Source organism: Ochotona curzoniae, unplaced genomic scaffold, assembly GCF_017591425.1.
Source record: "Ochotona curzoniae isolate NIBS_2020 unplaced genomic scaffold, NIBS_Ocur_1.0 contig_883, whole genome shotgun sequence".
NCBI classification, from domain to species: Eukaryota; Metazoa; Chordata; class Mammalia; order Lagomorpha; family Ochotonidae; genus Ochotona; species Ochotona curzoniae.
The window spans coordinates 13,229,600-13,300,508 of record NW_024466599.1 but is presented as its reverse complement, the minus strand read 5'-3'; the positions used below and the strand labels follow the sequence as shown (position 1 = coordinate 13,300,508).

The 70,909-nt window shown below is 50.8% G+C and overlaps 1 protein-coding gene and 1 pseudogene across 3 annotated transcripts; both read right to left on the bottom strand.

Annotated features, from left to right (window-relative positions):
• Nucleotides 1-41,277: 41,277 nt before the first annotated feature.
• Nucleotides 41,278-43,202, bottom strand: RHOB (ras homolog family member B). Of its 3 annotated transcripts, none has more exons than XM_040992899.1 (2): nt 42,672-43,191; nt 41,278-42,419 (listed from the first exon to the last, which is right to left on the bottom strand). In XM_040992899.1, exons 1-2 carry the CDS (start codon nt 42,825-42,827, stop codon nt 42,237-42,239), a joined length of 339 nt encoding a protein of 112 aa, XP_040848833.1. In that variant the 5' UTR covers nt 42,828-43,191; the 3' UTR covers nt 41,278-42,236. The 3 variants fall into 3 exon arrangements, with proteins under 3 accessions (XP_040848833.1, XP_040848832.1, XP_040848831.1); XM_040992898.1 differs by having other exon boundaries at nt 41,278-42,638; nt 42,699-43,191; XM_040992897.1 differs by having other exon boundaries at nt 41,278-43,202.
• Nucleotides 43,203-61,792: 18,590 nt separating this feature from the next.
• Nucleotides 61,793-70,211, bottom strand: LOC121165422 (annotated as a pseudogene).
• Nucleotides 70,212-70,909: the final 698 nt, after the last annotated feature.

Here is a 70,909-nt window from a genome sequence, read left to right as displayed (position 1 = left end):
ACTCATTTTTAAGCTTTTATCTGTTTAAAATGGTATGATTTATTTCATAAATAGCATGAATGGAAACAGACAAAAGAAAGCAAGCAGGCATTTGGCTCCCATCAAACCCTGGACCAAGTTACCAGAATAGAAGTTCAAAGCCAATGGCCTTGGAGAACAGCATGTTCTGAGAACCGCACAGGCAGAAGAACAGGGAGGCCTGGCTGTTAACTGGATTGAGGGCAGCCTGACCTGGCCAGCTCCACACCGTGGGTGGCAGGGCTGGGGGGGTGAGGAGTGGGAGAGCGGCCACAACACCCAGCCAGGGCTGCAGGGACAGGCCTCTTGCACTGTCCACTCTCAGTGCTAAGTCCTGCAATCATTGGCCAGGCACAGGACAGCTCTGTCCAGCTGTGGCCTATGCTGTTCCCATTTGTCATGTGAGTGGTTCCAATAGACCTGCAATGAGATCTCACAGGGGCTTTAATTTGCATTACCCTGATGACTACCAACAGCAAACATATTTCCATGTCCTTATCTTCCATCCATCTGCTCAGGAATGCCTTTCATCGCTCTCTCATTTGGAGTGTTTGTCTTAATTACTGAAAGCTCTAGACACATCTATCAGATAGTGAATTCTGGAACTTTCTCCCAGTATCCAATTTGTCTTTTTACCATTCCCCCCCTTAATTTAAAGGGATAGAGAAAAAGAGGTGGCGGGGGGGAGAAAGAGAGAGATCTCCTGTGTTCTCCTTTACTTCCCAAATACTCACAACACCAGGGCTGCACCAGGCCAAAGCTGAGGGCTGGGAACTTCGTCTGGGTCACTGGGGACCCACTACTTGAGCCACTATCTGCTGGCTCCAAAGGTGCTCATTATACGGAAGCTGGACTCTGGGATAGAGCCAGAACTCGGTCCTGGATACACAAACATGGAATCTGAGGTACCAAGTGGCATCACAATTAAGACATCAATTGTCCATCCCTCTTTTCGCCATTCAATAGGGTCAGAGAGTGTTTTTCTTTCTTTCTTTCTTTCTTTCTTTCTTTCTTTCTTTCTTTCTTTCTTTCTTTCTTTCTTTCTTTCTTTTTTTTTTTGATTTATTTATTTTTTACTTGAAAGAGTTACAGACAGAGAACTATAGAGGACTCTTCCATCTACTCATCCATTCCCCATCGATGTGAAAGTTGGGAGCCACAAGCTTCTTCTGGGTCTCCCATATAGGTGCAGGGTCCCAAGGTCTTGAATCATCCTCAGCTACCTGCCCAGGCCATAAGCAGCAAGCTAGATTGAAAGTGGAACAGCTACGACTCGAACCAGAGTCTATAAGGATGCTAATACTGTAGACAGAGGATTAGCTGGCTACACCACTATGTCAGTCCCAAAAGGTTTTCTGATGAAATCTACATCGCCAACTTCCCCTTTGGTGGATTAAGCTTCTGGTGTCAGGTGCCATGCTCTCTCAGACTGGCTCAATGGAGCTCACTGTGCAGGGCCTGCCCCCACCTCCACACACCTTGGCTGTGGTCACTAGTGCCCTGTGCTTCACTCACTGCTGGTGACCGTCACTGTCTCCTCTCCAAGAGCTCCTCTCCTGAATACTACAGAGGGACGCAAACTGGCCAGCTGTGCCCAGGACACTGAAGCTTCCACCTAGACCCTAGCAGCTGCCATGCCAGAGCCCCAGTTTTGGAGAACAGTTTCTTGCCACAGGCCACTCTCAAGTTAGAGTTCAGCAAGGGAGGGGAAATGCATGCTAAATTGAAGCCTGGAGACCATCCATGATAGCCCAGGTCTTCAACCACCAACCCCTACTCTGCAGTGGTTGCTATGGTCCTGGGGTCCTCTACTGGCTTGTCCCCAGACCCTATGGGAAAAGCAAACAGAAAGACAAGCCAAAGGTTTGTGAGTTCTTTTGGCTGAGTCTTCAGACTTGGGAAGTTACGTTGTAGAAACTTCTAGAAAAGTCCTATTGAGTCACCCCCTCTACAATGCCACTCCATGATCCATGAGATTAAGACTCTGAGACCTAACATGGAGATTCAACTCCTCCACACAAGGAAAGGCTGATCAACCTCCACCCCACTCATGTCAACGTCTAGTTATTGATTAGATCCTGCTGGCTACTTGATTGTCAAGCGCCAAAGCCTCCCAGTACTGGAATAGCAAGCTAGGTGGTTTACTGGAACATCCGTGGCTGACCCAGCAAGACTTCTACCTGTCAGCCAGACGGCCTCCTGAGAATGACTAGGCAAAAGCGATCCTGGATTTAGACCAAGAGGGCAGCAGCCCTCCAAAAGGCCAGGAGGGGCTGGCTGGTTTTTTGGGGGGAAGAATGGGAAGGCTGGCTGCAGGTTGGGCCTTGGTAGACCTGGAGCCTAGAGGAACCCACATCTCCCAGAACACATGGCTCAACCTTGCCACCCACAGAGAAGCAGGTCCCAGGCGGCGGACGTGGCTGCTGGCCAATACTTCAGAGCCTGTCGGGGTTGCAGAACGTCAGCATGAGCCCTTGAACAATGAGGCTCGCGCCAAAGGAAAACAGAAAAGGACACCTGTGCACATTTCACCGTACTTAACACGCAGGGGACTGACTCTTCAACTCCATCCTCCAAGTCTATAGAAAGGTGTGTGCGTGTGTGTGTGTGTGTGTGTGTGTGTGTGTGCGTGTGTGTGCGTGTGTGTGCGTGTGTGTGTGTGCGTGTGTGTGTGTGTGTGTGTGTGTGTGTGTGTTTATCCCTGAGCAACAAAAGACACCATAAACAATGTGAAAAGATGAGTGGCAAACTGAGGGAAACACCTGATATCCACATAAAAGACAACAGTTTTATGCAAATAAAGAAGGAGCTGCTAAGGGTTAGAAAAAGAGTCAAGCATCCCACAGTGAAACAGAATGTACAAAAAAGATTAAAACGTATTCATAACGAGAGAGATGCCAGTTAAACCTACTCTGAAAAACTGCTTCTTCACTATGACTTCAGTGACACAAACCTGCAAGTTTGACATCGGATGCTTTTGGAGATGCCATGGCATTCCCATTTTTGGCAATGTGGGCCACCCCGTGGAGAACACAACCATGGAGAGTCACTTGTGCAGCAGTGTCCTCCTTGCCCCCTGCCCCCGGCAATGCTTCCCCCACAGAGATCTGTCCCAGAGGAATGTTTGCAAAGACACCAAAAGACACGGGCAGCAAGCTACCCAATACAGGACACCACGTCCCTCCACTCACCAACGAGGTCATGGTCGGGTATCCAGAAAGCAAGCATGCTACAGCTGTGACAAGTAATGAGGAATGCATCCACTGCTGGCATCAGTCAGTCACTGAGGGAAGTAAACAAAGCCACGTGCAGAGTAGTGTTTATATGAACTACTTTGATCTGAGAGAGGAGAAACTCAGACATACCCAGGGCGGTAAACTGAAAGTTTGCTTCCCATTGAATTAACAGATTGAAACCCTGACCCTCAAAGCTATGGTCCTTAAAGAAATAGTTAATTCTGTGGCCAAGCAAAAAGACTTAGGGAGAACCTAAAGCTACTCACCTGACTTAAGCTGAAGACTCCTGGGACCAGGTCAGGGGGACTCAAGAGCTAACCTGAATGAGATCTCACCAGCAGGAGATGGACAATCTGAACCAAAATTAAAAAAAAAAAAAAAATCCACAACCGTTCAAGGCATCATGATTATACGCAAACCTGCACATCAGAACAGCGTGCCACCGCCCCCCCTCCTCGAATGTTTTGATCACTTCTGGAAGATTGAAAGGAACTGACTCATGAATTGGACCTCGAGATAATCAATCAAGGTAATTAATGAGAAAAATAGCTCCTCATTACTAATTCTCACCCCATTCAAGCGTTGGCATTCCCATATAGCAGCCAGTTCATGTCCTAGCTGTTCCACTTCCCACCCAGCTCCCTGCTTGTGTCCTAGGAAAGCAATAGAAGATGGTCCAGAGCCTTAGGACCCTGCACCTGCATGGGAGACCTGGAAGAAGCTCCTGGTTCCTGGCTTAGGATCAGCTCAGCTTCAACCACTGCAGCCATTTTGGGAGTGAACCAGCAGATGGAAGATCTTTCTCTGTCTCTATGTAAATCTGCCTTTCCAATTAAAAAAAAAAAGTATTAGAGAACTATTTCAACTAATAAATAAAGAATAAAATAAAGAGCTGCAACATTACTATTGTGTACACTCATGAGGGGCAGAGGCCCTGGGGCATCTGACAGATTCACACAGCCCCCATGGAGAAGTCTGCCAAAAAACACAGGCTTGAGCCTAGGGCACCCTCTGAGATAACCACTGGCTCACAAGCAACAACACCAGGGAGAGAGGAAAGCGTGCCCTGGGAACAGTCCCAGGAACCCAAGCTGTGCGCTTAGCGTTTACACATGCAGACAGGGAGCATGGAGTTAGCAGAGCCCAGTCCCGCATCAGAACTCCAGGGCTCAGGTCTGGCCTTCAACCATCCCAGCCTCTCCCGTGCTGGCCCTTGGAGGCAGCAGTGATGACTCATGGGAGCTGGACCCCTGGCATTCACGTGAGAGACCTGCACTGTGTTCCCAGCTCCCAGCTTTGACCCAACTGCAGCCAGCACAGGCGTGGCGACTGAGCAAACAGCTGGTGTCTCTCTCTCTCTCTTGCTCTCACTCTCCCACTATCTTCTTCTCTCAAATAAATAATGTTTTAAAATCTATGTCCACAGGAAGAGAGGCTGTTGAAGAAATACTAAAACTCCTGGCTCCTGGCTTTAGACTTGGCCAGTTTCGGCTGATGTGGTCATTTGGGAAATAAAGCAGTGAATGGAAGATCTCTTTCTCTCAACCTCTCTAACTGCCTTTTGATTAAATAAATAAACCTTTAAAAGAAGAAAAAAAAATCTTCCTGGGTCCCCGGTTCCCAATCTCCCTGAAGCCGAGAGCTACAGCCCTTCCCACCATTTCTGCATCATCAGCCTTCTCATCCTTTCCCACCCAAGCCTTCACTCAACTGTGCACTTTGCTATGATGTCCACAGCAGGCAGAGTGTGCCCACTGCTCACCCTGTTAACCTCCCCTCTGGCAAGGCCCAGCTCCAGTGCGATCTCACCAAGAAGCCCTGCTTCTTTCTTTCCCTTACCTTCAGCCAAGCCCTTGGCCTTGCAAGGCAACAGCCCTTGCTGTAGCCCACCATCTGCTTTGCAAGTGGCCATCTGTGTCAGATATTGACCCACTCAAATGACCATGACTTTGTGAAGTTGATGCAGGCCTATGCTGGACCTCCAGCTTACACATCTCCACTCTGCTCCCTCTGCCTTCCCCCCTCCAGGGAGGTGCCTGGGACCCCTAAACATGGGCTTCTGATGGTCCCATCACAGATCCTTCCAAGCCAGCCACACACCTGGACTATGACTGGGAGAGGTATGTCCTAGGTTAAATTCTGCTGAGCCTTCAAGTTGAAGCAAGTTTAGGGATGATAGCTGTCTATCCACCGAGGTCCCGGATCTTCAGAGCCTCGAAGTTCTCAGATCTGGTTTGGTCAAGTTCACTGGCAGGTTTGACCTCCCCTTCTCTTAGAAAATGCCAGTCCTTAGAACCTGAGTTGCCCTTTTGTTGAGGGCTGTGGCTGGGGGCAAGAGGTGTTGGGACTCGTGGCTGGCCTGGAGCACCCACTCTGCTTGTGCCTGGCTCTGTGTCTGAGCTTTGCACACTGCAATCACAGTGCAGTCTAATTGGCTTCTGAAAGCCTGGAGCTATTAGCCCACGTTCATCTATGTGTTCTCTGCTTCAAGTAGGAGTGTTGGCAACCGTGCAGGGCTGCTGCCTCAGCTCAGCTTGCAAATACATTTTGACCAGTCCAGAATACCACGTGATACATGCTCCTGACAAGACAGATGCTTGAGGGCCCCAAGACCTGAGCAGCACCAGTAGAAGCAATGCCTGGGCTGGGGTGACAGAGGGAAGTCAAATCCAGCCCACCACGCCTCCTGAAGGCCAGTGTTTGCCACATGTTAACTTTGTGACTTTGGGCAAATGAGTAGCTTCTCACATCTATTCTTTTAAGCATAACAAGAGGATAGTAACTACATTGGCTTCTCAAGGTGGCTGTAAAGATTAAGTGCATTTCACAGTAACTCAGATGGCTATGACTTTAAAAAGGGAAAAAAAATCACAAATGTCAGTGAGGATAGAGAGAAGTTAGAAGTGTGTGCATTGCTGACAGAAGGGGAAACAGAGTGAGTGCTTGGAAAATCAGCTTGGCACTTCCTCCAAAAGCCAAAGATAGAGCTCCCACGTGACCCAGCAACCCCACTCCTCAGCGTGTCTGAGAGAACCGGAACATATGTTCGCAACAAAAACTTGAATGTTCATGACAGCATGATTAAAATGGCCCCAGAGTGCAAATAATTGCATCGCTGATGGATGGATGGAGCTAGGGTGGACCCTGACCATGGAATACCATTTAGCCAGGAAAAGGCATGACACACGGACTCATGCTGTTATGTGGACGAGCCTCGGCAAGATGATGCTGACTTCATTTTAATCATGTGGGATGTAAAAGGCAATATATTGTGTGACACAGAGTGACAAGGATGTTCAGAAGAAGCAAATGAAGAGACAAAAGTAGACTAGTGGTTGTCAGGAACTGCAGAAGGACAGAATGGGCAGTTACCACTCATGAAGGCAACATTCTTTTTTGGAGTGAAGAAAAGAACAAACTGATACAGATAGAGAGATGAGACGTGCCAGTCCCGTCGCTGGCGGGCAGCCAGTTTTGAGGAAGTGGTAGTTACGTGACGGTGTTGATGACAGCATATTTAGGCACTGTGCTTGGGTTCCCACTGAGCCTTCACCATCAGGACCAGCTGTTACAGATCCGGAACTTGTGCTTTGCTACCTTGGCAAGAGAGCATCATGAGAAGGCCCAAGCTTGGGAACAGTGGGTCACCTGCTGAGGCAGAATAAAACCTGTTTGTCTTCTTTGGCAGCTGCTCCATTCACCTCCATAGCAACAGCGAAGGCCTAAGCATCAAAAGCAGAGGCCTGGCCAAGAAGCAAGCAAGGACAAAGGGGGAGGCTCCAGCAACTTACCCTGGTGCCACCTTCGCAGGCTGGCTGCCACCTTCAGAGGTCTGCCTAGTAGCCTAGACGGGAAGTGGAACAGCTCCTAGAACTCAAACTGGAGCCCACATGGAATGCTGGTGCTTATATGTGGAGGATTAGCCAATTGAGGCATCATGCCAGGCCCTGAACACATGAGTATTTTGAGTCAAAGGTGAAAGCTTTTTGACTTGCTTCCCTGGTCCCTTCCTCAGGGAGGATATCACCATGAAGCACTGAGTGTTCTGTCTTTCTAGACCTTTCTCTAGGTATCTACAAGCATACGCATTGGTACACCTGAGTGGATCCTGTCATTCAAACAGTATCCTAAAAGTTCACGTAAATGTGTATTACAGACTTTGCCTGCATGTCAATCTTTTTGCCTTAGAATAAGCTTATTCCTATATTCCATTTCCCAAGGCTTTTTTGAGTACTCTTCCTCCAATGTGTTATTCTAAGGCACCTTGCTCTTGCTGTATGTGCCTTCAAGACCCATCGTCTCACCGCAGGGCGAGCTGCCTCAGCTTTGCCAAGGACTGCAGATTGCCTGTTGATGGCAGGGAACCACGTAGCTAGCGTTTCCTCTATCGGCAGTCTCTGTGCGTTCAACAGGCCACTAATGTGTGTGTGTGCATATACGCACACTCGTAAATATTTTCTGTGAGAGGAAAGGAATTCTCAGGCAAAAGGTTGGAAGAGCCACAGTGTATTCTACTCTCTGTCTCCTTGTCTTGTTGGATTTTTATTCACAGCGTTTTCTAGAAGTTATAGTATTGATTTGCTTATTGCCTGTTTTTCCGTTAAAATATAATTTTACAAGGGCAAGGAGCTTACATGCCTGGCTCAAGGGCATAGCCCCAACATCCCAAACAATGCCTGCCACAGAAAAGAAATCCCATAAATATCTGTTCAATCACAGAATGGATGAAGAAATGTACAGATGTTTAATGTTCATAGGCGGTACCAAACCTTTTCCAGAAGGCTGATCAACCTGCCATCTTCTAAGAGACTGGTTTCCCTGTGCCCTGAAGAACACAGGATGTTACCAACTTTCTAAATGAGTCATTCCCATCTGATAAGGGAGAAAATCCACTCACTGGATAAGTTCCCCCCAAGCCATGCCTGGCCCCTTGCCGTGGATGGTGGTCTGTCTGCAGGGCACGGGCCAGAGCCACAGGCCTGGGTGCCAGCCCCTGAGCCAGCAGCAGAGGATCAGGGCAGAGCCTGGGAGAGGGGTCTGCACAATGTCGCAGCTGCTTCCACCACCGCAGCTGCAAGGATGACGTCAGCCACTCCACAAGTGGAGGCAGAAGAGAAGTTGCTACCGGGGAGCGACCCCTCAGGGAGCAGAAGGGCATCCCGGCCTCCATCAAAGGGAGCAGTGTGTGGACAGCAGGCCTCCTGGCCATGGCCAAGTCGGGCCCTCACACAGCCCTCCGAGGGTGCCCAAGGGCCTGCTGGCCTTTGCGTCATTGACCTTCATCTTCAAAGTTCCTTCCCCGGAAACTCACTAGAACCACAAGCAGCTCAAAGCTCTGATGCTCATGCTGCACAGTTTTTTGCTGGCTACTGCGGCTCTTCCTCAGGGACAGCGTCTCCAGGCCTACAGGGGACAGGTCAGGCCCACAGGGCACCCTGCAGCTTTTCATGTGAGGCCTGTAGGAGACAGCATAGCTAGGAGAGCAGAACTCATGCTTAGAGATCCACTGTCTCAATCTGGGTGTGACCGGCATGGTGGCCTGGCTTCTCCCTCCAGCTTACCCGAGGAAGGACTTTCCAGCAGCTATGAGATACGGTGACCTAATGCAACTTGTGCATCTAGTTTGAGGAAGCACGACAAGGGACATTTTTGTAACCATTACAGAACTATCAATGTGAGTCATGCTAACATTAGAGAACATTAAGGAACCAACGTTAATGTCAGTGCATGTGAGAGTGATACTTTGTTTACGTAGATTACAGAAATATTAAATATGGATAGTGTTAACATTTGACAATATTAGGGAAAATTTTTATTTTAGTATTACAATGATACTGTTTACGTAAAAAAATCTTACTTTTGAGGGATGCATACTGAGTTGTTTAGGGTAAAATCCATAAGTTTATTTACAATGCTTAAGCCAAACAAAACAGTAAATAAGCAAACAGAACAAAAGGGTAACATCCATTATATCTAGGGGATGGATATATGGTGTTTGTGATGCTAGGTTCTCGAATTTTCTATATATTCAACCATTCTCAAGAGACACATTTTTAGATATAAGACGAGAAGGAGGAAGACAAGGGCGAGGGAAAGGGAGAGCAAGGTTAAGCTCTCACAGGTTTCCAGCAAGGCCAAGCTCTGCCAGGAACAAAGCAGGATCATGCAAGCCAGTAGAGGTCCATGTGCCTGGTGACCGCACACCTGCCACCCGCAGCCTGCCCAGGCTCTCTGAGGACTGGTGAGCCCATCCAGGCATGGAACCACAGTGCATGGTGACAGCTGGCTCACTGGTTTGAGTCTGACCAGGCACAAGATACAGGAAACAGGGCCCTGGGCTATAGTGCATCAATTTCAGACAGGAGAGCTGAGGGCCTGGCACAGCCCCAGGAAGCCAGGGCTCGTGCCATCTGCAAGGCAGCCAAGTGTGAGCAAAAATCCAGACAGTATGGTCCTGCCCAGTAGTCACCAGTGCTTCCTGTGAGGCCAGAGTTTGCTTGCCAAGCTCACGCCTGCCCCCAGGCTCTGAACCTCCTGCTGGAAGGGTGCAACCTCTTAGATGACAGCCCCATTTACCATCCATGCCAAATGGGGTTGTAACCTGCCACCAGCCCTGATGCCTGCAGGATGAACAAAGGCACCCCATTCCACATGTCCCAGTGCTCACCGAACATTCACTGGGCACCTGCTTCCTGCAGTGACTGCCCAGTGTCAGACGGAGGCCCGAAGGCAGGAGGACAGCAGGGCTCTGCCCAGTGAGGCTCATAGGCCAAAGAAGGGACAGCATCAGACCCTACCAGCCCAACGTGGAGCATCAAAGCCCGCAGTCCTGTCTGGAGTGTGGCCAAGGCCTACTGCCACCAATGCCTAACTGACCAGCCAGCTGCTTGGCCCCTTGGGGGAGATGTAACAGATATAAGGACAGTTGTCCTCTATGTGTGGCCCCCAGACAATCTGTGAACTCACAATGTAAATTCCAGGCAGTTTGTGCCTATAACAAAAGAGCACTGACTGGGGAGTGCATAAACAACAGAAAAGTCTTTCTCACCTTTCTGGAGGCTACAAGTCCACGACTAAGGTGCTAGCCCAGTGGGCTCCAGGGACGGCCCTCTTCCAGACTGCAGACTGCTCGGGGTGCCCTCACGTGTTGGAAATAGGTCAAATGCACACCCCAGGGTCACTTTGTCGAGGGCACTAATCTACTCATGAGGCTTCACCCTGGTGACCCAGTCACCTCTCAAGGCCCCACCTGTACTCACCCCCACTGTGGGTGAGGATTCCCCTGTAAGAAGTCAGAGAGATACAAGTGTTCACTTCTTGCAGGTACTTAGACTCTGGGGAACACCCCAGCAGACTCATACCCCGAGGGATGCGGTGGTACCCTCGGGTTTGAGAATTATTGCATGGAGAGATGGAAGCAGGCCAAATGGAGGACATTTGGAGGAAGCAGGTTTCGGTCCAAGAGAAAACCAGACATTCCAACAGGCAGCCCTTCAGCTGTGGACCCAGCAGGCATGTGGCTGCAGGAGCACGTAACCCAAGAGGGAACTTGAATTGCTGTGTTCTGCACTGCACCTGAATCATTTTTCTAAACATGAGGATCTACTTGTATCTAATCCTGTGGTCCTGAGAATGTTTTAGGCTGCCAGTGAATCTACATTTCTATATTTTTCCAGGGGCCTGGGAATCGTTAGGCCCATAGCACTGCTGCCAGTGCCCCCCCCCCCCCATCCTAGGATGCTGGGCCTGCAGCACACAGGGCCCAGGGCAGAGCAAGGCCCATGAGGAGGGCTATAGGCTGGAGCAGAAGCCCAAAACTCATTGGGTCAGGCAGCTGGGAGCATCCAGATCAGTTCAGGAAAGGAAGCTGCCTCCTCCCAACTTTGCCTGAGAAAACAATTAGGATCATTTCCTCTGGGGAGAAGCAAGAGCCCTGGGTTTGGCTCCATATTCCTGGCCCATGGCCCATGATGGAGCTGTAGAACAACAGGACAGCGGCTGAGCCAGGGCACAGATTCCCACCCAGGACTGCCCACAGGCCAGGCCCCCAGCTCCATTTCCCTCCCTCTGTAGACAGGCAGTACACTGGTAGGGGGGCTGCACAGACAGCTGGGGGAGTGCCCCACCCAGTGCCTGGGTGTCCACATCTGCTCACGGCCCTCTTTTGCCCACCCCGCCCTCCCAGGCTGCCTGTGGGTCCCCGTGGTGTCCGTGGTGTCCATGGGGGAGGAAGGCATCATTCATTGGCCCGGCTCCTCCACGTGAGCCTGGTCTGCCCCAGGCCTCCCTCCCGTTGCTGGTGTCACCATTATGGGAGCTCCAGCAGGGATGTCTCTAATAAGGTCAGAGCCCCAGGCCCCTCACACCAAATGCTGCTGCTTTTCTCCTGGGAACAGCCAGGACTAATGGCCATTGTTCTTAGGCCCCCTGGGTTAAGTCACTGTGCCCTTTGCTGAAAGATGAATCCCGTGCCTGTCCCAAAGGAGGAGGCAGCACATCCACAATGCCCTGGATTACAGCCCCTTTTATTTAGCGTTTTGCTCGAGGCTGTGTTTTTACTAGATCGATGAGGGAGTAATTCAAAGATCAAGAGGGCAGTGACTGGGTTTCTGCAAGTCTTGTTCTGAGAGGGAAAAGGTTCACCTTGCTTAGCTCGGACTGTTGCCTGAGCGTGTACATAAAGTCAGGTTCCAGGAGCTCCATTCCGACCCCCGTGTTGGTTGCATGATCCCAGGTGCTGCAGTCCTCATCTGCTGCTTCCCCAGGCGCATTGGCAGGGAACGGAGTGGGTTCAGCAGCACAGGCCTGCCAATGCAGGCTGCACACACGCCAAGGCGAAGCACTTAGCCCAGCACCAGTCCCACACACACGGCTTTCATCACTCACTTCTAGAGGCCACAGGCAGGACCTTTGGGCCTCAGAGAAGTGGGTGACCATCAGTTCTGGGGAGCCCCCAGGGAGGAAGCTTCCAGACAGAGCACTGGCCTTTCCTAATTCAGGCCAGGAACCCCCCAGTGTTCTCTCCTATAACCTATAGGACTCCACCCTACCCCCAGGCTCAGTGCCCACCCAGCTGCTTAGCAGACAGCCCTGCCTAGGAGCTTCTTGACCCCAAACCAGGGCTTTTGTGCCACCAGCCATGGCCAGGGCCCTTACACTCCAAGAACTCATCAGTCAGAAACTAGCTGATGGGAAAGGAGAGAGCCGGCCCTTAGGCTAGTGGGGAAGAGAGGGGAAGCCTCGGTGCCCCTCCCACCCCCTGCTCCTTTACCCCCATCCCGTAGCTCAGATCCCCCTGGAAATAAATCCATGAGAGACAGTGGCTCCCTGGAGGAGTTTGGGGAGTGGGGGTGGGTAAGAGGGCAGGCATCCTGAGGTCAGCTGATGAGTTGCGAGCTCAGCACAGTTCCCCTCAATGCTCAACCTTAATTACATGGTGGGGAGCCGAACGGCATGTCTGGTCCAGAAATCACTGCTTCCTTCCAGGCCCTAAGACTGAAGAAGCTCCCTGTCTCACCTGGGCCAGGTAAAAGGGGCGGCGCCAGCTGGCCCAGCCAGCCCCTCCCCCGCCTCAGCCCCCACTGCTGGGCCCGAGGGTGCCCAGGAGACCCCAGATGGGGCAGCTTCAAGAGCCAAGTTCAATGCTGTACTCTGAGTCCCTGGGCAGGTGGCTGGCCTGCTCAGATCTGGTGAGGACTCTTCCTGGCTTGTAAGGCGGCTGCGTTCCTCAGTGTGTGCCCAGCGTAGAGAGGGCCTGTCTCTCGAACTCTCTCCTTTATAATGACATTAGTCCCATCATCTCACCCACCATCCCTCATCTAAACCTCACTACCTCCCAGAGACCCTACCTTAAAAGGCCGTTACAGGAAGGCTGGGCTTCTCCTGTTTGGGGTGACCCAAGGATTCTGCTCACAGCAGGTGGTCTCCCCACTCAGACCTCTGCAGCCTGCACCCCTCTGCCAAGGACAGGCCTGCGCTGCCTGCTCAGTGTGGGGAACTGGAGCAGCATCTGAATTGGAGAAGGGGGCAGGGTCCCAGCAAGTCTGGAGACAGGACCATTTCTGGAGCAGGCACATGCAAGCCAACACCCTCCTAACCCTTCCCACACTGAAACTTTTGCTGCAAGCCTTCATTGGTTGACTTTCCAGCAGTCCCACCCACCAGCCAGGTCTTAACAGACTGCTGTTCACTCACTGTTAGCCCACAGCCTCCCTTTCACTGTCCTGAGGGATAGTGTAGTCTGTACCGACACCACTCACTCATAGTCACAGTGGGCAGGGGCATCCCTGGGGTGTTGGTCCCATGGAGACCCCCTGGCCTCACAACAGAAGGGATTTCAAGCCCTGTGCCTGGTTCTGTGCCTGCTAGGCTCTTGTAGGAGTTGGGTGGGACCATGCATGTGTGTGAGTGCCCCAAAGGCTTCAGGGAAACTTCAGAGTAACTGCACCTGCACCCAGACAACTGGCCCATCATCCTGGCCCTGAGACAGGCAGACAGGTCCCTCAGGCTGAGTGAGCCCTGGGAAGCCCAGCACCTCACTCCTGCCTGGAGCCCACTGTCCTCTCCTGCCTGAAGTCCAAGCCTCTGTGACCAGCAGGGCGGGGTAACCACAGCAACAAGGTGAGGAGAGCTGCGTTCCACCGCCCTCCCCCACCACCCCACTCCTGCCCCTGAGCTCTGGCTGCTGTGTTGATGCGAGGCCTGTTCAGCAAGAATCCACATACCAACAGGGACTTCCGGAAGCCCCAGAAAACAATGAGCCACCCAGGGAACTGGGCTCATTACCCACACAGGTTGTAGGAGGTATCACCCCCAGGAGTCGGAGCCAGGTCCCTGGAAGGCAGGGGTGGGGTAGGGGAAGAGGAGCAATTGACCAAGCAACTGTTAGTAGGCGCTCTCTCTGGCTGAGACCAGCTGACTGAGGGATTGTCCTGGTAGGACACACCCTTGGCCTGTGGGAGCAGGATGAGCAGGGTGGCCTCCTGTGGCTGCTGACACTCTCATTTCAATTTTTTCTAAAGGTTTATTTTATTTTTATTTGAAAAATAGAGAAGAGAGACACAGAGGAAGAGAGAGAGACCTTAAATCTACTGTCACTCCTCAAATGGCCGCAATGGCCTGAGTCAGGCCATTCCAAAGCCGGGACCCAAGAGCTTACTCTGGGTTTCCCACATAGATGCAGGGTCCCAAGAACATGTGCCATCCTCTGCTGCTTCTCCAGGCCGTTAGCAGGGAGCTGGAATGGAAGTGGGCCATCTGGGACATGAATCAGAGTCCCTACGGAATGCCAGTGCTATAGATGGAGGATTAGCCTACTGTACATGGTGCTGGTTTGCAAAAATGTTTTAGCCAATTTATTTTTATTTGCTTGAGAAGAGAGAGAGAGAGAGAGAGAGAGAGAGAAGAGGTTTCATCTACTGTTTCACTCCTCAAATACAGCTAGGGCTGTGCCAGGCTGAACCCAGGACCTACGGCTTCCATCCAGGCCTCTCACTTGATGGCAGGGACCCAGTCACATCAGCCACCACCTGCTACCCCCGGATACTCATTAGTAGGAAGCTAGACTCAGGAATGGTGCCAGGACATGAGCCTGGACACTCCGAGGAGGGGCTCACAGTGGCATCCTGACCACTATGCCAGGTGCTGACCCCTTGTGTCTCTTTTTTTCAAAAATGAGTTGGGGTGCTGCTGACCCAGTGTCCATCGGTGAGCCCTGCTCCAGGCATGTGCCTCCTCCCCATATACTCCAGGGCTGATCTGGCCATCTCTCAGCCCCAGGTATACCACTGCAGGTGTGGATCTGACGTGGAAGAGCAGGACAGTGTGAGCACACACCTGGATCCAAACACACTGCTCCACGTGCCATGCCCAGGCAACCACCCCGACACACATGCCATGCCTGCGTAGCCACCCTGACACACACACACACACACACACTGCTCCACATGCCATGCCCAGGCAACCACCCCAACACACATGCCATGCCTGCGTAGCCACCCTGACACACACACACACACACACACACTGCTCCACGTGTCACGCCCAGGCAACCACCCCGACACACATGCCATGCCTGGGTAGCCACCCTGACACACACACACACACACACACACTGCTCCACGTGCCATGCCCAGGCAACCACCCCGACACACATGCCATGCCTGGGTAGCCACCCTGACACACACACACACACACACACACACACACACTGCTCCACGTGCCATGCCCAGGCAACCACCCCGACACACATGCCATGCCTGGGTAGCCACCCTGACACACACACACACACACACATACACACACACACACACACACACACTGCTCCACGTGCCATGCCCAGGCAACCACCCCGACACACATGCCATGCCTGCGTAGCCACCCTGACACACACACACACACACACACACACTGCTCCACTTGCCACGCTCAAACAGCCACTTCCCATGCACACTACTCCATGTGCCATGCCCAAGCAGTCACCCCAACACACACACACACACACACACACACACATACACACGGATTACAATTTATTTTTCTGAAAAACTGACCTTCACTCACATTTTTAGAGTTATTAGCATTTTGCAAAAATATTTTTCTTCCCTCATTCGGGATTGAAGCCAGGTTACACTGTTCCCAGAAAACCTACCCAGGGTCACACTGAGGTTCTTTCATTCTGTTTTGATATATTACTTTCCATAAAAAGAAAAGGAAGTTAGATTCATTTATCCCCAACAGTGAAAAATGCTACTCTTTTCCCCTGGAGCAGTTGAACTGGTTCTGGGCAAACTTACCAACTCCTGATGGAGAGATAAAGATGGCTGGCTCCTTGCTTCTTACAGCAGCTCTGGAAATCACACCACCGAGGGCAAGCCAGGCCACTCCCTAGAGGTCCCTTGGGGACATCCTGGGACAGCAAGCCCAGCACTTCCAGGTCTATTCGAGGCTCCTAGGGAAACTTGTAGGATCCTGGAAGATGGAGTGACAAAATTCATTGAAAGAGCAATTAAGCTCATCATGATGGGGAGCCACCACGTGACCGTGAGGATTCGTGGCTGAAGACTGAAGTGGTCAAGGAAGAGCTGATGGAGGAAATAAAATGTTATTTTGAAAGGTGTGCCTGTTCAAGGGGCTTGACGATGGGCACAGTAGTGAAGAGGCAGCTTGGGACACCACGCCCTGCCTTGCAGGGATTCAGTTGGAGTCCGGATTCTATTGCTTATCCAGCTTCCTGCTAATGCAAATGTTCAGAGGCGTCATGTGATACTGCAGGCCCTTGAGTTCCCATAACTGAAATAGGAGATGCAAACAGAATGTGGCTGCTGCCTTTGTTCAGCCCAGCTCCGGCTGTCAGGGACGTTTGGCAGTTAGATCAGTGCACAGAAGATCCCCTTCTCTTTCTCTCTCTGCCTTTCAAATAAAATGAAAATAAACAAATAAGCATTTAAAAGGAGAGTGAGAAAGGCTTTGGAAGAGGGGCTGGGCACGGTTTGAGTATAGGGAAGGAGGGTCTCCTGAGTGTGGGGACCAGGCCTTGGATTAATTGGTCCACAGGAAAACTTTCTTGGGAAAGAAAAAAGATCAAACTTCATCCGGAAGGTAATGGATGTGGAGGGAGGCATTGCAGGTGTTTGAGTAGAAAGGAGATAGAACATCTCTAGAGCAAAAGCTCTCAAGAAGTCGACATGGTGACCAGAGGGCACAAACCCTCCAGCCGCTGTCATGCACAAGCCACAGTTCTGGGTGGGGGCTCGACATGGCCTCAACCTCATGTGAGGTCACAGCCAGTGACCTGTCACTGTCACAGCCTGACGCTAGTGGGAGATGAACTTCCAGCTCGTGCTTCCCTCCATGATGGCTCCGGACGGTCACGTTTCTTATTTACCTCTCCGTAATTCTCACTGACTTAAGTAGAGAAATGTCACAACTCTTTTTTGCATGCAGCATCTTCAACCAAGTTCTAACACTACGTAATTTATTACAGAAGGTTCATGTCCACCTCCCTGGTTACCCCCAAAGCACAGAAATAGGTTCACCCCTGCCTGCTAACCTTAGCTTTTTTTTTTTTTAATAAGATTTATCTATTTCATTGTAAAGGCAGATCTACAAATAAAGGAAACAGAGAGAGAACAATCCAGCACCCATACAGGATCCCAGCACACGCAGGGCAAGGACTTTAGCCCCAGGTACCGTGCTGGGTCTGAGTTGATTCTTAAGCTGGAGATAGGGGCCCAGTGCGGTAGCCTAGTGGCTCTAGTCTTCGCTCTACATGGGCTGAAATCCCATATGGGTGCTGGCTCGTGTCCCGGCTGCTCCACTTCCCATCCAGCTTCCTGCTTGTGGTCTGGGAAAGCAGTCGAGGATGGCCCAAGGCCTTGGGACCCTATACCCACATGGGAGACCTAGGAGAAGCTCCTGGCTTCAGATCAGCTTGGTTCCAGCTGATCACTTGGGGAGTGAACCAGTGGATGAAGAATCTTTCTCTCTGTGTCTCCTATCTGTAGATCTGCCTTTACAATAAGTAAATCTTTAAAAAACAAAATGAATAAACTCAGGTTGTTAGGCCCTCTCATCTGGACATTTTTTATTTAAAGAAAGAGCTAATATTGGACTCTTCTGCTGAAGAAAACATTCAGTTGTTGTGGCAAAGAAATTCTTTTATGTGTTCATTTGAAAGGCAGAATGACACAGAGAGAGAGAGAGAGAACTTCCATCTGCTGGTTCATTCCCCAAATGTTCATAGCAGTCTGGTATGCTCCACAGGCACATTAGCAGGAATGTAGATTAAAAGTGGAGTAGCTTGGAGTTAACAGGTCCCCCCAGTTATGGGAAGTTGTGTTGCAAGTGGTGACTTTATCTATTGCACCATGATGACAGCCCTGAGAAGGTCTTTAGGTAAGTGGAAGCCCAGAGTGCATGCAATAGTTCCGCAGCTTCCAGCGCATGCTCTCCAAAGCCAGAATCATAGCAATGTCCAATCTTCCTTGCCCCTGTCTTTGCAACTGCTGCCAGAAGCCGCCGAGTAGCTCTGCAACCCCTAGCTAGCCTTCAGAATGTTCTTGTTTGAGCAGCTGTTGGCCCACATTCCATATCAATGTGCCTGGGTTCTAATCCAGATCCAGCTTCAGCTCCTGCCTCTAGCTTCCTGCCAGTGTAGACCCTGGGAGGCAGCAGTGATGGCCCAAATAACCGGCTTCCTGCCACCCACACGGGAAACTTGAATTGAGTCTTTGATTCTCAGCTTCAGTACCAGCGGAGGACACTCCAGCCACCTGGTAGGTGGGAGCTCACTTGACTGCCTCTCTAATTAGTTAATTCAAAACAGCCTTGTAAGTTGTTGCTGCTGGTGGAGAGCCCCAGAAAGCAGCCACCGTGGAGGAGAAGAGTGTGCAACAAAGTTCTGAGACAGCAACTCAAAGTGAACAACGGGTGGGAGAAGGGGGATGCCAGATGGGGCAGAGGGAGAGGCTGGGACACAGTGCAGCTGGGGCGGCCCTCCTGAACTGGCAAGTTGGACAAGAACCTGGCCTTTGTGCTCTCCCCCAGCGTCAGTCATCATCTGCCCTCAGGAAAGGGTACATCCTTGCACCAGGCCCCTGTTGCCAGAGAGGCTGTCAGCCGGCACTAGCCCAGCGCCTTCCACCCCAAAGGGGTTCTGCTGGAGCCTAGCACTCAGTTTTGTCCAGTCCAGAAGGTCCCTGGATACATGCAGGACACCTCAGGGTCACAGCTCTGAGAAACAGGGGGGCTAACTGGAGTGGCTGGGGGAAATCCACATCCAGATCTTAGCTTTGACACTTACGATTCATATCTAACATTCCAAATCTCCATTTGCTCATTTATAAAACAGAAATAATAATGTCCACCCTACAGGGCTTTTAAACAAGGATTAAAGCAATATAACAAACTCCTGCCCCAAACCATCTGTTGCAAATTCTAGTGGCTGCTGACCACAGCAACTGCTGCTATCTTGGCAGCAGCAGAGGTGGGGTTCCTGCCTGGTATTGGTGACAGATGCTCCCAGGCGGCAGCTATGCCAAAGTCTAGGTCAAAAGTTCCCAGGCCCTTGACCTGCTGGGCTCCAGGGGGGTCTGCCAGAGTGATCACTTGTGCCTTTAAGTCTCAGGCCAGCGTTCTGCTGGGGTCAAGGACACTGAGGGAGTGACACGAACAGGGACAAATAACGATATTCAGAAAAGCGCTGCTGTCCTTGTCTACAGAACTCATGGCGGCCTTGAGATGCCAGGCACCCAAGGGGTGGGGCCAGTCACCCTGCTGACTGTAGGCAGCCCCACACCTGCTAGTCTGGACAGGAAGGGATGCGACCACTAGACAGCTGAGGGGTGGTCAATTTTAAGCAGTCTGCAAATAGAAAGTCAGCAGTCTAGAGGATGGTTTCCCAGCAGATGGACAGTCCACAGTGAGAGCCATCATGAGCAGAGGCCAGTCTCTGCCCTCTACCAAGACTGGGAGCTGGAGCCCTTTACAGCACTGAGATGATCTGGCCTTGCCACTCCCCTGGCCAGGGGGTCCCTATTGGAAATACGCAGGCTCTGAAGTCAGAAAAACCTGATTCCTAAGTTTGAATTCAGTCTCCAGCCCATATCAATCATGGCATCTCAGGCATCAGCGCTGCTCCTGTGATGGAGTATGCCAGCTAGCTATCGCAACAGCTGGTGGGAGGGAAGAGGGTGAGCCAATTGGTAAGAAAGTGACAGCCACTCATTTTGGCCAAGAGGGGAGGTTTGATTCCTATGTGACCTGCTACCTGTCTGGGCTCAGACAAAATAACCAAGTGGTCCTGTCCCGTCGCATCTGGTTGTGGTCTCAGGGTTGCCTGGTGTGAAGTTGGTTCTGCAAGGCAGGCTGCGAAGGAATGGCCAGCTTCTAGAGGTGGGGGGCTGCTCCCTGCTTTTCCCCATAGGTTACTCCTATGTGTGAAAGGAGTGGGAGATCAGCTCCCTTGGGCAGCTGGGGAGATCCCAGGTCACGTGGATCTCAGCAGGAGCTCGGAATTGGATGGGCCCAGTCTCCACCACGGCTGCTCCAGCACCCATTTTGCAGGTTAGGAAACTGGAGAGGGAAGATCAGCGGACATCAGCAGTTTAGTAGGAATTAGAGGTGATGGAGTTATCTGTACCCAGGCTTGACCCAGCCAGGGCTAACGCTTGCAATGAATCTCCTGAAGCAGCAAATCCTTGCTGGCACTGGAGGTGGCATGACAGGTTCAGCACGGGTCCCCACAGGCGGGGTTGGGACCCTGTCCAGGAGCTATGAGGAGGTGCCTTCAACATGGAATGCAGGAGCAGCAAGTGAAGCCTGGCCATCACACACAACTGCCCCATTCCCACACATCATCCTGGCTGATGATAGGGTTAGGGTTCATCACAAGGGAGCTTTCTAGGATAAAGCCCACCCAGGCTGCATTCCCCAAATTATACCCTCGTCCTGGTAATTGGTGACTTGTTCAGGGTCTGCATCTGGCTTACAATAGCATGTCCATGAAGACCAGATTGCGTGCCACCTCTCATTTGGTTGGGACAAAAGGGAAATGACACACTTTGCTAGCCTGCTTTCCCCAGCTTGAGGCAGGAAGAAGGCAGCAAGTGCAGAGGCTCGCGTTGGGTCCTTCCCAGCTATGTGGATTTGGAAGTGTGCTCAGTCTCCACATGCTCGACTGTGCAATGGGCAGGCAAAACTGCACGACCCTTCACTTCCCTAAGACTTGAGAGAATGAAATCTCATCCTCACATGCTGACACATACAGAGCTCTAAGGAGAATTGTGGGTACCCAGTGTGGGGGCCCTATTGGCTAATCCTCCCCCTGTAAGCTCTTCCATCCCATATGAGTGCCAGTTCATGTCCTGGATGCTCCTCTTCCCATCCAGCTCCCTGTCAGTGGCCTGGGAAAGCTGTGGAGGATGGCCCAAAGCCTTAGGACCCTGCATTTGTGTGGGAGACCCAGAAGAAGCTCCTGGCTTCAAATTGGCTCAGCTCTGGCTTTTGTGCCCATTTTGGGAGTGAACCAGAAGATAGAAGATCTTTCTCTCTGCCTCTATATAAATCTCCGTTTCTAATAAAAATCTTAATTTTTTCTTTAAAAAAAAAAAGAAAAGAGAGAATTGCAGAGTCATTTAAAACACTGCATGTCTCATAATTTTTGCTTGTCAGCAAATGAAACAACATTAACACAAAATAAAAGGTTGCATCAAAATAAAGTTCTTCTGCAGTGCTAGAATGGGTGCTCCTCATGCTGTTCTAACAACAGGATTTCAAGAGCCTGCCCTTGTCAGCATTGCCCAGAAAAATGTCTGGATTCCTGTGTTGCAATCACCAAGGCCGAGAAGTTTGACTCCTTGTGACTTTCACGATGGGCCTACTCAGAAGCCCCATCAGTGTCTCCTGAATGCCATCTTTAGTTCTAGAATTTGAGAGCAACATTGGGAAACCAACAAATCAAGAAACTCTGACTTTGCCTCCTAGCCCTGGCTCCCGGTTGAGGCTTCCTGCTCGAATCTGCCCTGGGAGAGGTGGGGATCACTCTAGTAGTTGGGTTCCTGCCAAGAGACCCAAGTGGAGTTCTGGCTTGTCTCAGCTCCGGTTGATGCAGGCACTTGAAGAGTCAGCCAGGTAGTGGGAGATGTGTGTGTGTGTGTGTGTATGTGTGTCTTCCAAAGAAGCAGAGATGCAGCAGGGAGGAAAGAAAATGGAGAGGAAGAGAAGGGGATCAAGAGAGAGAGAAGAGACACCCATGCCTTGACTCTAAGGTTCCAGTGTCTGCATGGGCTGCTCCCGTGTCCGTGACCGTCAGTGGCCTGTCTGAGGCTGCAGGTGAACCCCAGGAGGCCCCAAGAGCTTCATGTGTCCAGGAGCTAACGCTTCTGCAACTGACCCTGACCCTTGGAGGTGTCACAGAGATGACAGTTAGGCCACAGCCCTGGGCTGTGAGGACAGGGAGGCTGCTCTGAGAAGGCTCCCCATTGGGGCAGTAGCCTCCCTTTCTCTTCCCACACACCAGGGCTGAAGAAGGCGCTGCTCTATAACTTCTCCTTAGAGAAGCCACTCTCTCCCCCTTTTCAATGCAAGTCCCCTCGCCTACTAAAGCAGATGCAAGTGGTCTGATCCAATTGGGACCACCTTTTCTGTTCACTTCCCCATTATCCCTGGAATGTCTGTCTGACATCTGGATGACTGTGTGGCTGTGTGCGAGACCACTCTGGCCTAGGCGACAGCAGTGAAGCAGAGGGGAACAGCACAGTTCTTCCAGTTAGACTTTGGGGTTAGCTCTTGTGCAGGCCTCTCCTCTCTCTTCCTTCTGATCATCTAATGTGTAGTGATGAACTTAAGCACACACACACCCCAAGCACGAACATCAATTCCTAGTCATGATTATGCATTAAGGTGAAGAGTAGATTATGTTCTTTAAAGTGCACACTACCTGCTCAGCTCCTCAGTCTGCCCAGTCTCCTGCAAAATGATGACTATGGGTACACAGAAAAAGGACCCATTACCAAGCCTTCCACCCACCATCAATGCCCACCACTTAATCTCTCAACACCTGGCAGAAGTGTCCATTATTTCCCCGTGCTTTTCAGGTCAGTCCACATTCTTGAGATGTTTTATCAAAAACAAAACAAAAAACCAAAACACACCTAAAGGCTTTGTTCCTCTAGTTGGGCTGGCAGTGAGAGAATCAGTTCCCCAGGATTAATCTGCTGAACGTCAGTGTCAGCAGACACTGAGTGGGTGAAAGGGAAGGGCGTGTGCCTGGGTGAGCTCCTTAGGGAACAGCCCAGGCTCACACTGCCTGGTCCTCCAGGAGCCTTCCCTGGCGCTGCTGGCTCAGCCTCTGCCTGAAGACCATTCTCCATTCACCCCTGCCCTGCCAAGAAGCCACTGTAGTCAGCCCCAGAACCAGGCCTGCTGATTGGCAGTAACCAGGCAAGGCTAAAAGAATCATGAGTTCTAGTGGGCCTGTGTGGGTATGTGCCCAGAACCCAGGGTTGTGAGTGAGCCCTAAATCCCTAAGCTCATTGGCCCCAAATCAAAGACAGTTGTAAGCCCAGTGGTTTGTGGCTATATGCAAAACATCTAGAAAATTCTTACCCCCAGCTAGAATTTTTGCTGAGCTTGGAGGTCCAAAGAGGAACCGAGCAGAGACCAATCCAGGGTGGCTTCACCACACTCAGGAGGAGCATCGGATAGCAGGTGGGAAATGTGAAACGTGCTGTGGCTTCCGGGATCCATGCCCTTGGGAAGCTCCTGAAGCCAGGAGACAGCAGCAGTGTGAACCCTAGTTGCCCAGCGAGCAGCTGGAGTGGGAGTTGGGGTTTTCTGAGTCTGGAGCTTGCTCTTTCAGAATGCGTGTGCAAGGAGGGTGAGGGTTTCCCCATCACATTGTAGAGGCAGGCACAAGTCCTGAGTGGAGGACAGCCTGCCTGAGCCCAGCCTGCCTGAGCCCGGCCTACCTGAGCCCGGCCTGCCTGAGCCCGGCTTGCCTGGAGCCCGGCCTGCCCAGAGCCCACTCCTGTCCCTCAGGCAGGAGCCCTTTTTCTTTCTTAAATAAATCATACTTTACAGTTTGCATGAAAAATTCTTCTTTTTTTGTGAAAAAAAGAAATGAGATTGCTGCCATGTTTTTGCACCCAACGTCCTGTAACACTAGAGGCTAAAGTCCTAACCTGGCACACACTGGGATCCCATATGGGCACCACTTCTAATCCCGACAGCCCAGCTTCCCCTACAGCTCCCTCCTTGTGGCCTGGGAAAGCAGTTGAGGATGACCCAAAGCCTTGGGATCCTGCATCCACGTGGGAGACCCAGAGGAGGCTTCTGGCTCCTGGCTTCAGATCAGATCAGCTCTGGCCGTTGCGGGGGTGAATCAGTGGATAGAAGATGTTCCTCTCTATAATTTCTCCTCTCTGTATATCTACCTTAACAATAAAAATAAAATAAATCTTAAAAAAAAAAACCCTTAACAATATAAGGCTTAACCCTGACCACAACTTGATCCTCCCAACACCCTTCAGGTTTCTGGGGCCTCCCTGGATTGGACATTGGGGGGCTGTGGGGACCTCAGCCCTGTGAGGGGTGATTTGAGCATCCCAGCACCCTTTCCTGCTTCCCCTTTCCTATAGTTCATGAAATTTGCACCATTCCAGTTATCCACCGATAAAATGTATTCTCACTTCTCACTTGAGACCCCACTTCCCAATCTCTCCCAGCCCCTCCCCTAGTCCTCAGTCATCTGTGTGTGGCTCAGATAATCTCACCAGTCCCTGGGGCACACACACAGCCCATGCATCACCTCCCTGCTCCTTCCCCCTCTTTCTTCCCTTCCCTTCTCCTGGCTCTGCCCCTCCTCTCCATCCTGTCCCTTTCCCCTGCCCTGGCAGCCCCCATCCTGCCACCATGGCAGGAGATGTGTCCCTTCCTGTTCCCTCCTCCCCCAGCTCCTGTTCCTACTCCGTTGGAATAAAAGGACCTCCTAATAGCTCATTGTGTCTGGTGCTTCAGCTCAAAGTAAACTAATCATGAAAAGAGGACTTGGCTATGGGAATTAGCTGTGCATAACAACATAAGAACTTCAGGAACTTTCAGTGCGTTTAAAACCTAACAAGCCCCACTCTGCCAGACAGGGCACTGGGAGAGACCGATTTGAATTCTTGTCATTTGGATTCCCCGCTGCCCCACAAACAGCCATGAACTTTAGGGAGTTCTGCAAAGTAGGAAAAGGGCACACCGTAAGCAGTGACATCTCAGGTGAAGTCATTTCTAGGGATGTCCCACCTCTCAGCTCCTGAAGCAACCAAATGCTGAAGTGGCGGAAAGAGTCAGCTGTCACGGGGAGCAGCTGGCTAGCGGTCAGGCTGCCCTGAGTTCCACTTCTTCACCTGACAAATAAGGACTAGACAGAATCCAGAGCTGCCACTCTGTGCTCCTAGGACTGGCTCTGTGGGGCGTGTGTGTGCTGTGTGTGATGTTTATGTGTGACATGCATGTAGCTTGTGCCTCGTGTGTGTGCACATGTGGCTCATGTGTATGGATGTATATTGTGTGTATGATGAATGTGATGTCTGGTGTGTATGTGGTATGTGTGAACATGCAGTATGTGGTACGTGTGTGCAGTGTGTATGTGATGTGTATGTGCTGTGTGTATAAGTGTGGTGTGTGTATGCATGTGTGGTGTGTTTGTGTACACATGGTAGATGGCATGTGTGTATATGATGTGTGTGCTGTGTTGTGCTATGTATGTGGTGTGGTGTATGCATGTAAGTGTGATATGTGTATATATGTGTGGCATGCATGTGGTATGTGTGCACAGTAGAGTACATGTGTATGTATAAGGTATATGTATGCGGGTGTGGGTGTGTGAATGTGTGTGGTATATGCATGTGCATGTGGTGTGTGTTGTATACATGTACGTGTTATTCATGTTGTATATGTGTTGTGTGTGCATGTTTATGTGTGTCAGTATCTGATCACCTGTTTACATGCCTGTATCAGACAACAAGATGGTGTGGAACTAGGCACCAGCTCTGGCTTTAGCATTGCAGCCTTGTGACCAAAATCTGTTCCTTGCATGAGTGAGGGTCCCATATGGGCACTGGTTGGCATCCTGGCTGTTCCACTTCCCTTCCAGCTCTCTGCTTGTGGCCTGGGACAGCAGTTGAGGATGACCCTAAGCCTTGGGACCCTATACCCATGAGGGAGACCCAGAGGAGACTCTTGGCTCCTGGCTTTGAATTGGCTCAGCTCCGGTCACTTTGGGAATGGAGGGAAGATCTTCCTCTCTGTATCTTTTTGTGAACTGCCTTTCCAATAATAATAAATAAAAATATTTAAAAATATATATATATATAGAGAGAGAGAGATCTTTTACTTACTGGCCTACTGGTTCACTCCCCAAATGGCTACAGCAGCCAGGCTGGGTCAGGCCCCAACCAGGAGCCGAGAGCTCCATTAGGTCCCCCTCGTTGGTCCAGGTACTTGGGCCTTCAGCCTCTGTCTTCCCAGACACATTACGAGAAGCTGGAGTGGCGGATGCGGAGCAGGAAGGACCTGAACCAGCACTTTGGTGATGCTGCCCTCACAAGCAGCACTTCGTCCTCTGTTCCACAAGGCAGCCCCTCCCCTCACTCCCAAAGTTCTTGAACCAGAGCTGTGCAAGGAGAGCTCCTCCATAGCAGCAAGAACGCTCCAAGTTCAGACAGAGCGATCTCTTGTAAAGGATGCCCCCAGGGGACTTGTGGTTTGGGACACACACATCCCACAGTCCCCATACAGTTTCCTCTGGGGACTCAGGTCCTGTGTTTCCAGCTAATATTCTTGAGCACTGGTGCCTAGCCTAAGCAGCTGCTGGGTGAAGAGTGCCTGACCTAAAAGCATGCTGCCTTCTGTTCTAGCTTCTCCTTGGGGCGTTAATCCGAGTGGGCGTGTAGTTAGTAACTAAAATAGCTTGATCGCTTTGTAATGGAGAGAAAGCAGGGCCTAGGGGGAAGGTGGCTTGTATTCTTAATCCTGCTCCTAGTATACTGAAATTGTGAAATCACTTACACTCTTTAAAGTGAGGGGGTTGACCTGAATGACCAGGCATGCCCCTGAAAATCAGCATCAGTGGATTATAGGCTGGCATTGTGGCACAGTGCACTAAGCCACTGCCTGTAGCAGTGGGCTCCCATATCAGAGCAGTGGCTCACTTCTGAGCCAGCTTCCTGCTTCTGCACTTGGGGCAGAAGGGACAGCACATCACTCCCAGCCCGAGATGCTGCAGTTGCCTGTAATTTCACTCTGAGATGGAAGACTCCCTAGGATGAACTCTGAAGAGCTGGAAGATTCCTGGCATCAGCCAAGAGCATTCTGGGAGGTGCCACGGAATGTTCTCCAATCAAGCCCGGGAAATGTCTTCCCACTTCTTGAGAGATCAAGATGAAGGTTCCTGCGAGACCTGTACTTGTAACGCCATACTTTTCAAAGTGCATGCTTCATCCGTGTCTCCGACCACCAGGGAAGGTGCCCTCCCAAATCAGAGAACTGTGCGGTCACCGGCTCACCTTACCCAGAGGTCACTTCAGGTCAGCAGAGCCAAGCACCAGAGCCACTGCAGGCTGAAACAAGGACAGCACCACACATGCCGAATGGCTGCCCAGGGCCACTGCATGCAGGCCAGTGGGTCAGGTGGATATCCAGAGCCCAAGAGTCTTCTTGGCTCCCTCTGGCTTCCACTGGGATGAACAGTGTGCCCTCAGGACAGAACACAGGCCCCAGAACATGTTGATCCAGTGCAAAATAAAACCATGGAGCTCCTTGTTCAAACACTATTAGGAATTTTGACACCTTCTGAGCCTGTACCTGGACAGCCAACCCTTGTCTATGGAAATTCTCTGGATCCACATAAGCACTTCCTTCATGATTTAAGGTCAAGTTTACCAAAGCCACCATTTCCAATCTGCCTTCTAACAGGCAAATGACAACAACTCAAGCACTTGCATCCCAGGAGTATTTATGGAACACTTAGTCATGCCAGGCATGACCCATGGCCCTTGGGTCCCAGCTGTGAACACAGGCCCTTCCCTGCAGCCACATGATCAGAGCATCCTCCTCCAGTCACTCCCCAGAGGTGTTCAGTGCTGGCTTGCAAGCTGACAGAATCTCAGCTTCTCCAAGACTCAACCTACAAGCCCTGGGAGCCCCACGATTGGATACAAAATTATTCTTGGAACATTCATGCCATCTGTCCCTCCACAGCAGAAAACATCCACATTTAGTCCCCCTTGCAATAAGGGCTTCCTGAGCCCTCACGCCAGGCCCAGGTCCACATCCTGGAGACACAGCCCCGCTGCTTCAGGCTGTCACTGCAGATGAGAGACTTAGAATGAATTCATGATCGCATTCATGAAGGATGAGGGTGGTAATAAAAGAAGGAACGGCATGTTTTGAGTGAAAGAGAGAGGCAGTCAGGACAGACAGATGGTATCTGAGCTCTGTTTGAAGGCTTACTGGAAACAAAGCATAAGTTCTCTCCAAGGAGCTGGCCCCAGGCCTCTCCCGTCCCCCTGCAGGTGGTCCCGGGAGCAGGGCAGCAGCTTTTGACTTAAGAGCCGTGTCCATCTGGTACTCAAACTCCCTCCACAGCATCTTGGGCTTGAGTCACCCTGCTGTGGACAGGGAGCTTGTAACCTTTGACCTCTTGACCTGTTCTAGTTGTTGTAATACCTCTTTGTCTGCCTCTTGAATGTCTGCAGGTTCAGCTCTCGAGGCCCCCACAGCCCTGACAGATCAACTCCTTCACTCCCCAGACACTCACTGCACCTCCTTCAGAGATGGCATGCTCACAGTCCAGCGGTCAGCCCTGGGGAAACATCAGAAAAGCAGAAACCTGGTGCTAGGGTACACATGGGACAGTGGGCTGTCCGTCCCCATCCACTTCCTATGGGCAGTGATATTTGGCCCAAACTCTGAAGAAACGACATTGCCTAGGCCCCAAAAGTCCCCAAGAGGCCACACCACCTCTGAGAAATCATGGCACTGTGGCCCTTTGTGTGGAATACCCATTCCCAAGGGAAAAGGTACTTGAGAATTGTGATTATGGAGGTCCTGCCCTCTCTTCTATCTGTTGATGTTGCCAGATGTTCAAGGAGACACTGGCCAGGGAGCTCCCAGGGGTGGGGAGTTTAGCTGATCGTCCTGTCCTCTCCCCAGCCCCCGTGTGTGGGCCTGACCAGCAGCCTAGGGTGACTTTCCAAGCATGGCTCCCCAGTTAGCTTTACTACAAGGGACTGGTTACTCCAGGCAAGGGGGAGAGACACGCGGAAGAGAAAGGGCGGACACAAGACCTTTACATAGAAGGTGAGGCAGAGTGTGGCTTCATCTCTTCCTCCTGAACCAGCTCTGGGCCCAGTGCAGGCAGGCCTTGGAGAACAAGTTGGAGCCAGGTGGGTTTTATCTCACAGAGGCCCAAGACTGTAAGAAGAGGCAGCTGTTTCCTTAAGGAAAAGCTCTCAGGTGCCCCCAGCTCTGCATTCAGAGTCCACCCCAAGAAGCCTGCTGCCCTTCACCAGCTGTGGACACTCAGAGACAGGCTGTAGCCCTGATGACAGGTAGCAGGAACTGTCCTAAGGGTCCGGGTCCAGGGAGACAGACGGCAGCTGGGTCAGATTCCATGCCGAGATCATTAGCCCTGTACGCTCTTGGGAGAGACTCAGGAGCCAAAGCCATCCCTGGTGTCCCTTACTGAGCCACCAGCTCGCCCCATTCTTACTCCCACTCCCTAGGAGATAACAGGCTTGTGCACAGGCCCCCAGGAAGCAAGCTCCACCCCAGCTTTCCCTGCCAGCTTAAACTCACGCAGTCTTAATTCTATGCCGGGAAACCTAGTAAGAACCTGACAAATCCTAGGCTGATTGAAAGAGGATGAATCAGAAGCCAGCTCAGAGACACGGCCCAGACATCTGTTTCCAGCCCAAGCTCTGAAACCAGGCTTGCTGCTTCCAAGCAATGTGAGCCAAGTGACCGCTTCACTTCGCCTCAGCCGCTGACCGCACAGCACAGCTTCCTGGTGTGTCTGGAGCTCATCGGAGCATGGACCCCTGTGTTTGGCCTGAATTGTCATGGCTTGGAATAGGCCACAGTTATGTGGCCAAGTCACTTGGAAAAGACCTGCTAAAGCGAGCTGGGAGCAGCTGAGTCTCTGTTTACCAGCTGGTAGTCCAGATCCTTCCAAGGTCAAGTCTTACCAGCAACTCAAGTTCAAGGTCAGTGTTCCAAAAACCTTAAAATGTAGTGAAAATGAACAGAGAAAGTTTACCTTGAGTGGGAATTTCCACCCTGTAGCCCTGCCCTGTGCTTCTGCCTCTAACAATATGAGGTTTTTGTTGTTCTTATTTAACAAAAAAGTTTTTGTTTTAATCAATTAAAGCCAAGTTTGAACCAAGGCCTTTGCTACAGCCCGATCCTGCAGCCCAGTTAAGCTTGGCTTCTGCCTCCAGTGCCTGTGCAGGGAGAACCTCTTTGCCCAGGCTGAAAGCAATTAGCAACTGCTGATAGAAGCAGAGCTCTGAGCCTTTACTGTCAGAGGGGCCAGGACCTGCTGATCCAATGTCCAACTTTTGCCTTCCTGTTCCATGCTGGCATCTGAAAGCTTGGCTGAGCTACAGCCTCACTGTGCCAGGCAAGGGGAGAGAGACCAGCTGCACCCACAGGGACTCATGGTCAGACCTTTTCAGCAGCCATTTCTTGATCACTTAGGGATGATCAATGCTTTTCCCCAAGACTCACCCATGTGCCTTCCATCTGTGGCCAGGTCAGCAAAGTGAGGCCAGAACACAGTCCTCTCTGGCTCTGTGCCATGGCCTAATAGACTGGTACCTTAGTGCCAGTTCAGCCTTGCTATGGATGTGCAAACACCAGGCTCCCAAAAAGCAAGCCTGCTTCTCCCAGTCTCATGCCCCGCACCCTACAATCAACTCCTAGTCCTCCAGGAATTCCATTTCTGCCACCACTTCCTGTGGACCTGGATGCTAGGTGAGCTATCCTGCTGACTTCATCCTCAGCAATATTGGGAATCTCAGTTCCCCAAGGATCCCTGCACTCAGTGTGTCATCGAGCAGTTTTGCTGTGACTGCGTGTCAGCCGCCCAAGAGCTGGCCATGTCGCAGGAGTATGTACGATCCCGGAGGGGCTCAGAGTACAAACATCCTCTCTAAGCAAAACACTTGTTACGATTGCATTCTCAGGAATTCAACAAAATTTATTCTACTCCTACTTCGTGCTCTGGGGATGACGGTAAACACTTAAGGGAAAGTAATCAGACTTGGAATGGGCTGGGCATTGAGCCAAGTACTTGGCTTGATTTTGTTTAATCTGAGAAATTACTTTACAAATAAAGAACCGGAGGCAGTAGAGGGTCAAACGAATTGGCCCCCGAATGCACAGATAATGATTGATAGCTTCCACCTGGGATGTTCAATGTCCTCACCAAACCGTGCTCCCTGTCCTGAGCAGGAGATGTTGCAGAGGTGGTACAGGTGTGATGACAGGAAGGTGACACCCCCTCTCTGCACCCCTCCTGTTCCTTGAGGTCCCCAGGAAACTCCAGCTGAGGGTGACAGATTTGTACATGGAGGGGGAACCAAAGGCCCGGCCCCCAGCACCCCATTCCAGATGCTGCTGGGCATTCTGGATCCTCCTGGTTCACCCTGAGGTTGCTCCCCGGTTGGTCTGTTAAAAAAGATTAAGAAATACATTAATCTGAAAGGCAGAATGTCAGAGTAGCACAAACAGAGAGGTCTTCCATCCGCTAGGCCCAAATATTTGGTCCACCATCCGCTGCCTTCCCAGGCACATTAACAGGAAGCTGAATCAGTAACTGGGTAGCTGGAATTCAAACCAGCGCTCTGAGAGAGGATGCCATTGCAAGGTGGCTAAATACGCTGTGTCATAACACTGGTTCTGGGATTTCTTCTTCTTTTTTAAGATCAATTTTATTTTTGTTGGAAAAGCAGATTTACAAAGAGAAGGAAAGACAGAGAGAAAAATCTGTCCGCTGATTCACTCCTCAAATGGCTACAATAGCTGGAGCTGAGCAGATCCAAAATCAGGAGCCAGAAGTTTCCTTTGAGTCTCCCAGATGAGTGCAGGGTCCCAAGGCTTTAGGCCATCCTCTACTGCTTTCCAGGCCATAAGCAGGGAACTGAGGATGAAGTGGAACGTCTTGGAAACAAACTAGCACCCATACGGGATCTTGGGGCTTGCAGGGGGAGGATAAGACAATTGAGCCATTGTGCTGGATCAGACCCTGGTCCCTGTATTTCATCTTTGTTCTTTTAGATTTTCAGATTTGGCTGGTCACTAACTATGCAAGCTTTGGTTCTCATCTTACCCATAATATTGACAGTTTGAACAATTCTCTTTGCACAGCTAAATCCACCTCAGAGAACCCTGGTGAGCTTACATGTGCTGATGTTTTTGGGTGCATTTTGCCCCTTTTTGGGCACATCTTGCCCCTTGTTTGCATCTGATGTGCAATTTTAGACATCTTTGGAGAACATTTATAGCTATACAGCTTTTTAATCTAAAGGAAGGGAGATGGATGAATCTTCCCGTTTACAGAGTTGGCCTGGTTAGGGGCCTAAATATCCGAGTTTCCCGTATTTGGTCATTACTAAAGAGTGTGTGTTTTACAAGTGACTTTTTTTTAGCACTCATATAAATACTACTTTTTGTACTGCCAGAGTCCATTTAAAACTTTTTTTTTTCACCATTAAATGACAAATGGATTCTTGCATTCCTTTTAGGTGCCTCCAAAAGTTTCAATTGTTTATCCAGAGGTCAAACAAGCTCTGGAATTAAATGAAATCAATCATTAACAAAGTGATGAGGAACTAACATTTGTTTCTTCCCTTTTCAGGATTGAAGAGGAAAGAAAAATAACCCCCAATGACAGCCAGAGGGCATAGATCACACAGGGTCATAAAAGCCCAGGGCGGCTTCTGCAGCCTCAGAAATGCACTTACAGATCAAGATTTCTAAATGAAAAAAAGCATAAACCAGTCACATCGAACCTCCCATCAAGAATTCAAAACCTCCCAGCCTCCCTGTCCCTCAGAGATCAACCCACAGGGACACCAGCTGAGTACACCAGCCACCAGGAAGGCCCTGCTGCAGGTGGCCTGCCCCCTGCAGAGGCACTGTGCTGCCTGCTTAGCACAGGGTTGCCAAGAGCACGTCCCCAGGAACCTTGCTGTAATGGGCACATTGTGCATGTTTGCTAGGCATGGGGGATGCAGAAGGCCTTGTCTCTGCAGGATTGTCAATGCCCAGTATCTGGTCTTAAAGAACTGTTGGCATCTGCAGATTCAAGAACCCTTGGACAGCCCTACCCTCCCATCACTCATCTTCCCCTCATTGCTCATAGGTAATTCCACTCTTCAGGCCTCTAAAAAGTGGTTCCCTGCAACCACTATTACCAAAAAAAAAAAAAAAAAGTGGTCTCAAGGCTAGTGTTGTGTGGCTCCATGGGCTAAGCTTCTGCTTGGAATGCCTGGATCCCATAGCGGAGCACCTGTTTGAGTTCTGGCTGATACATTTTCTCCCCAACTCCCTACTAATGCACCTGGAAAAGCAGTGCAACATGGACCAAGTGCTTGGGCCCCTCCCACTTATGTAGGCTTTGTCCTGGACCAGCCCTAGCAGGTGTAGCCATTTGGGGGAGTAAACCAGCAGATGGAAAATGCCCCCCCACCACCTTTCTCTTCTCCCTCTCTCTCCCTATTTAAAGAATCTCTATTTTTCCCTTTCTCATTATAACCCTGCCTTTCAAATAATAATTTTTTAAAACATTATTTCCTAAATTTCTGTCCTTTCTTTAACTTATTTGTACAACTAGTATTCATTGGGGTCCTAATAGATGTCAAGCACTGGACTGGGCATTAGGGACACAGAGTGAAGGAGCAGAAGTGGCCTGCGCCTTTGTCGTGGAGCTGGCCATCTCGATTACAGTGTCCTCTCGCTGCACTTATGCTTCCCAGATCATCACATCTGTCTGAAGCTTCAGTTACCAGCTGCCCCTGGCAGATCCCTTCTCCCTTAGCTGACCCAGAAACCCAGCTGACCGGCCAGATGCCATTGCACAGGCAGCCTGAACCATGGTGGGAATGAAGAAAACCATCACATCCAGAAAGCATGGTCGAATGCAACAACCACGTCTCTTGTCCTGGGGTGCCTTTTCCCTGCAGAATCTTGCTCGGATTCCGGCTGAAACCGCCTTGGAAGAAACCCACAGGAACACCATTTCCCTTTCTACTCACTAGGCTCAGGCAATAGTCTTCCCTTAAATCTCCACAACAGCATGAAAGCCAGGCTAGAATACGTAGACCAACTTTCTAAAAGATTCTGAAAAGAGATAGTGATTCACCACAGATAACTTAGAGTTGGCTATTGGGTGTGGCTTCACCTAGAGTCCCCTGGCATCACCTGGATGGTCCTCAAATGATCTTTCTGGTTAGCCTGGCTGTCTATGTTGAACAAAAGTTGCCTTCCCTTTCCATAGCCATCACTGCCCAGCAAGGTCATCAACACATTTAGAGCATATTCTTAGAGAAAAAAAGCCTTCTCTGCTACCTAAACTTCACACCAAGACCACAGTTCCTACTGCAAAACTTGCTTCTTCATTCCAAATTTCATCTGTGAAAATTCCCTTCCTTCAGAGTCATCACTCTCTTCCCATAGTGTTGTGGTCTTTCCACAAGACTTGAGTAGAATGCAGCAGTCTAACTGTACAGAAGGGACACAGGTGAGAGTGTTTGTGGAGAGGGGAGGAGACCGAGAAGGACAGTGGTCACTTCTGAAGACATCTCACATCCAAGAGATATTTAACCAAACCCAGTACGTCCTTCTGATGCTCTCCATTCTAAGTCTGCTCAGCTTCTTCTTACTCTTGTCTCCAACAACAGCATCAGCCTGCCCTAGGCACCCCCAAGCCGGGGTCCTGGGGTTCTCCTGGTGCTCCAACCTAGAGTTCCACATCTCTATCTCCTAGGTGTCTTTCGGGTTTGCCCCCTTATCCCTACACCCCTACACCTTCAGGCCTCACATCTCACCTAAGGGCAAGCCTTGCTTGCTCACACTCCTTCTCCTGTTTCCTCTCCCCCAACCCAACCAATAGGATGTTCTTCCTCAAGTCATGTAACAGGACTGTTGTCAAATGGCTCTGAGTTTGGTAATCATGACCACGTGACTCACTCCCCTGTGACTTGGTTTCCTCATCAAAAAATGAAGACATGCATGCCTCCTTGGAGTTCTGACAGAGATTGTGACTGACCATTTTTTTAAATTTAATATGATTTTTAAAGATTTATTTTTTTATTGCAAAGTCAGATATATAGAAAGGAGGAGAGACAGAGAGGAAGGTATTTCATCCAATGATTCAATCCCCAAGTGACCGCAATGGCTGGAACTGTGCTGATCCGAAGCCAGGAGCTCTTCCGGGTCTCCCATGTGGGTACAGGGTCTCAAAGCTTTGGGCCATCCTTGACTGCTTTCCCAGGCCTCAGTTAGGGAGCTGGATGGAAAGCAGGATGGCTGGGATTAGAACTAGCATCCATATGGGATCCAGCATGTACAAGGTGAGGACTTTAGCCACTAGGCCAATGTGCCCCTAATTTTATTTTCTTAGTAACTTTTTATTTTATAAGTTATAGTTAACAAAGCACCTTTTTGATGATTTTTACATTAGTGATTAGGGTGATAGGGTCAAGGGCTACAGGAAGGTTGGTGAGACCATTATTTCCACAATGTTTTGTTTTTCTTTTTTCCTGTATCTTAGAAAAGGGGGAAATAAAGGGAGAAGCCATACCCAGCCTCCCAAACTCCTCTGCATCCTGAGATGGGCGACGGCCACCCGACACCATCCCAGGGTCCCCGATGTGGGGCATGCTCTGAGGGTCCTGCTCAAGAGGTTTTGATAGTTCAACTGTTGTGATTTACTGCCATTCTTGCCACTCCAAGCACGATGAAATCTCTCCAGAATCCACTGGTTGACATAATCCAATTTAGAGTCTCTGTTTGCCTAGGTATTCCCTGCCAGCACTTGGCTGGGGTAGTTGATCAATTTGTTCTGTTCTCCATCCTCTGTTGTGGTACCAGGTGTCCTCTGTAGGCTCCAGTGTACTGCCATATCCTCCATGTGCACCTGGATATGCTGTCCACTGCTCTATCTAAGCCACTGAAGAGGTCCAGCTCTGACACATGCATTCCATGGTCAGACTGTGGAACCTGCAATCCTCCCCATGGATTCTGAGTCCAACAATTCAGTTGGGGGAATCCTCAAATAAACTTCATCTGAGGTAATCCAAAACCTGGTTCTTGTGTGTGCTTGCCAATGCAGGGTCCAGCACAGTCCATCCCCCAAATCAGCTTATGTACATACTGATGGTTGCCATTGCTGGGTCAGTTCTGCCTCCAGCCCTGTCTTCTACACAGACCAATGGGTGTTGGGAGTCCAGCCTGATCCTGCCCACCACACACTCAGCCCTCACACAAACCAGTGGGAGCTGCAGCCTAGTTGGAGCGACCCACAATAACCCCTTCCAGGCCTGCCTCCTGTCCTGGTTCCTGTGTTTGCCAGTATGCACAGCAGACTGGCCCAGTCTGTCCCACATCCCATTCAGCTCTCAAACTTGTCAATGGGCATTGAAGCCTAGTTCAACCCAACCAGCCCCGCTATCCAGCCCACACATGTGCTGGCAGGTGCCACTCTGTCTAGCCATGCCTGCCCCAGTCCTGGTTTTCATGCTCTCCAGTGACAGTGTTAACCCAAGAGGGAGGTGCCCAGTGTTTTTCTAATGGGCCCACTCTTACTCCCAGATCCTGTACTCTCCAGGTGGTTCTGCAGTTTAACTTGACAGAATTAGCCCCTAGTGCCAGCATCTGCCAGCTGATGCTGCGGCAAAGCTCAACCAACCCACTCTGATTTATGCATGCACCAGTAAGAACAGTTGACCCAGCCTGACTTTCCCCAGTCTAGCTCACATGAGGTCTACAGGTGCTATGGCCCTGCCTGACCCTATCTGCCCCCATCCCAACTCTCATGTTGTCCAGTGGGAGTGGTTGTCCAGTTGGGGAGCCCCATGCAGCCCCGCTACTGGGTTCACCCCCTTACCCACTCCCTGGTCTCATGTGTGCTGGTTGAGCACTGCGGCCCAGTCTAGCATGGCCAGCCTCACTTCGGCATTTGCCAGTGGGCACTGTAGCCTAGCCAGGCCCAACCCACCCTCAATTCCAGCTCCCGGTGGTAGGGGGCTACAGCCTAGCCCAGCCCAGCTGTGGCTTACTACTTCTAAAATGACTCCCAATGAGCCTACCTCCTGCTGCATGTGCCCTGGGGTCACCCCCATTTGGTTGCTTCTTAAAAAAAGAGAAAAATTCCATCCAGTAGAAATGAGTGACGATCACTTCCAAGACTAAGTTGTAAAAGACTGAGTCCTGCGGGGCAAGTTGGCACAGTGGTTAAGGTGCTGCTTCGTGTGCCCACAGCTCGTTTTCAAATGCTGGGGTTCAAGTCCCAGCTCCTCTTCTGATTGCAGCTTCATGCTAACGCACACCTTGGGGGCAGCAGCTGGGACTCAGGTGGGCAGGTCTCTTCTACCCGCACAGGGGATCCCACAGAGTTCTGAGCTCCTGGCTTCAGTCCTAACTGAGGCAGGCATTTACAAACAGAGCCCGAGGGTGGAGAATTTCTCTCTCTCTCCCTCTCCTGCTTTTCAGATTTAAAAAATAAAAATACGTAAATAGATTTTGGGTTTATTTTTGTCTACCTGAAAAACAAAGAGAGAACACATGCACTTGCATCCACTGAGCCATTCCCCAGAGGCCCACAGTAGCGCAGGCTGGGCCAGGCCAAAGCTGGGAGTCTAGCACTCCCAGGGCCCAAGCACTTGGACCACCACCTGCTGCCACCAGGATGCATCGGAAAGAAGCTAGAGCAGAAGCAGAAGAGTGGGAACTCCAACTGGCACGCTGGTATGGAATAGGAGCATTCCAAACAGCAGCTTAACACACTGCACCACAATGCCTGACCCTGTAAATTGTTTTTTTCAAAAACACAGACTTGGTACCTGCTCACATGCTCTCTGTTCCTTCTCCTCTATCAACCCTGATGACGCCAGCTGCCACGTTGTGAGCAACATGTGGTGAGCCACATACAGCAAGGAACTGGGGGTGGCCTCAGGCAATGAGGCTGTCCTGCCAGCAGCCACTTGCCTGGCCTGGGAGCAGACCCTCCACCAGCTAACCCCAGCCAAAACCTGCATTACAGCCTTACCAGAGGCCACAAGCCAGAGGACCCAGAGAGGCTGTGCCTGAATTTCCAACTCAGAGATTACGAAGTAATATATGCTGACGAGGCCAACGAGGTTTGGGATAACTTATTATGTAGCCATAGAAAAGTAGTACCAGGATTTAATAAAATAATACAGATAATGGGCTTAGCATTGGATGGTAGCCATTGTTGTCTTCATTATAATTACTGGGTTAGATATTCTAGAGACTGAACGCTCCAGAAGTTCTCACCTAAGAGAATTTTATTCACCGAGACCAGGAAACCTCAATAAAACAAAAGTTGGGCCATTAACAATGTGGTCACAATTGCCTACCCTGCCTTTCCTCCAAGATTCCCACCATTCACAAATCATCCACTTTTCCTTTAAGACTCAAATGTCTCCTCCTTCAAGACAGCTTTCCCACGTGGCAGGGAAACTGAGGCATTCTTGCTCAAGGCATCCATTGACCCTTGCATGCCTACGGCTCTGTCAGAGCAAGCTATATTCCAGGTATTGGGGACTGCATTCCTGCAGCAGCCCGGGCCAGCCTGCTGGGAAGCAGCTCCCAAAGACTGAAGAAAGACCGACTGTTTTTCACCAGCTTTTTATCTCTGCCTCATCAGAGTTGACCAAGTAGGGGCCAGGGCTTAATGAGCTGCAGAGGAACTTGAGTTCCTTTCTGCAGAACAAAGTGGGGAAGAGAAGATAGAAGTTAAGCGTGGCTTAGCAGAGAAGGAAAACTCTTAGACAGTTCTGTATTCCTTAAGGCAGAGCAGCCAAGACTGCGGAGTTGGATCTACCTTCCTGGAGGAGAGTCTCCCTCAGGCTAAGCCTGCACTTTCCACAGTGTGCTCCCCAAACCAGAACCTCAGCATCCCTTGGGACCTAGAAGCCCAGAAATCCAAAGTCTCAAGCCCTCAGCCCATCAGACATGCTCAGGCTGGGCCCAGCCATCCCAGCCCAGTACACGATTCTGATCGAACTTCCGTTTGCAACATCCCATTCTAAGTCTGTTTAAACACATGTGCACAAGATCTCAGAAACACAACCCATACTGATCTCAGACCAAGATGAAAGGAAAACCCAAGACAATGACCCTTGCTATAAAATGCCCCAGATCAATGAAATGTCCCAGGATTTCCCACGAAACATTTCAGCGGGCAACTAAAGGAGCTCAGCACATTTCTTTTAAATGCACAAAATGAATTTTCATATTCTAAGAATCCCACCAGATGTTTTACCTCCTTTCCCCTAATTGATTTTCCAGTCTGCAGCAACTCACTTTTTCTCTTTTCCGGTAAAACGACTGTGTTCTGGCAAGGGAATGAAAGGGCTTGCAGTGAAATCACCAGGCAGCCCTGTATCTTCTGGTGGGTGGCTGTCTCCCCAAAATCTAAAAGCAGGAAAGCTAGCAAGGCCCTTTCAGGAGCCCAGATCTCCTGGCTCCTGCTGATGGCACAGCTGAATCCTTGGCATTGAGCCCAGGCCAGAGCGCTCCCCAGACCAGGGCTGTACTCCCTGGTACCAGAGGATTTGCTAGCTGCAAGAACTCACAAATAAACATCGTGCTTCAATGGGAAGTTTTGTCTTAAGTAGGTTATGGGATGGAGGTGAGTGGAGCCAAGGGCCAAGAAAGAGTGGGGTTGTTGCTCAAAGCAGCAGCGAGCTGGGAGCCAGCCTCTCTGGCTCAGCTCCTGGAGGAGCCCAAACAATCCGGCTCTGTTGGCCCTCCCCCTGCCGCCTGGTCGAGCAGGCAGCCTCGTCAGGGCCTGCTAAGTGGGTGAAAGGTCACCACCAAACAGGTTTTCTTCGCTCAACAAGAACGCTTGGAAAACCTCAGGAAAGAGGGAAAAAGGAGCTTTTAAGCAGACAACTTCAAAAGGGAACTCCCCTACGTCAGCCCTGGCTAGGAGGTAGGGGAGGATGGCAGCTGGGCACAGAGGCCCAGAAAACGCCCATGGACCCGGAAAGCACTGGTACCAAAACAGTGGGAGAGGCCAGCGCCACCTGCCCCGGGAAGCCGCTAGGCAGGTCTGAGCACCCGTGCCTGCAGCAGGATTTTAATGTGGTCTCCAGGAGTAAGTCAGCCTGTCTTATTCCGAGAACCACTGCAGTAAGTCTCAGTGTCTGAAATTAGAGTGAGCTCATAGCAACAGGTTCCCAAAGTCGTGCTGTTCCAACTTTTACTACCACCACCACTATCACCACTGCGGCCATGGCTCCTGCACCCCCTTCTCAAAGCATGGTAGGCTCCAGGTCGCTGCACCTTCTCATCAAAGTTCCATAAGAAACGTTTCCCATTATCCAGAGCAAAGCAACTCTTCAAGGTGGTATGTAACCAACCCCTGCAGAACCAGAAGGCACCCCCAACCCCCAGTAACCAGCCTGACCCACCTTCCAAAACTATCACCTAAATCAGGAATGCATGAATGACAGCTTTGCAAGTTCCAAAGCAGCAGAGCCCAAGAGACAACAGTGGTTTTAGGAGCAGGACAAAACCAGGACCTTTGGCCTCAGCGAATTGGCCTGAGTACACAATCATTAGGCCCGGGGGTTTTGCTCTGGGGGCCTGAATGAACCCACCGGCTCAGCTGCCTCTGGAAATGTGACAGCAACAACTCTACCCCTTGTCCCCCTCCGGTCATCCTCAATTACAGTTACCACTTGGGGAAGAGGAGTCGCTCACCAGTAAGGCTTTCTTTCCTCGTCCCACACTCACTAGGATAGAGGACACCATTACAGAGCATCAAACCACAAGAGCCATTTTATAAATGTCATCATCATAGTCTTTTAATATTTTACATTAAAAAACTGTATACACAGCTTATAGAACTTTTATGTAAACATCATAAGCTCACCACTTTGTCATTTGTCAGTTTATTTAAAAAATAAAAAAAAAAAACCAAGACAACAATTTAGTAGAAGTACCACCAGGCAGGAAGGGGGGAAGGACAAACAGGGGCAGGTGTATTCTCTGTGTAGAGATGCAGAGAAAACTTCACATAGCTGGAGAGGCTACCTTGTGGCAAAAGAAAAAAAGTCTTAAATAGGCCCCAACACGTGTTAGGTCTCTGATCAAAACCGTGTGCATAACCTGCACAAACAAAATCTCAAAACAGTGGTGCCACTTTGTTCAAGAAAACAAAGGAAAAATTACTAGGGTGTTGTTCTTCCTGTTTTAAAGTCATCATTTCTTCTTTTTAAAAAAAAAAATCAGAAGTAGATGAGGTTACAGCATACAGAATGCTACTGCCTTATGCAAATGACAAGTGCATTAAGTGTCAAACAATGAAACTGTGCAAAGGATTCTTCCCCCCCCCCAAAAAAAAGTTTCAGCTTTTAAATAAGTCAAATAACATCAGTTTCTTGGACTGAACAGTTTTCACTTTTAGGACAGGCACAAAGTTCACTTATGGCAAAAACAGCCCCCACGCACACTCTCCCTCCGCCAGCTGCAGAGGGGTTCGCTATGGGGCTGGCCCGCAGGAGACTCTGTGTCTAGAAGCTGTGTCCCTTCAGCCCCAAGTCAGTTGCAAATGTCTTCCCGAGGGGTCAGAAAGATGGCCAAGTCCTGTTCATGCCTGGGTGGGCAACTGAGCCGGCCTGGGCCAGAGTTCTTCCAACGCCCTGGCCACTACACCCACCACTACCATTAAATAACACCATCTCTCCTCCGAAAATAAAATTAGATCTGTATTTATAGCACACCCTTCCCTCCTCCCCGCCCTCCCTCCCGCAGTTCCCAGGGTCTATGTTACAAACAAGACATGGCAGGCGCTCGCGGGGTCCCAGCGAACATCTGATGGGGCGCGGTCGCACTCGCACCCCCTGGGGACCCGAGGTGGCAGGGGAGTGGTGTGAAAATGATGGCGAGGGGCAGTCGAACGTACACGCAGTCAAACAGTCTTGAGGCTTGGCTCCTCAGAAGAGGATGTCCAGGGGGACCCTTAGCACTCAGTAGTGGCGCCCGGGCCTGTGCCACACGGCTAGACTCACACAGACACTGAGAAGGGGGCGCCCGATGCCCACGCGATTCTCGGCGCCGCAGACGCCAGGCAGACTGGTGGGGTCCCTGGTGATGGGCGCGGGCCTCCCCTTCTCCGGGCTCGCAGGGGACCGGCCCGGGAGGGGGCGTCGGTAAGGGGTAGGCGGCCGGGCGCGGCCCTCATAGCACCTTGCAGCAGTTGATGCAGCCGTTCTGGGAGCCGTAGCGCTTCTGCAGCGCGGCGCGCGTGGCCGTCTCGAAGACCTCGCGCACGCCCTCCTTGGTCTTGGCGGAGCACTCGAGGTAGTCGTAGGCTTGGATGCGCACGGCCATGGCGCGGCCGTCGTCCGTGCGCACCGGCTCCTGCTTCATGCGCGCCAGCTCCGTGCGGACGTGTTCGTCGCTGCGCAGGTCCTTCTTGTTGGCCACCAGGATGATGGGCACGTTGGGGCAAAAGTGCTTTACCTCCGGCACCCACTTCTCGGGGATGTTCTCCAGCGAGTCCGGGCTGTCCACCGAGAAACACATGAGAATGACGTCGGTGTCTGGGTAGGAGAGCGGCCGCAGGCGGTCGTAGTCCTCCTGGCCCGCCGTGTCCCACAGCGCCAGCTCCACCTGCTTGCCGTCCACTTCGATGTCGGCCACATAGTTCTCGAAGACGGTGGGCACGTACACCTCGGGGAACTCGTCCTTACTGAACACGATCAGCAGGCACGTCTTGCCGCACGCGCCGTCGCCCACCACCACCAGCTTCTTACGGATGGCCGCCATGAGCGGGCCGGGCCCGGGCAGCAGGAAGGGGCCCGCGAGCGCCTCGCTGCCGTCCGGCTCGCCGCTCACCGCTCACGTCCGGCTGCGCGCTGAGGGGCCGAGGGTTGCTAGCTGCACCCAGGCCCCGCGATGGCGCGATCTCTCGGGACGCTCGGGCTGCCGCGGCGGGGGCGCGGGGGCATAAGGCGCACGGCGCGTGCAGCCGCGCTGACTCGCGGACGGCGGGGGCAGCTCGCACCCCGGGCGCGGGTCGGCTGCTTTTGTGCGCAACAACGGACGCTGGAGCTGCGCTGTGCCGGCCCAGCTGCCTCCCGGGTCCCGCGGGGCCTCGCCGTGACTCTAAGGGCGCAGACGGGTACGGCCAGACTGCGGTGGCAGATGCGGGCTGCGGCCCTAGCGCCCGCTATTTAAAGAGTCCGGCCACTTTCTTAATATAGCCGCCCAATGGGAAGGGAGCCGGCTGAGCTCATCGCTGCGGAGCTCGGCTCGGATTGGCCGCCCGCTGCTGCCCGGAGGCGGGGCTGCACGGGCTTGATTGACGGTCCTGGCCGCCGGGCTGGGAGAGGCGGCGCTGGGGAGTCTGCGCGGGAGTCTGCAGGGGCTGAGGTGGCCGCGGCTCCCGGCTCCCGGGCTGAGGTGGCCCCAGTGCTGCGGGGCTGAGGTGGCCGCGGCTCCCGGCTCCCGGGCTGAGGTGGCCCCAGTGCTGCGGGGCTGAGGTGGCCCCGGCTCCCCGGCTGAGGTGGCCGCGGCCGCTGTGCCAGAGGCCCAGGGGCTCGCCGCCTGGAGCCCGCGCTGCCTAGACGGGGCAGCGATTGGCTGGGGAAGGGGGTGAAGGATAAAAACGGGATGGTGTCGGCACCCACTTCCTAGGCAGAACTATCGGCTTGCGGGCAAACTCCCGGGAGGGTGGTCGGACCTGAGGAGGGGGAGGGACGGCTCTGGGAACTTGGTTTTGTTTTTAAGTAAACACACACACACACACACACACACACACACACACACACACACACACACACACTTGTTTCCAAAACTGAAAGGTTTGTTCTTTTCTTTCGGAGGTGGCCTGGCCTCCCAGCTGGGCCTCCCTCCTCTAACCTGGCCTTGAATCCATAGAATGGGAGGCTAACCGTAACCTGGGCCAAGCCGTCCAACCCTCCCAGGATTTCCCAGGACAATGAATGAAAGGGGGGAGGCCCGTCTGCTTTGGGAAAAGGACCACGGGTGGGAAGGGGTGCTGAGCTCGGGGGGCCAGCGTGAGTTGGGGTCCCAGATGCCATCAGCGGCAGGACTGCGTTCGCGTGCCCCGGGGAGGCTGCGGGAGGTGAGGCCTGGCAGCTCACCGCCAGGGACAGAAGAGGTGAGAAGGCGGCGCCAGGGCGGCCTTGGTGTGGGCAGAGGAGCAGCTGGGACAAAGGCGGCAAGTGGGAGGGAAGGGCTTGGTGTGGTCGCACGGGATGGACAGGCTAGTGACACGGGAGGCCAGGTGTCAGCAGAGTGATACACCGCTTCCCGCTGAGCCATTGCCTGGGATTCCTAGACGGCAGGTGGGTGGAGCCCCCCAAGATTTGTCGGGTCGCAGCGGCCTGAAGGTTAGCACAGTGACCAGCCCCTGAGGAGACCTGGCAAGTTACTGCAAACTTGGGAACGTTCAGGAACTTTCGGGGCCGAGGGAGGAAGTGCTCCAGAGTCTGCTTTAAAACCCACCGAACCAAGTAGAGGCAGGCAGCTGGCTCCCCGCTGGTGTTTGGGGGGCCATTCATAGGTTAGTCTCGTCTGAGTGTGTTCATCCTGACAGGAACTGGTCAGGTTGCCTGGGGACACCTCGCTCGAAGAACCAGAAGGGTTCCACCACACGGGTTCCACCACAGCACCCCGATTTTTAAAAAATATATTTTGAGGGAGTGTGTCTTGTTTTTTAAACCTAAGGAACCAATTGATCAGCAAAAAAATAGATAGTTTTAATCTTTGGTTTAGGACGCCAGTCTGGAAACTTAAAAAAAAAAATCTTAGGCTACTAGGAAAATCTCATCTGGCAGGATTTTTCTTCTTTTACTCGCCTTTTTTTTTTTTTTAAATAGATGTATTGTTAACATTGCTTTCCTTGGTCTTAATATAGCTTGGGAATCTTGGCTATGTCCTTCAACTTCAAATATTCTGAAAACATGAAACAAAGTTTAAAAAAAAACACTGAAGTACAAAAGAATCAGGAAGAGGGATTAAATTCACTGATTTCCTGATTTTCAGACAAATTATGAGCTGTTCCTATCTTGAATCTCAGCAACACAATAATTTCTAAAAATACACAGTTGGCAAATATGCCAAAGTAAACAAATAGAAAAATCTGTGTTCTGCAGCAACTTCTCATGATCTCTCTCTCTCTCTCTCTCTCTCTCTCTCTCTCTCTTTCTCTCCTTCTCAAACCCTTCCCTCTCAGAACATTTAACTTGGTGGATTGGCCCTCAAAAGACTGCTCCCCTCCCAGAACAACTTTTCCAAACTAGGTCAGGTGCCCTGCAGTCTCCTCCCTTACCCTCCAGAAAACCTTGCCACTGAAAGAAGTGTGATGACAACGAATCACTGTAAGAACTATTAACATGTTTATTCCTGGCGTGACAGATCACATACTCACCCCACTGAAAGAGGGAAAGCGACTTTGAGACAGAGATACTAACCTGTTTCCAATTCACATTCTAAATTGTTTGTTTGGAAGGGCTTTGTTGTTTTTGCTTTTGCCCCAGCATCTCCTTGTAAATCGGCTCCTCACTCCTTAAAGGCCAGCCTGGAATTGAATTTTTATTAGATTTTAGTGCCACCTGGTGGTAGCCTTGGTGGCTTTTTGTTTTGAAAAAATGATTTTAAAAAATCCATAAATCTGCTTTGAAATAAGAAGTTGAAACATCATTTAAAATAACTCATTAGCCAAAAAACATTCAATTTATAAACATCTTTATTTTTAAATCTTCCAAAGTATATAAAATCTGATTTACAAGTCTGCATGTATGTATAATTATAAGCAAAAAACTTTCTTCACATGCACCTTAAAAATAACTTCCTAGTTTTTATTTTAATTCTAATTTTTAATATTGTTTAAATAGTTGAGAGGGAGACATGCCCATGAACTTCTGATTAAGGTGTTGAAAGTCAAGGTATTAAGGAAGGTAGTAAATAAAATTATTTCAGGTTTTTTTTTTCCTCCTGCATCTGCAGGTGCAGAAGGTGGGGGGCACTTCCTGCTGTCAAACTACCTCAGCACTCAAGGAAGGGAATGGTCATTGGACGACACTCTAAAGTTTCTGATGTGGAGAAGAGCCTTGCCCTAGCTTACCAGCATGGGCTGTAATCCCACCAGGGAGTGCCCATGCTTCCTCCCACCAGGCCCATTCCCAGCCCCAGATCTTATGCCTGCCAGAGGGCATTGTGGTGTATCCTGAATGACTTGTACCCAGCCCCAGCATTCACCAGCAGGTGTTGTGGCCCTACTCAGTCTGGCCCATCCCCAGTCCCAGCCCACATGCCAGCTAATAGGTACTGCAGCCCTACCTGGATGATCCAACCCCGAGTCCTAGCTCTCGCTGACCAGGTGGAAGCAGCAGCCCAGCCGGGGAGTGTCTGAAGTTCCCATTCCCAGTCCGGGTTTTGCACATTCCAGCTGGTGCTGCAGCCCAGTCGGAGATGGTTTGCCCGTTCTTGGCATTTGTCAGCAGATACAGCAGCCTAGCTCCAGCCCTCATGTGAACTGGTGAGTACTGCAGTCCAACCTGGCCTGGTCTGCATGCTCTTGCTCATGCTCTTGTGTGCTGTGGACTGGCCCAGCCAGGCCTGCCCCCAAACCCAGCACACGTGTATGCCAACAGGTGCTGCGGCACAGCCTGGCCTGGCCTACCCCCATCCCTGGCTCTCATACTCACCAGAGGGAGATAGAGTCTAGCAAGGGAGTTCCCCAAGTTTTCCTACCAGTACTGCTCCCAGCCCCGAATCTCATGTGTAACAGCTGGTACTGTGCCTTCCCAGACATGGTCTGCCCTCCGTTCTGGTCTTGCATGTGCTGGTATGTGCTGCAGTCTGGCCCAGCCCATCTCCTTCCAGCCCTGGGCTCCAGTGAGTGTTAGTTCTGTGGTCCAACCTGACTAAGCCCATCACCACCCCCAGCTCTCATGTGAAATGGCAGGTGCTGCAGTCCCACAGAGGAGAGCCCATAAATGCCCTGCAGAATCTGCTCCCAGATCTGATTTTCTCACATCTTGATGGGTTCTGCAGCCCTGCCTGACATGGCCCAGCCCCTGCCCTGACACTTGTAAGAAGGTCCTGTGGCCTAGCCTGGCCGGGCATACCCCCAGCCTCAGCTTTTACATGTGCCAGTGGTGGTGGATGATGCTCCTTAGCCCAGCCCCAGTTCTCCCATGTGGACAGGTGCTGTGGCCTGACCCAGACACGCCTTGCAGTTGCCCTCCTCTAAGCCACCTGGTCTCAGTCCCTTCACCTACCTCTGAGTGCAATTGCCCAGATCATGGAAACCCCCAGACATCATTGCCCCCTGGCAAAGTAAGTCTTTAAAAAGTGAAAGGGCCCAGTATGGTGGCTCAATTAGCTAATCCTCCCCTTGCAAGCGCTGGCATCCCATATGGGCAGCAGTTTGTATCCCAGCTGCTTCGCTTCCTTCCAATTCCCTGCTTATGGCCTGGGAAAGTAGCCGAGGATGGCCCAAATCCCTGGGACACAGCACCCAAGTGGGAGACCTGGGAGAGGATTCCAGGATACGCACCGGTGCCCATATGGGATCCCGGGCGTGCATAGGAGGACTGTAGTCACTAGGCTACGGGGTGCTGGGCCCAACACTTTTAGAATGCAAAAGAACAGGGCTTTCTCCTACCCCGTACCCTTCCGGAAGGAAGTCTTCCCTCTGCGGAGAGAACAAGAGGACAGAATCAATACATCAATTCCCATTTCTTAAAACAAGCAGACTGACCAGACCTGTCACTTTGGTCACTGTCAAAGGAATGTTTGTTTTGTCTTCAACCTCAGGAAACTAAGAGTCTCACCTTTTGTTTTTAGGTAAACATTACTGGCCAATACAAGCAGGTGGTTTTTTTTTTTAATTATTATTATTATTTCTTTTCTCCGTTACCCCTTTGAAGTACCGAAATTAGAATGGTGTATAAAAAAATACTAAGCTCACCGGGTCCCTTTTCTTCTGTCACTGGGACAGGAGCTTCTTTCCCTCTTCTCCTTAAATAAATCTTGCTTTGCCAATGAGAGTTTGTCCGCATGAAAATTCTTTTTTCATGTGAGAAAAGAAACAAGGTTGCTGCTGTGAGTCACCCTACCACAACATCCTACAGCGCTGTCATTGCATCAGCTGCTGTCCGAGTGTCACTGGTGCCCTGGGGAACCGGGTGTCTAGTCTTGTTTCATGGTAATTTCATATGAAAACCCGGCTTTCAGTTCTGTTTTCCAAAACCTTTTGTTCTCTTTGCAGTCGCCTGGCTGAGCGAGTCCACCTGTTCATCCAGAGATGGCTCTCAGTGACAACATAGGAATCAGAGGGATATGTGCTGTTAACTGTGAAATAAACTCTTCGATTCTGAAGAGCTAGATGAAAAAAAAAAAAAAAACCCACTGTCAATTTTCAATAATTTATATGGATTACATCTTGAAACAGTAATGCTTTAGATGTAGCAAATGTATTTTTAAATACACAAGATTTAGTATGATAGATATATTTCAACGCATTAATTCAAATGGATTTCACCTTTTTGTGTATTTTTAAGATATTTATTTGAGAGAGCTCCCCAGATGCTTCTTTCTTACCCCAAATGCCCAACATTCAGCCTGGGGTCTCCCAGGGTGGTCACTGGAACCTGGTCACTTGAGCCCTGCCAGTGTGCATGTTAGCAGGAAGCTGAGGGACAGACCCAGTGGTTCCTGGGGTGGAACCCAGGCACTCAGACATGGCTTGCTGGCATCCTCACTGCTAGGCCAAATGCCTACGCTGCCCTTTTCCTTGTGTTTATGCAATGAGTACAGAACATGAGCACGTGGGACAACACTGCTCCCAACAGGGTCCGATGGCTTTCCGGGTCGCCCTCAGACTCTGTTCTTTCCCACAGGGGCAAGGCTTGTGCGGGCTTCTAGAACCTGCCCATCTTCCTGCCTGTAAGATGGTCTGTTTTTGATCCTAAATGCATCACTGACCCGCTTCAGGCACTTGGACAAGCACAGGGATTTGGAACACTTGCGGACACTTGTTCCCGTGCACAGCTTTGTAAACCAGTGACCTCTCAGTCCTTTTTCATCTCCCTGGCTAGAGCAGTGAGTGCCCTCCTCATCTCTGCCAGCCTTCGTCCCAACACCAGGCAATGTTTGAACGGCACCTGGATGTGACTGGAGATGGCCAGGTTGGAGGTCCTTGTTCCAAGAGAAAAGTGACAGATGCCTGAGCAAGCCAGTGAAATTTAAAGACCAGAACACACCTGGAGGGCCAGACTGCCCCACCCTTCTTCTGGGAGGGGCCTTTCCAGAGGCACAACTGGTGAGATTCTGCCTGGGGCTTTGTCAGCACAGCTTCCTGGGTGGGATAGCCCCCTGGGGGAAGCCGGGACTTGCCTCCAAAGATTATCAGCTGTTGACAGGACCTGGCGGTGTAATTCCTAGACTGCTCCCCAGGCAGGCTTCTAGGTTTCTTCCAAGTTTCGACCTCACAGGCTTTCTGTGTGTTGTGTGTGTTTGCTTCCTTGTTTCGCCTCGGTCCCTCTCTGCCATGGCCTGATGTTTGCCTTGCCATGAAAGGCAGAAGCTGGTTGGGCCCCTTCTCCTGGTGACCTGAGTTTCTTTTCAAAAAGAAGGATCAGCATTTAGCCCTGTCATCTTCCCTGAACCACTAGCAGCCTCCTGCTCTCTCTGTCCACCTCACTCCACCCCACCCAGTTCTGACTGCTCCCTGTCCTGTCCCACCCCCAGCGCCCACTGCCACCCAGAGCAAGCCTTTTCCTCCTGTCAGTGCGTTGCAGCCAACCTGGGGGAAGGATAGAAGAGCAACTTCCCTTTGCCCCTACCCGTGGGGACCTATTGGCTTTCTGAAAAAGAGAAGCCAGATCTAGTCCTGGTCCAATTTTTTTTTTAAAGGAAGATTTGCAGAGAGAAGGTGAGACAGAGAAAGATCCTGATGGTTCACTCTCCTAATGGCCACTGCAGTCAGAGTTGAGCTGATCCAAAGCTGGGAGCCAGGAGCTTCTTCCAAGTCTCCCACGAGGGTGCAGGGTCACAAGCAGGGAGCTGAATCAAAAGTGCAGCAGCTGGGACATGAACCAGTGCTCATAGGGGTTATCAGCGTGTAGCGGTGGAGGGTTAGCCTGTTGTACCACTGTACCAGCGCCAGTCCTGGTCCAATTTTGGTGGAAGAGTGGTGAGTACAGACTGTCCTCAGGAACACTCAAATGAGCCTTACTCTTCGGTTCAACTAAATACACACAAGGCCGAGAGTAGAGTCAGGAAAGTGAGGCGGAGGGCAAACACGCAATGCCACGCACCCCGTCCCCCAGAACATGTGATGGCACAAACATGTAAATGGATGGGGAAGAGGTCTTCACACTGGGGGGTAGGGCTTGAGCAAGATCTCAAGTATTAACAAGTTTTCCAGAAAACAAAGAAGCCCACTCATCCCGTCTGAAACGCTGACTGTGTAGGTTTGATGTTGGAAAAGGTTCTGGCCAGAGTGATTTGGGAGGAAGGATGAGGCCTCCATGGAAAGATGTCCCTTTTTTCTATGCACAAAGGTTGCTTGATGACAGCAGCGTGAGACTTCTCTCTCGTCTCAAGAGCCTGCTGTAGTCAGCAAACCCACCCCTCACAAGCCCACCAGCAACTACTTGCTGCCACCACCATGGTGGGTACATGCTGGGAATCACACATGGATTTATCAAAGTAGCAGAAGCTCAGGAAACCAGCGTGTGGCCAGAGGGGGCCAGGCGCTACCGAGGCGCCTTTGAACGCTTCTGCTCCTTGCTCCACAGCCTTGAGCGAAACATCCCTTCCAAGTCTCCTCCTCTCATTTGTAAAGGGAAAAGTGGAGCTCCCCCGCCCCTCCCCACACAGCTCTTCAGGGGACGTGTTCATGGATAAGACGTCAGATGCAGTGTGGGTCTACAGAACACAGTCCATCCGCTGTGGCTGCTCAGCATTTAAAAGCCCTTATAAAGTACTCAGAAACTGCACAGGCTGGATCTGGCCAGCAGGATCATTCTGTGGCCCAGGAACTAGAAAAATTCTGTTTTGTGCAGCTTCAGAAGGAGCCCACCTGGAAAAGGAATGTTGCCAACCCTGTCATTAGGCAAGGGGAAACACTATTGTAAAACAGAATTTTTTTTTTTTTTTTTTTTTTTTTTGCTTTATGGTGTTATTCAATAAACTGATTTGCGTGTGTTGCTTAAGCTGGAGAGTTTTGGTTGTAAGAAGAGAGGCGTTCATTCCCAGCCGCAGAGAAATCTTGACCCCAACGCCTGTCCAGAGGGAGCTACAACAGCAGATTCCCCTTCCTTTCTTTTTTTTCCTAGTGATAATAGCAAATGACCTCATCAAAGTATTTAAACAGGGATGATTCACTTCTTGTGTTCTCGTATGAAGTCAGAATTTTGTAACAGGGAGGAGCTGAGTTCCCAGTGGGTTTGCACACTGCACTGTGGTGCCACGGAGGTGTCTGTGGCTATTGATAGCACCAGGCAGAGCCTTTATGAGGAGCCCCTGCTCAAAGCAGGGAATCTGGGGTGCAGAGCATGTCTCTTGTGGGGAGCATCCCGTGCTTCTGCTCCGACCACACAGGGCTGGGAAGTGGGATCAGCATGGCAAGCTGCCCTCAACCAGAGTCCCCAGTGAGAAAGGAGAGCATTGCGCATGCTACTTAATGGGCCTGCTTCATCTGGGGAGCTTGGAGTTGTGTGCTTTCTGCCTACCTTGACCCGAAGTATGTTTAAGGAAGAGGTAGATGTATTTGTAGCTTGTAAACCTTGGTGATCTCCTTAGAAAATCCACTTGTATTTTCATTCATTCTTTTATTCGACTACTGTTTGTTAGATGTCCCCTGTACACCAGGGACCCAGCTGCAGGACGTAACTACGCTGCTTTAAGAAGCTCAAAGATTTGGCGTCCTCAGCACCTCATGGCTATTGATCTTTCCAAGTCTAGATGAGGTGGGGTAGAACTTGATCTTGGAAAACACAGCAGGGGTGGTGCTGCTCCCATTTCATCACTTGTTTTGCAGAACCACTGCAGGATCCAAGGAGGAACTGGACGCAGCCACTGCCCTTGGAGGAACACAGGGATCTGTGCACAGAGGCGGCGATGCCGTATAGCACTCACAACAATGCTGCTGCTTCAGCCTAGCGTGGAAAGGCTGAGGTGGCTAAGTGCTAGAAGCAGCATTTTGGTGCCCTCCCCTCACCAAGAGCTATACCTGCAGGATTCACCTCCTTGTATGTCTCTTCCCACGGCAGCTCTGGGCCTGATCATGGGACTGGCTTACATCAGTGGAACATCAACATGAGTGACGCAAGTTGTAGCTCCATAAACACCTGCGCATTGAGGCTTGCCCTTCTGGAATGCTGTGCTTTCAGGAAACTCAACCTGGAAGAGCGTTGGGCCACTGGCCCATGGTGTTGGCTGAGCTACCAGCTGGTGGCCTCAACTACTGCCAGCTGTGTGGGTGAGGCTGTTTAGACCTTCCACCCTAAATACTTTGCCAACCTCATGGATAGTAGAGGAACTTCTTGAGTCAACCCACAGACTCGTGAGCAATCATGAGTTTTGAAGACACTATGCTTTGGAATGGTTTTTCCCACAGTACTGGATAATCAAAGTCTTGGTTGACACATAGGAGCTATTTAAGGCAAGAGAAAGTCATTTTAGATATGAGGCATGGGTTAGCAGCACATGTTTGGGTACACAGTGGCTCAGTAGGGTTGGGATATGGAGAGCAAGGTGAGATGTTTCTGAACCTAGGGAGGTTGGGCAGTCCCAAATCAGAGCACCTGAGGGTGAGCTTGGAGTCAAAGCTACGCCTACTCCTGATGCTCTGCTAAGTCTCATAGGATCCAGTAACAGGTGTTCCCACAGCTGCGATTTTTTTGTACCCAAAGGATTCGAAGCAGAACCAAGGGAGTGAAGAGGCACATTGGGCAAAGTCTGGGCACAAACAGGTTTTAGGAAAATTGATCTTTTTGAGACTCCTCCGCCAGAATCCTCTTTTGCTGGAGTGTTGTAGGACATGTTTCATTTGCCCAGCAAAGAGCTGTGACAACCATGTGAAGTGTTGCCTCAGTGCCTGGAATCTACTGGAATTGTGGTGGTCCCTTTCATGTGTCAACTTGGTGAGGCTATGGTGCTCAGTTGTTTGGTCAGATGTCAGTCTGCATGGGGCTAACATAAAGCTCTTTGATGACAGTTTAAGTCGGTATGCTTTGAATAAAGTAGATCCCCCTTGAATAAAGTTGCTCTCCTGAGCAGAGCAAAGGCAGGGATTGCTTGCCCTAGGATGTGCAGCAGCCCAGAACGCATGCTCCAGCTCCAGGCTGCTGCCCTGCAGAAGGGGTGGAAACTGCAGCAGGAGCTCTTTCTTAAATATATATGGCACCGACCTAGAATTTATCAGACATTTAAATGTATTTCTCTCTCTCTCTCTCCCTTTCTATAGGAAGGCAGGTACGTAGGGAGAGAGAGAGAGAGAGAGAGAGAGAGAGAGAGAGAGAGAGAGAGAGATGATACATTTTCTGGAGGACACTGCCTAATCTAGAGGCTGACTAAAACAGCTCTCTCTACCCAACTCATACCCAAATTCTAGAATCCCAGAAGAAAAACAGGTGGCTGGCATAAGCCATATTGTTTGCCCAGTGGAGGCACAGCAAGCCATTTTTATCAGTATGCTGGGAATCTCACCAAAAGTCCCAAACACTGAGCAAGGGTCAGTTCTCTTTCTGTGAATAAGCAGTAACTAGGAAGGTAAGTACTTTACATTGAGACCAACAAAGGATCGATGCATTTTTAAAACACAAATTTACTCCACTGAAAGTTTTAAGGAGAGGGTGACATATCTTGTGGCCTTGGTGTGGTGGGAAGAGTGACTCAAAGAGTGGAGACCAGAGGCAGCAGGCTTCTCTCCCAATAACCAGGGTGAAGCAGAGGGAATGGAGCTCAGAGAGCACCAGCACCCAGCCAGGTGTGTCCCTTGCTTCCTGGGCAGCCTCAAAAGCCTAGTGCAGCTGTGGCTGCCAGGCACACAGTCCCTTGCCTGAAAGCCCTGTTACCAGACCCGCAACAGGACATGGGTTTGTGTGTGTTAGAGCCATCTAACCTTGCATTCTCTCCTCCTGGGTTACCGAGGAGATGAGGTGGTGCTGCCAGGCCTGGATCTGGTCCCACCTGGAAGACTGAGCCAATATCTGGAGACTTGATGCTGTGTGCCCCCAGGATGGGCCCTGCTCCTGCTAACTGCCTTCCCTCCACAGTCCAACCAGGGTTTTCCTAGGTGCCATCCGGCAGGGATTCAGGGGGCCTAGGTGCTTGCTACTCAAAGTATGGTTCATGGACTAAAACATTGGCATGCTTTGGAAGTTAGAAATAAGGGCTCTTGGACCTGGCACAATAGCATAATGGTTAAGGTCCTCACCTTGAACGTGCCAGGATCCCATATGGGCGTCAGTTCTAATCCCGGCAGCCCTGCTTCCCATCCACCTCCCTGTCTGTGGCCTGGGAAAGGAGTGGAGGATGGCCCAAAGCCTTGGGACCCTGCACCCACATGGGAGACCCGGAAGAGGTTCCTAGTACCCAGCTTCGGATCGGCACAGCACCGGCCGTTGAGGTTGCTTGGGGAGTGAATCATTGGACGGAAGAGCTTCCTCTCTCTCATCCTCTCTGTATATCTGACTTCGTAATAAAATAAATAAATAAATACATCTTAAAAAAAAAGAGAAAAAGAAATAAGGGCTCTTGAGTTCCTACCCAGCTCAGGCCCTACTCAGTTGGAATCTGGACTTCCACATGATGTCAGGTGTTTCATCCAGACTTTAAAGTTTGAGGGGCTCTGCTCTCCTCCACCTGCTCTCCTGGCAGGCATGTGACTCAGTTGCTTACACTGGGTGTGCCCCACAAAGCTAGGCTCGGCCGCCAATACCAGCAGCAGGGCTTCAGTTCCTCATTAATGAGAGGTCATCAGGAAGCCCATGGAAAATGCATACTATAAACAACAGTGCATGCATTTCAAAGCCACAGGAACATCTTTTCATTTTGTTCTTGCTAACTTTTTGAAGTCTCCATGTCTGAGTTGGGGAAATGAATAGTGTCACCCTGGCTGGGACACTGCCACATTAGAGGAGCTCTGGCATGTCACATGATCAGCACAATGCCTGATGGGTAGCAAGTGCAGGCAAGTGTCAGCTCCTGTTCCTACGTGAGGTCCTGCAGCCCCTGGTGGGACAACGTCTTCCCAAGAACACACACATACACATTCCCCCATGACAAGGAAGAAGAGCATGCTCTTGGCCACAGAGGCCAACCAGGAACACACCCATGTGTCACTCCACCCATGGCTTCCTCAGGGGCCACAGACACCTTGTCACAGGACAGTCCTTCCATTCTGGAAAACACCTCCCTTTCCAAGTCCTTTTACTTTTGCCAGTCTGCTCTGGCCCCTCTCAAGGTCTGTGCAGGTTCCTGCCCAGGTCCGGGTAACGTCCCTCTCATCAGCCTGACTTTCCCATTGGCTAGGAGGTGGCTCACAAAAGGTGAATTTTTAAATTACTGATGACAGGCCCAGCGCCATAGTCTTGCGGCTAAAGTCATAACCTTGCATGCACCGGGATCTCATAGGGGCACCGGTTCATGTCCTGGCACCCCGCTTCCTACCCAGCTCCCTGCTTGTGGACTGGGAAATCAGTGGAGAAAGGTCACAAACCTTGGGACCCTGCACCTGCATGGGAAGCTCCTGACTCCTGGTTTCAGATCAGCTCAGCTCTGGCTGCTGTGGCCACTTGGGGAGTGAACCAGGAGATGGAAGATCTTTCTCTCTGTCTCTCCTTCTCTTTGTAAGTTTGACTTTCCAATAAAAAGAAAAATAAATCTTTTTAAGAAATTATTCATGATGACTCTAAATCCAGCTTTCTGCAACCTCAGGAACCAGAGAGAGCAACTGACGAAGAGCTGGAGCTTAGAGAGAGACCCTCTAAGCAGGAGCAACAGCAGAGGGCAGCCAGCCTCTGGAAGCTTCTTCCAGAGAGGTCAGGGATCAGATGATATCAAGTCCAGAAAGGGGACAGCTCCAGAACTAAGATCCCAGGCCATGGGAGAAAGAGGGTCCATCTGGGCCCAGGCAGGGGACCAAGCACCAGGAACTCCCTCTGAGTCCCAAGCAACATGGGTCTTTTCAGGGATCAAAACAGTGTGACCTCTCAGCCTCGGCAGGCAGACTCAAAGCCAGCAGCTGGGTAGGAGTTAGGGAAAAGTGGCAACTCTGAGGACCAGAGCTGATGACTGCCCATACACACAGGGGCCTGGTCCTCTCTCTGAGTCACAGGAGACCAGCTGGACCAAGCTGCTACCCCATGCTCACAGGCCAAGTCTGGGACAGCTGCTCTTGATTCTTCAGTAAGGGATCTGTGCAACTTCAATGCAGGAAGCCTGGGCCCTGCTTTCCTCGGCATCACAAGTTGCCCTTACTTGCAGCATGGAGCTAAGGGGGCCATCAGTGCCAGCTGGGTAGGTTCCTCACCCACAGGACCCCATTTGTCCAATGCGGGTACAGCCAGTGGCCCAGGCTCCCAGCAAGGCCACAGAAACGACTCCCCAAAGCCTCCTGTGTACCCCTGCCCATGATGGCCAAAGGTCCTTCCTCCTGGCCTGCTACCTGGTGGAGGGCTGGGGACAGAGTGTGGGTGCTGGGCTCCAGGACAGGGAGCTGTTGCATGGCATGAGCCAGCCCGGCAGCAGCAAGGGGACTGAAGGGAATTGGAGAGATGGAGAGCCAAGCCAAGGGGGAGGAAGAAGAAAGGTGCAGGGTCTGATGTCCAGGGCAGGGACAGCCGCAGGCAGCGGATAAGCCCCGTGAGACCCACGCTTGCTGATGGGGCCTGAGAGAGCCCCAGCACCAGGGATTGCTGGGAGGTCCTTGCACTCACGCATCCTGGGGTTTGCATGTCTGTCTCTGTGGGCTCCTACGTAGCCACATCAAGTTGTAGCTAAGAGGTAAGGAGCAGGCATGGTAGCTTTGCTGTGTTGAGGCCAGTTCTGGTGGTGCAATCCTCTCCAGACCCACAACTGAACAGCCAGCCAGTCCAAGCATGCTCCTCCTCACTGGGGTGTCTTTTGTCCTAGGGTTTGACCTTTGCACTGCCTCCAGTTCCTGGTGGTGGACTTTGGCCCAAAGGCAAAGGAGTGTGATCCACTCCCCTGACTCCTTTTTTTTTTTTTTTAAGATTTATTTATTTATTGGAAAGTCAGATATACAGAGAGGAGGAGAGACAGACAGGAAGATCTTCTGTCCAATGATTCACTCCCCAAGCGACCTCAAAGGCCGGTGCTGTGCCGATCCGAAGCCAGGATCTAGGAACTTCTTCTGGATATCCCACACGGGTGCAGGGTCCCAAAGCGTTAGGCCATCCTCCACTGCTTTCCCAGGCCACAAGCAGGGAGCTGGATGGGAAATGGTGCTGCCGGGATTAGAACTGGTGCCCATATGGGATCCTGGTGCGTTCAAGGCGAGGACTTTAACCTCTAGGACACGCCACCAGGACCCACTCCCCCAACTCTTTCAATAAGCTTGCTGTTCCTGGAAGACTGCAGAAAGGCTTTCGCCTGCCTGCACTGTCAGGGCCTTCCACAGTGCCCCCCTGGGCACTGCATCCTGGAGCAGCTCCCACCCAGCACATAGCAAGTCACCGGAAGTGTGTTCACCCATCATTCCAGGCATGTGACGCATTGCCAGCCACTGCCACCAAGCTATCACAGTAACCTTGGCCACCAACACTAGTAGACATGGGCAGTTCTAGAAGGCCAGTGTTGCATCATCCATCTGATGAAACAGATGTTCAGTTACCTTCCACGGAGACCCCCTGGCCAGGGCAATGGTTAGGTGCAGCGAAAGGAAGCCAGACAAACGTCAAGGGAGCATGCATGCGCATATGCATGCAGAGTCAGGGTGGACAGCGTGTAGGACAGGCCTCGGGCTCCTGTGAGTTGATCATTCCCCTAAGACCTAATTTGCGGCAGCAAAAACTTCTGTCTTCAACACTCCTGCTCTCACACCTGCAATTGTCAGGTGACTTCCCAAGGTTATAACCTGCTTGCTCTTTCTGTGTGTCTGTCTTTATCTACCTCTCACTGCTGCCCAAGGGCTGGGCTAGGCAGGCTTTCTTTCTGCAGCCTACATCCTACAGAAACAAAGATTAGAAAGCCTTCACGGGACAGAATGTCTTTCATGCATGCTTGCAGAGCCAGTTCTTCCTCTCCAGGAGATGAGATAAAATGGTGTCTGTGCAAAGGAAAGAGGAAGGGAGTGCAGCGCCCTGCAGGGAGAGGTGGACAGAGTTGAGTGGCTTCCTTGGACTCATCTATTGGCGTCCCCTGCTGGCTGGTTTGCACATCGCAGGCGTCTGGCTTCCCCAGGGAGGCAGTCACAGCCTTCTCCATGCGTTTGGTCATTTGCCACCACTACCCACAGAACTCAAAAAACCTCGTTCATTCTTCTCGGTTTATGATAAAGGCTCAAAGAGTGTGGTGAGACACAGAGGTGCAGAGGGCAGGGCAGGTGGAGCTGCTGTGCCATGGTCCCAGGACCTGTGTGCTCAGCCCGGAGGCTTTCCAAGCTCCTTCACTTAGGGCCTTACAGAGCTGCCTAGCTGATTAAACCAGCGGCCACCAGTGATTGACCCTCACCCTTCCACAGTAGCAGGGCAGTGTGACTAAGGGCCCCAATCTGCAATAGACAACGTGGGTTCCTTTGGCAGCCAACCCAGTCCCGCAGAAGTCACCTCATGCAGACACACTATCCAGGGCTTAATACAAATGAACGAAAGATGCTGCTCAGGAAATGGCAAGGAGACAGAAACAAAACAAGCATCCTGTAACTTCTCACTGCCACAAAGAGCTCACACTGCAGATCTCTGTAGCGTTCCACAGGGCTGCCTCTCCTTCATGTCCTTCTTCCACCAGGAGGCAGGCTCACACAGCAGCCACCAGGACATGGCCAGTCACTGACACAGAGGGAAATGGAGATTGTAGGATACTATGTGCTGGCCCTTAAAGCTTTAACCTGAGAGCTACACACATGGATATAATCTCAAGTCACATGACATTGGCCCAATCAGTTGCATGGCCACACATAGCTCCGCCGGGGCAGGGGAAATACATTCCTATCATATGGTGACCAGCACTGATGACCACCACAGTGTAGGACTCAGATCCCTGACTGGGGAATGGAGGTGTGAAGGGGAACCCACTTCCCCTTAACAGGCCAACTTCTGTGCAATGAGCAGAGCAGATCACACTCTGTACTTCCCTGTGTACAGAAGCTTTCTGGGAGGAAGCAGGCAGCCTGACTGCCCCTCCATACCCCTCTGTAATGTTTGAAATTTTAGCCATGACATTAACTGGTATGAATGAATCTCTTAGACTCTGGTTTCTGACTCTAACAGTTCACAGAAGATGGATGGCTGAAAAGAAACTCAAAGGACTGAGAATTTATAGCTTCAGCAACAAGGCTTTGGTGACAGGCTGGGCCAAGGATAGAAGGGCTCTGCTTGGTCCCAGCAGCCCAACCAGCACCTGCTCCGGGTAGTTCCTGGAAAGTGTTTGTTCCCTCAAGGGAACCAGGAGGACTCCTGGCCCATATCTCCAGGCCTCAGTTCATTTTTTTTTTTCCAGCTCAAAGATCAAGATCAATCATGCTACTTCCTGCATCACACCTGACCTCACAAAAGAGAAATAACTATGGTGATCACGACCCTAACTCAGAGCAAAGAACTCCAATGCATTAATCCCCCTAAGAATGTTCAGATTTCTATCTGGGATAACTCCACACCAGCCCTCAGCATCTCTCCAAGGGTGGAGACTTTTCTTCACTATCACTGAAAGGTGGTAGGTTAGGGAAGATGAGAAATTTGAGTCACAAAGTGAGTCCTACCCTACCTAGGGTGTGGTCGAGGACCCAGTCTGTGCCTGGCTCCACTTTCCATGTGCAGCCAAGCATCTGCTGCTAAAGATTCAGAAAGTGTCCTTCCTATTTAGAGAACCTCCTCAGGATAGGCACTCAGACTCAGAGCTGTGAGATAGGTAGGCACAGGCACAAACTTTACAGCATAAGCAATTTATCCACTCATTGTCCAACAGTTTTTTTTTTTTTTTGATTCACCAAGTATTATAGATCAGCAAGGAGCTCAGGACCATGCCAAGAACTGAAGGATGTATAAATATGTATAAGAATTAACCCACCTGGGGTAGGGGGTATTGTAGTTCAATGGGTTAAGCCACTGCTAGGGACTCTAGCATCCCATATTAGAGCATTGGCTTAAGCCCTGACAGCTCTGCTTCAAATTCAGCTTCCTGCTAATGTGCCTGGGAAGGCAGCGGATGATGACAAAGGCAAGATAAGAAATCCCATTCAATACAGCCAGGAGGGGAAAGGCAATTCCACCAGTTTCCCATGCTAGAGGTTTTTATGCATCAAGCATCATCAAACACTTCAAAAAGGTCACGGAATTAAAGGATATGTTTGTTTAAGGTCAAAGATTGAGACCCAAGCATCGAAGAGATCTTCAGGAAGTTCAGGAAAACACATATATTTCAAAAACCTTAGATTCCAAATTTTTTCACCAAGATAAGCTTGCTTCTTTAAGTATTTCTTTATTTTTATTTATTTGAAAGCAGAATGATGGAGAGAGTGAGAGACAGAGGGAAAAAAAAGATCTTTTGTCACTCCCTAAATGACTCCGTGGCCAAGGCCAGGCTAGGCCAAAGTCAAAAGTCAAGAATTGTATCCTGGTCTCCCAAATGAGCAACAGGAGCCCGAGTCCCTGGGCATCATCTGCTGCCTTCCCAGGCACATCAGCAGGAAGCTGGATCAGAATTAAGAGCAGCTAGGACTTGAACTATACCTCAAAATGGGGTGCAGGTGTTGCAAGCCACAGCTTAACCTACAAACAGCAGCACCACACTTACTTTTTAATTCCATTTCCCACAAACTTTCTGAATTAGCCTTTTAGTTTTCCAACACCTTGTTGGACATCTTCATCTGTTGTTGGAACAAAATAGCTGAGGCTGGATCCTTTGCATAGAGAGGCTTATTTGGTGAAATCCCTGTGCTGGGTGACATGGTGGCAGACAAGCTGAGAGGGGAAGTGTGTGCTTGCACAAGGAGCCTATGTACGAGGAAGTGAGAGGGAGAGCCAGGTTGGCCTCCTAGCAACCTGCTCTGCAGAGAGAACTCACCCAGTCTCTTAAGAAAGACACTAATCAATTCATGGCAACAGACTTCTTACAGGACTCAATGCTGTTACATTGGGGACTGAGCCACAACGTGAGCTTTTTTGCAGGCAACAGGCCATATTCAACCACAACCTTCATCATTCTTCTCTCCATGCTGCCTTTCTCTACTTTTCTGCCACTTGATGCTAGCCGGACTCACTCAAGTCACAGATTTTTAAATATCTCAGCACAACTTACTATTCCCAGCCCAAAATCCCAAAGAAGGGAACATACTGCATGGTACCCCCTAGGTTACAAGTAGCTATCATATAGATCCTTGTACCTAGAGAGGAGGGGGGGAGGTCATGTGATCTCAGCATGGCTGTATTGAGGGAGCAGTTCTTAGAGAAGCCAGAGGAAGAGGGGTGTTGTCCGGTGTGATTTACTCAAAACTCTTGGCAAGACCACTTGTATAAGCACATAAAGGGTTTTCATGCAAGAAAGCAATTAAGAACTGGTACAGTCATTCAGTCATTTTTAATGCTTGGAACAACTTCCACGAGCAGCTGAAGGTGCAGGGTGGCCATCTGCAAGCTTCTTGGCTGCCACTGGAAGTAGACAAACAGGAAGTACACTGGGAGGTCACTGAACAGGAAGAGGAAGTTGTACAGGAACTCTATCTGGGAAGCCAGGAGCAGAAGGGCAGGGATAATGGTGGAAACCTGCCGTGGGCAGAGAGTAGGTATTTTGGCCCTAAGGCCTGGATGATAAAAGGGGCCTGGGAGGTGGAGTATGGTCCCTCAACTCTGTCCTCCTGCATGCCTTCCACTGGTGCCACCTGCCACTAGTTTCACTCTTCTAGTTTGTGTCATATCTCTCTGAGCCCCAGGCTGCACCTGCTGAGCCGGCCCTTGGGAGCCATCATTAGCCTTGCTGCGCTATGTGAACCCTAATGATTGTACCTGCATTCTCTCTGCAGTTGTCTCTTGTTCTCAGGGACTTCTGGAGGAGAAATGAATTCCCAGCAAGTACAGTTCATGCACTGCAACTCATTTCTTTCTCTCTCTCTCTCTCTTACACACACACACATACCACACAAAACCAAGACACTCTGTACTAAACATAATAGTAGTTCTAATAGCTGACATTCTCTCTCAGGGCTCTGAATGAACAGCTCAAATCAGTATGTCATATAAGAGCTTAGGGAGGAAAACATCCATTGTTGATCCCAAAGTCTACCTTGTAAGGTCTGGGAAGATTCTTTTTCATCTGCAAGCATAAAAGACAACCGATGGTGGTTCCCTAGGTCAACCAGGAGAGGAAGCTAAAAGGAAAACTCCAGATGAAGCCTCTGGTTGTATCAGTCAGCAGTTCACCCTAATAATGAAATACCTGGGAGGAGAAAAGAGGTTGGTTTTGGCTCGTTGTTCTGGAGCCACAAGATTGAAGAGCTCTAACGATAGCCTTCTTACTGGCAGAATCCCAAGACAGTATGGGGTAAAGTCACATGGCAGGAGACAGGGAGTGTGTGTGTGTGTGTCCAGGCTCTCTCCCTTTTCTTAAAAAGACACTCGTATTCAATCATGGGATCTACTCTGATGAACTGATCTAGCCTCCCCACTTCCCAAAGGCTCTGCTTCCAAGCATGGTAGTCTGAATAAATTTCCACCCACCTAACATTGCCTGTGCACGAAGCCTTGGTGGATGCCCAAATGATAGCACTTTCCCTGGTTGGATAAAAAGGAAGGTTTGTGTTTCCTTAAATGGGGAGTCTCCTGGGGTCTCAGAAGCCTGTTCTCCACAGAGCCACCACGCTCCTAGCAGAGCCCCCAGCCTGCAGTCAATTTGTCAGTTCCCTTAGGGTTGACGACATGATGGGTGGATCACAGAATGCAGGACAAGCCTTGTTCTGTCCTCTGCCAGCTCTAATGTCTAAGGGAGGTCTCCCAAAAACTCCATTGAAACTTGAAGGAATGGTCGGGACCAGGCCTTGTCTTGAGGTATCCAAGACTAGAGGCTGATGGGTCCTAACTGGGAAAGATCATCTTAAAATTCTTCTTTGGTCACATTCCCCAAGCTCAGCCCCAAAGTTCCCCAACACTCACAATGGATGTGGCTTTGTTCTTGCCGTGTAATGATGTCATTCTTTCTCGTGGGAAAAAGGATACAAAGAAAAAGCCGCATCTGTTCCTTGTTGTTTTAAGAAAGTCACATCTAGCACCGAATGTACTGTTCCAGAGTAATTAGACTGACAGAGAAAAGAGTCTGTGGTGTCCATGGTGCTTGCATAATGACCCAGTGCTCCCTCCACACCCAGACATTCGGTCTCCCTGCTGGCTTACGGTCCTGCCTCTTCACTCTGCTGCAAAGCAGGCTGAAGCATTACAAGTGAGTAGCGTAAGAGCTTAGCAATTCTCTCCTGGGGAAAAAATAGTTTTACAAAGTGGGGAAGTGTATAACATCTTTGATGCAATCTTTGATGCAGTCATTGATTATCTCTCCTCAGGTTGGTAGGATCGGCCCTGAGTTCCACAGAGATTACACTGGTCACTTCAAGGGAAAATCGCATCATAGCCAAGGGCCACAAGTAACATGAATAATGCCTGGGTACTCGTCATCTTAGCATCTTGAGGAAGGAACCAATAATTTTTTAAAAATGACAAAGACCACACAAGCCTTCCATTTGTCCATCTTTCAGTAAAAAAAAATCTGTCTTAAATAAAATTTTGAAAACACAGCATGCTTAATCGTGGAAATATGACTAGGAAAGAATGGCTCTGTGTGTGTGTGTGTATGCGCACGCGTGTGCTAGGGTCCCAAGCCTGGGTTTCTGGAAGTATGCATATATAGATGCATTTGTAAACATGTAAGTGGGTATGCATAGGAAACTCCAGGAGAGTTCATACCTGTGCTTATCTATGCATGTATGGGTGTGTGTGTGTACACACAAGAAGGCTCCAGAAACGTGCACTGTACTGTCCATTATTTTGAAGGCTAAGAAGTATGCAAGAGTATGCATGGATTTTAGTTTCTTTTGCACCAACATAAACTTGATCTCATTCCATTTCCATGAACTTTTTAAAGTGTCCCTTTATATGTGCACATAAGTGAACAAACGTGTGTGTCAGGGGCTCCAGCCATGTGCATGCACATTCCCTATGTGCACCATATGTGGGCATGTATACGAGCAGGAGCTCCAGAAAAGCAGGCATGTTTGTGTACACGTGTGCCACCAGGCTGCAGGTGTGCAGCTGGAGAGGACAGCCTCGCTTGCCTGAGGAAGTTCACGATGCTGCTGCAGCTTCCAACAAGAACAAGCACCAGAGCCATGGCCGTGGTGAACATCAGGGATGGAGCTGGTGTGCGATGGCACATATGAACTATGGACAGCACTGGGGGCAGGGAAGCAGGGCCAGGTATCTGGCAAGCTACCGCAAGCACTGTCCCTCTGTCAGGCATGTCCTGACACCTGTGCACATAGCCTAGCAGGCACCTGAGCCACCATCTCCAGGTGTAGATGCACTCAGGGTCACTAAACCCAGGGAGCAGAGGATGGGGTAGATGCAGATGGACCGTGGAGAGGAATTGGGATTACTATGGGTAAACTATATTGGGGTTCCTTGCTCACTCCCCCTCTCCCATCTCTGCCGAGGATGTATAGACCCTCATCCACTGATTGGCTGAGCCACATCACTGCTTTGGCCAATAAAGCGTGAGCAGGACTAACCTGACAGTAGTGTTGAATACGCTTGTATGCTTTGGTTTGGTCTTTTGCGCCCCTGCCACTTGCTATAGGCAAAAACACGTCCTGGAGCCACTACCACACTGACCTGGGTCCCTTAGATGGGAACAATTTCACCTGATCTGAGAAGCCCTAAATAAGCCCCAGCCTGAAGCAGGACCAGGAGGGACCCAGTGGGCCACAGATAAATGCTAGTTGCTGCAAGCCACCAAGATTGGAGGCTATCTATTATCCAGCATGTCATTACAGTGCAAGCTGACCCAGGGAAGGAGAGCCTGTCGGGAGGCGGGCCAGAGGGAACACAATAGCTCAGTCCCTGCCTGTCCTCCCCCGGTTTTGCACTCTGACTGTGCACGAATATTCTTATCTTCCCCATCCTCCACACAGTGTGGCTGCATGCCAGGATCTCCCTGGAACCTGAGAGTAGAGGGACTAGCAGTAAAGCTGAGAAGTGTGCAAAGCTTGAGCTCCGGTCTCAGGAGGAAAAAGGGCTACGTCTCACGAGAGAAGCCCTGTCCTGGGCCACATGTTAAGCTGTGAGCAACAGAAAGTTAAGCCAGAAGCCTGCTATACCCCTCCCACAGCCCCACCCCTTGCGTGGCCCCAGACCCCACCTTTCACCGGTGGTGTGACCCTCTCTTGGTATCACACAGCACACATGACTTCTGCTGAAGAATGTCCTGTTGACGGAGCTGAATGCAGAGATGGCCACAGCCAAGGGCAGTGGCCAGGCCCAGGACCTCAGTACCTGGTTCCTAGGATAACAAAGGGGTCAGTGGAAGGGACTTCAGGAGTGGGGTGGGAAGCCTATCCCAGGGAGGGGAAGCAACTCATCTGATGGAAGTTGTGCACAAGTAGTGCTCTGCCCCATCCACGGTGTTGGCCTATGTCAGCAGGACATTGCAGGTGACTTACTCACCCCCAGTGCACAGCCATAGCTTCCGTCGGGACGACGGCACCAGCAGGTGATTGATGTCGACCAGGATGTACAGACCAGTGACCATGGGAATGGCAATGACCAACACCCACACTAGGTTCTTCTTTGGGGCAGGGGAAGAGGACACAGAGAACACCTAGGAGGCCTTCCTAGGCCCCCAGGGCAAGCACCACGGCACTGTGCTGAGCTCAGAATGGCCACAGCCCTTGTGCCAGGGCTGGAGGAGGGGGGCTGTGTGCCTCTGCTCCCTGAATTCATGGTCCCCATGGAATGTGATGCCACACTGCACCCACACCAAGCAGTGTTGCCACCTGTGTTGCAGAAGTCACATGAGAGGCAGGTGTCATAGCACAGGGGGTTGGTGTGCTTGCACCTCATAATGGTATGCCTTCTGATCCACTTCTGTGCCCCACTAATGGGCCCGAAAGGCAGCAAGCTATGGCCCAAGAACTTGGGTTCCTGCCACCCATATGAGAGATCTGCTCCTGGTTTAAGTGTGATCCAGCCCTGGCTGCTGCATTCGAGGCGTGAATTAGAATCTCTTTCTATTTCTCCATTTCTCTCTTTAAATAACTGCTTTAAAATGTTCTAGGTAAAGAAAATGTAACATTCAGAGCAAGTGCTTGGCATACGAATAGGTGCCCCTTAGAATACTCACGGACCACATCAAATAATGCCTGGTCCTAGTCCTGGCTCCTCCACTTCCCAACTCACTTCCTGCTAATGAAAACCCTGGGAAGCAGCAGGCAATAGCTCAGCTGGTTGGATCACAGCTACCCATGTGGAACACCCAAATTGAGTTGATTCTTGGTGTTCAGGCTGACCCAGTATTTGCCATTGTGACATTTGGGGAATGAACCTCAAATAGGACATTTCTGTCTGCCTTTCCAGTCCACTGGCAATAAATGCATTTAAAAATCAGAGGGAAAAAAACAACATTAAATAGAATAGCAGAGAAGGGGCCTGGCGCGGTGACGAAAGTGGTTAAGGTCCTCGCCTTGCACGCCCGGGATCCCATATGGGCGCCGGTTCTAATCCCGGCAGCCCCGCTTCCCTTCCAGCTCCCTGCTTGTGGCCCGGAAGAGCAGTCGAGGACGCCCCAAAGCTTTGGGACCCTGGACCCGTGTGGGAGACCCGGAGGAGCCTCCTGGCTTCAGATTGGCATAGCATCGGCCGTTGCGCTCACTTGGGGAGTGAATCATCGGATGGAAGATCTTCCTCTCTGTCTCTCCTCTCTGTATATCCGCCTTTCCAATAAGAAAATAATAAAAATAAATCTTTAAAAAAAAAAAAGAATAGCAGAGAAGCTGTTCTGTGTTGCAGGATTTACCTTGAGCCCTTGCGGGTGGGGTGGAGGAGGACTGAGCCACGGTGGTCCCAGATGGGTCTCATCCTGTGCATTTGGTAGGACCTTCCCCTTGGAACCATCTGCGTCTGATTAGCCCGTCCTGTGATCTTCAGTGTTACATAAAACCCAATTTCCAGATCTTCTTGCCTGAGCTGAGACCTTGCTTTGATAACTCTGGAGGTGCAGGTAGCTGTGGAGCGCTGAGGACAAAGCAGGAATTTCGTGGCCCTGGCCAGGTCTCTGTGCTCAGCATCAGGGGCGGGCTGTCTTCCCTGCCCTCATGTTTCCAGTCTTTCGTGGCTTCTACATCCATGTCCAGGCTGCTTCTCCAGGACCTCATTAGCCCTGGATGCTGAGGTCCCAGGCTCCTCTGCTGGAATGGATGCCTTGTTTGTTGGGCACACTTCCTCCCAGGCCAGGTGGCAAACTGGTGAAAGTGAAGCTGACAGGAACACAATGGGTTCTGGCACAAAGTGGGTCCTCTTAAGAATCTCCTAGCTCTAAAATTCATGAATCTTCAGGCCAAGCAAATTGGCCAGCAGCAATGCAATGTGGGCTAAATCCTTGTCCCCCTTCCCCTAACCCTGGAAAGCTGGCTCTGGCTAAGCCCAGAGGAAGGTTGTGTGTCACAAAGGTACAACTGGCTTCTCCCTCCTGAGGTCTCACCTCAGCAAGGTGAACATCTATTTACATGTGATCCAACCTGCCCAATCCAATCCTGCCTGCTGCCTAGTCTTGTAAATAAAGCTTTATTGGAACACAACCACATTCACTTATTCATCTCTGGCTATTTGGGGGCTGTAACAATGGAGCTAAGTGGTTGTAACAGAAATCTAAAATATTAATTCTCTATTCTTTTGCAAAAAACTGTTTCCTTGGGGCCAGCACTGTGGTAGGCAGGTCATTTCACTGTCACCAGCATTCCATATGGGCACTGGCTCAAATCCTGGCATGCTACACTTCTGATCCAGCTCCCTGCTGATTTGCCTGGGGAAACAGCAGAAGGTGATCTAAATCCTTGGGCCCTTGCACCTACGTGGAGATCCAGAAGAAGCTCCTGGCTTCAGACTGGTCCAGCTCCCACCACTGCAGCTATTTGAGGAGTGAGCCAGTAGGTGCGGATTCTCTCTCTCTCTCTCTTCCTTGTTCTGTCCCTTCCTCTCTCTCCCTCTGTAACTTTAGCTTCCAAATAAATGTTAAAAACAAATTTAAAAAGGAAATAAAATGTTTGCTTAAGCACAGGGTTTGCCTCCCTCAGCTTTAGGTTCTTTGTTTTTGGTCTGGCTCAAGTGCAGAAAGAGAGGCCAACCCACCAATCTGGGGGCCCAGCCCACCCCAAGCCACCCTGAGCACACATCAACCATTCACCAGAGAGTGGCATGCACCTGCATAGTATCCTATGACACTCAGAGCACTGGCCATATGCACGAGTGACTCCAAGGCTCTGGGAAGCAGGCAGGGAAACTACTACCCTAGGCAAGGAACCAGGGCTCAGAAATAAAACCTGGGTCCCAGAATTCCTGGGTCTTTCTACCTCTCTTTCTGCTCTTGCACCTAAGAAAACAAAACTAAAACCAATAACATCGTAGGTTAAATATACAGGAAAGCCAAAGATCCAAATGTCCCATCTGAGTCCCAAGCTGCCCTGTAGACCTGCATCCAGCCAGCACGATGATGAATGTTCACCCAGAGTTGGCTCTTTGCCTTGCTCCCAAAGAGTGCCATGTCCCCCAGTGGCTCCCAAGCCTAGGTGACTGTAAATTAAGTGCCTCCTGCAGTGCCCTGGGGAAAGCAGCCAGAGGATTCCAGGCTGAGTCATCAGGTGTGGTTCCTCCCTGATGCTCTAAGCTTACCATCATTGCCCCTTGCTAGACTCAGCTTTAGATGATCGTTTTGTGAAAATTCCTGCTTCACAGGAAGGAAAAGGGAGACCATGGGTGTGACACTCTACAGTTCTCCACATACTTGAGAGGCAATTACTTCTGTAATCGCCTAAGCTAATCCAAGGTAGATAGTGGGCTGGCATTCCAGTCACATGAGAGCAGAAGGGAGCCCACGTCTCCAGCTGAGCTGCTTCTGGTCTGAGTCACCTCCAATTTGGATAATTGGAGCCCCAAGGATCGGAGACCTGCTGATGTCCGAAGATTCCAGCCCCAGCAGACTGTCATGCATTCACACGGGGATTCTTGAGTTCCTCCGTCATGCGGTTGATGTTGCTCCAGCCATCAAAGGCCCACAGGCCCTGAGAGAAAGCCATATCAACAAGCCCCACCTGCTGGGTTGTGGTTTGAAAGGCAAATAGGACTCCCATGCTCCCTTGGCCCTGGTCCAGCACCTCGGCAACCCACCCCCCACACACACAACAATGACCAGCAATGAGACCACTTTGGCAGCCGTGCACATGTTTGTCAGCCTAGTAGCCAGCCGTGAGCTCCAGCAGTTGACCAGCAGTAACAGCAGGATGCATGTGGCTGCCACAGTCTTGAGCACCGCCTGGGGCACAGAGGAGCAGCCAGGGTAAATGGGTGCCAGTGCGTACTCAGCAAAGCTCAGGGAGATGGCACTGATGGTGGTCGGCCTCCCAATCAGCACAAATGTGTAGACATCCAGGAAGGCTGGCAGGGAGCTAAGGGTGTGCAGGGTGTACATGTGCTCACCCCCAGATTCGGGGATCAGGGCACCCAGCTCAGCGTAACACAGAGAGCCCAGCATGGCCAGGAAGCCCCATACTGCCCAGATCACAAGACCTGCTCCAGGGCTGCCAGGGTGGACCAAGACGCAGCCAATCATGCAGACACCAGTCAAGAACACAGCGCTCCACAGGCTGATCTCCCTCTTCAGTGTCAGCCCCTGGGCCCCAGCACCTGACTCTTGCCTGGCCACTCCTGCACTGCCATCTCACTCCTTGCTTCTCTCCATCTCAGGACCTCGACAAGATACTACCCCTGATCAGAGAGAGGCAGAAACGCTGATAGCTGCCTGTCTCGTGGGCTTCCTGCAGGAGTTAATGATAACAGCACTGAGGGAATCCGAAACAGTGGCCAAGGAGCCTGGGTGTGGTGTTCAGCAGAAATAGAGCCTTTCCCAATTTTGCCAGCTCCCATCTACTCAGAGCCTGACAAAGGCAGTCTGCAGGAACTGTATACGTAGCTCAAGGAAAAGAAAGGCAAGAGTGGTTTTCCAAGAAAGCCTTCCTGCCTGAATCCAAAGCGACAGGTGGAACTCGTGGTGGGATGAGGGCCAATCCAGACAGTGTGAATGATAAGAAGTGGGCTACACATGGGAAGCAGAGCACTCCTTACAGCCAATCCAATGATGAGGATCCCTGTGAGAGCCCGAAACTGAAACTGCACGAGCCTTACCCTTAAGAAGAACTAGAATGGCCCCAAAGAGGCCATCTAGACCTGGCTCCCCCTAGCAAGGAGGGAGGAAATGACCAAGAATGTTCTAGAGTTAGGCTGTTTGAGTTTCAATCCTAGCTGTAGGAGTATCTGGCTGTGTGTCCCAGGACAAGGTCTCACCTGTCAGTTGATAAGAATATCCACTGTAGAGTGCTGCTTGAAGGATTAAATCAGATAGCCTATTCGACGTTGCTAGACGGTGTACTGTCGCTATCC

Excerpts from the sequence above, each read along its gene's own strand:
- RHOB (XM_040992897.1), bottom strand. The coding sequence starts at position 42,827 with ATGGCGGCCATCCGTAAGAAGCTGGTGGTGGTGGGCGACGGCGCGTGC.